The sequence below is a fragment of the Diabrotica undecimpunctata genome, chromosome 2 (genome assembly GCF_040954645.1).
Source record: "Diabrotica undecimpunctata isolate CICGRU chromosome 2, icDiaUnde3, whole genome shotgun sequence".
Classification (NCBI taxonomy): domain Eukaryota; kingdom Metazoa; phylum Arthropoda; class Insecta; order Coleoptera; family Chrysomelidae; genus Diabrotica; species Diabrotica undecimpunctata.
The window spans coordinates 119,344,970-119,411,816 of NC_092804.1; the positions used below are offsets into that span (position 1 = coordinate 119,344,970).

Here is a 66,847-nt window from a genome sequence, read left to right on the forward strand (position 1 = left end):
AGACAAATTTTGATTTATCGACTTAAAGACGGTCTCTGCCTCTATACAAAATAAACAACAGAGAAAGTCTTAACATGCGATATATCAAATAAAAGGGGCGGATATAACGAATATACATAAATGAAAAAAAACAAATAAAGCAACTACTAATAGGGCACTGCACTGTATATTCATCATTAATGAACGTATAGCGACATACGAGATATCTCACAGGGCTCTATGGATAAAAATATATTTACCAGAAAACAAATTTTGATTTATTGACTTACAGAAGGCCTCATGCTGAAAACAAAATAAACAACTGATCGAATCCTAACATGCAGCATAGCAAATAAAAGAGGAGGATATAACGAATATATTCAGATAGAAAAAACAAACTAATAGACTACCAAAAGGGCACTACACATTGTCTTTATCGACCTGAAAAAGTCCTCTGTTTATAAAATAAACAACTTAGAAAATAGCAGCGGTATGCCCTATACATAAAAAGTGAGATAAGCTAAACTGCAGTAATCACCGGGGAATATCACTACTAAACGTTGGATACAAACTCTTCAGCAAAATATTAGAAGGAAATCTATAAAGGAGGATTCAGAAAAGATAGGTCACCTATAGATCAAATATTTACAATAAATCAAACGCTGAAAAAATTATACGGACGGAATACCAAACTCCATCATCTTTTTGTAGATTTCAAATAAGCGTATGACTATACGCTTATTTGAAATTGTTTCTTCGCGCCACCAAAGGAATTTGTTCAATCGAACTTTTATCAACAGTCCAAATTCGATGTGTGTGCGCCTAGCGTTAGATCGGTAAAATATTTGAGTATGCCTTGATTGATTTGGAATATCAAAATAACATTATAACTGTTGGCTGTTTTTACAGATTATCAAAAAATACACAAACTTTCATAAATAAAATGGACGTAATGTTATCAGAAATATTAAATAAAAACAAAATTATTTTCATCTGTGGCGACTTCAATATAAATTTTGATCCAAAGGTGCAAAATATAGATGCATTAAGATTAAAAAATGTTTTTACCTCTTATGGTTTAAATCAATGTATTTTTGAATATAGTAGAATACATAATGACTCTAAAACTGTGATTGATAATATTTTCTGCAATATAAATATTAAGTTATTACCTTGTTCTGTTGTATATACCGATGTGAGTAATCATTTTTTACAAAAAAATGAATACAACTTGAATGCTTCTTTTTCGGGGGATAATATTGCTTGTAAACGTGATTTTAATAGCACTTTTAATATTAATTATTTTAATCAATTGCTCTCTACGGAATCTTGGTGCTTTTTGGACTTACATCTATCGTCGGATAACAAGTTTTGCATATTTTATGAAAAAATTATGGAATTATTCGATAAAGCATCTTCTTTTTCCATTTTTCAGATCTATAAAATATTCACAAAGTCATGAGCTCAGAATACGGTATAACATTTTAAAAAAATCATGAATACAAAGTTAAGTTAGCCAAGCAAACTTATTTTAATAATAAAATCATAAATGTCAGAATAGTACGGCTGAGGCTTGGCGTATCATAAATCGAAACACTGTCAGAGGTAAAAATGGAAACTCTTCTAAATACCCAAGTAAATTTAAAAATAATTTGGGAATTTCTGTGCATACCCCTCATGAATAGCAGAATCTTTCAGTCAACATTTTTCGAATTCTGTAAAAAATTTAATTAGTCAAACTTTACCTGACTATAATCCTAAGAATCTTTCGTCGCCTATACACTCCCTTTTCCTTTATCCTGTTAGTGATGAAGAAATAAAAAGTATAATTAAAGATATCTCAAAAAATCCTCGGCTAGACTGGATGAGATCCCGTATTCTATGTTAACATATGTATCTCATACCCTATATAAACAATTAACATTTCTAGTAAACCATTTATTTCAGGAAGGGATTCTTTCCCAAATTCTAAATACTGTTTTAGTTGTGCCTATACATAAAAAAAGATGACAAATCAAAATTTGATCACTATCGAAGCCTATCACTTTTATCTTTGTTTTCAAAAATATATGAGGCATTTCATACACGTCTCGTCTCGTATATTAACATTCATATTATAGATAAGTCTCAATTTGGTTTCCGTGAAAATAGTGTGCAAGATGTACTACTAGCGCTGTGCGATCATATTTTATTGAACTTTGATAAGGGTAATAAAGTTATCAGTTTATTTTTTGACTAAGCACAAGTTTTTGAAACTGTAAATCATCCAATATTGCTGGAAAAACTTTATCATAGTGGTGTTAGAGGAACTGCGCTAAAGTGGATCCACAGCTTTTTATCGAAAAGCTTTATATCGAATATAATATTTTCTTTTATTTTTGATTTTCGTCAATGATTTAAATCAACTGATAAACGATAGCTCAACATGTTTGATTCGGAATCCATTAAATAATTTGTCTGATTTTCGAGTAGAGAACGTGGAACAGCAATCAGACTGTTATGTCACTCAATTTACTGACGATACCACAGTTGCACTAAATTCCAATAATTTTTTTCATGTAGTACAAAAAGCAAACTGTCTTGTAAAAAGTATGACTCATTCTGTTTAAATAATGCCTTAATATTAAATGGATCAAATACCAATATGGTAACCTTTTCACCTTCTACTATGCAGATGAGTCCATTAGTAAAACTTGACAATGGGTCAGTGGTAAATAGTCACTCCACTAAGTTGTTAGGTGTTTACCTGGACTCTAATTTGTCTTGGAGCTCTCACGTTGTTTATGTAGTGGGGAGATTGTCTGTGCACTGTTATGTTCTATGGCAACTTAGGAATTTTGTCTCTCTAGATATCTTAAAACTTTACTATTTTGCTCATGTATAGTCAATTTTGCAATATTGCTTAGTTTGTTGGGGAAATTGCTCGCGAATTAATGAGGTGCTTGTTCTTTAAAATTAAATATTTTAACTTTAATTTCGCTGTATATTTTTAGTTGTGTTATTTATGTAAAGTCACATAGATGCAATTTTATTTGCAGAAATGATGTATGCTTAATTAGTGGCTACAATTTTCATTACAGAAGTGATTTGGTGACCCCTGTTCGTCACTTGCCCGTTGTGGGCAAGGATCCTTACCCAACATGCGTTCTTTTGTATAATAAATTACCTAATTATGTTAAAGAGTCAAATATTTATGTATTTAAGAGAACAGTTAAGGACTAACTTCTGGTAAACACTTTCTATTCGTTAGAGGAATAGTTGCAGGCATCTTTTTAACAATTTGTATGTTTTTATGTATATTTTATATGTTTTTATGTTAACTGTTTTTATGTACTGTTATGATTGTTTATTTTGAGTTCAAACTTAGTTTATTAAGCCAATAAAAAAGAATTATAACTTATTTGTTATCAAAAGTAAAATAATCCTTATATTACCTGTGTTCGATGGATTCAAAAGATTTTCTAGTTGTCTTTTATCGGGAGAGAGAAGAAAGGATAAGAATACAAATATATTATGTTACAAAGATTTACGTTTCTTTATTTTATATGAACGAATAAAACAATTATTAAATTCTGTCGTTATCTTATCAATCAGCATACAAGAAAATAAATCAAATTATTATGATAATAAGATTATAAAGCTACATACATTTATATTACGTGAAAAACCAATTTTACTTAAAATTTTCTTTACTTGAGAAAAGAAACCACAAAACTTTAAACTTTTGATTAGCCTAACAAAACCTCAGTTCTTAAATTTGAATGCTAATGACCATGATGTCGAAACGATCCTTCACAGATATAAAATTCAATTGTACAAACACTTACAGCTTATTTTCTTCTTGAGTTGTATGTTGGAAAATACCCAGAAAAGTCCAGTCTCCTCAACGATGTGATCTCTCCTCTTTGGCACTTCGGCTCTTTCTTAACGTCTCTGCAAACCTCCTGCAGACTACACAAAAAACACCTGATTCACTTCTCCAAACTCAGCTATTTATTTATGACACCAGGACCCCCTTTTGTCAACTTGATGCCGTAAGAATACTTTCACATATACTTTATAAAATGCCCACGGTAGATACAAGGACCTCCTTTAATCGACTTGTTATCTCTTTCTTCAAACTATTCACTTCTTTTCGTTACGCCGGTATCCAAACTCACGAACCACACCCTATCTTGAGACAAACGACTGTTTCCTTTCTATGACCAAAATATGACTAACTTCTCCTCTCTCATGATCGACTCACAAATTCCCATTTAAAAAAGACCGTCCAATCAAAAGCTCAAATTGTGTTTACCATGATTTTGGAAAAGCCTAATTTCGGTTTCAGAGAAAAACTAAATAGCTTACTTTAAAATTGGTTTTTTCAATACATCATTTATACATATTTCAAAAGATTAGAATATGGTCATTTAATACTCGACTATACAAACAATGAAAAGATTAACTAACAGGTAAAATGTCTTCTAATTCTAAACAAAGGTTTTTTGATAATTTTGTTTGAAACGGAAAAAGGTCGTTTGCCAAACAAATTTCTATTCTTATCTACACTAAATCTTATCTTAAATTACTATATACAATTTGTTTCTATTGATATCTTAAAATTTTATTCCGATGGATATTTTTATTTATTTTTCTTTGGTTGGGAAAGAAAAAGTATGACAGTACTTATAGTTTTTACCGATCATAAATTATATTTGACGCATTTCAATACTTGTAAAGGTCAGATGAAATAAAGAATATTGATTGATTGATTCAATCACATGATATACCTGGGGAAGTGTGAATTATCTTCCCCGCGTATATCATGTGGTCCAAACTTTTAGGCTCATAGGTTTGGTTAATTAAAGTTTTAGAGTACGACAAATACCAAACGAATGGACAAAAAGTAAGTACCTAGATTATATAAAAATACAAAATAGATATAAAACAATAGATAAACTAGAGCGCTTCAGTCACGTCATAAATATGGGAGAGAGGATTTGATAAAAGAATACGTGAAGTAGCTAAAAGAACCAAAAATAAGTTAGAAGTTTGCATGTTAAATAAACAACAAATAAATAAATAAAGAAACAGACGCTTATATGATCTTCATTGATCTTTGACAAGCATGTTTGGGTTATAATTTGACACTTATTAAAAATCAAATAAGTGGAGATAAAATATATTTATTCTTTTTAAAACAGTACATTTTTTTAATAATTCATTAAAAAAAATTACTTTACCTGCTTACTTTTTTTAATGCCAACTACAAAGATAAAGAACAATAAACATTTAATAAGTTATTTTAATTAATAACAGATTACTAAATTTAATTTCTGGAATATCTATTATATTCAAAAACCATCCCATAAATTATGTTTGAATTTATAATGTGTCATTGTTATTATTGAAAATAAAAATTGTTATATAACAATAAGTATAAATCAGACTTTATGACCAATGACTCGACATATAAATCACATGCATTCATATTTTTATTTTCCTTTAAGCAAAACCACACTTGTTATTAATTATTATAAATTTTTAATTAATACCGTTTTTAGGGATTTTACTCATTGTGGTCTTGCCCTATTTCAGGATTAATTTTCGTTCATTCTTATTACATGCATTGTTTTTTCCAGTTTTTCACTACTAAGGTTCTCATGATTATACCATCTGGGGTTTTAAAATTTGGTCCGGTTCCATTTTCTATTCTTTTAATACATGGACTTTGGTTGTACCTGTAATTCGTAGGTCATTTTACTTATTCTCATATATTTAGAGTTCAAAATTGTTAATCCAGCACGGTATGTTTATATTGTTCTCTTCTTGGTGTGCCTATCCGTGACAAATATTGCCGATCATCAATGAACCTTTATTTTGTCTGCAGCAGCGCGGAAAAGCTGCTCAGATGGTGTTGAACCAGGTTCTGAGGTTCTTTAACCAGGATATTTTTTTTTCTTATTTCTTTCAAATAATTTTGAAAACAGAACAAAGACCTATCATCACAGAATTTTTACTTTTATACCAAAAGAGAGGTTGTGGCTCTTGACTGAGGTTCTCATTGGGTATAGGATTAAAATAGCTTTTCAAATACGCGCTCTTATCTTCTGGTTGTTGATCTATGCTTTATTTATTATGATGTCGAAGTAGTTGTAGTGCTTCACTTTTTCTATTGGGGTTTCATTTACGTAGAGTTGACCTTGTGTTATCTTGTCCTTGCTAATTATCATGAGATTTGTCTTCTTTACGTTCATGTTCATCATCATCACGTAGCGCTACAACCCTGGGTGGATCTTGGCTGACTGTACAACTTTTTTCCAATTTGTTCGGTCTTCCATCAACATAGGGTCAAATGGAATGTTCATTTCTGGAGATCTGCTTGGATGTTATCTCTTAATCGCATTTTGGGACGTCCGAGTGGTCTTTTGCCTGTGGTAATCTCCTCCCATATCAGTTTTACAAGCCTCTCGTTATGCAGTCTGTACACGTGGCGTGCCCATCTTAGTCGCTGTGATTTAATTTCTTGGACAATATCGGCATTTTATAGTGCTTTTAATTCGATATTTGTTCTGATCTTATACTGGTTTGTGGTGATGTCATGGTGAGGTCGGAAAATTTTTCTTAGTATTTTTCGTTCAAAGCGTCTGAGCTTTTCTTCGTTTGCTTTGACCATGGTCCACGTTTCGCATCCATATGTTATTACAGGTGTGACGATGGATTAATAGATTTTTATATTTGAATTTCTTGTAAGATTTTTTGATTTTATGAGTTTATCCAGTAAGAATAGACAGCAGTTTGCAAATTGGATTCTGTCTTTTATTTCTTCAGTAACATCGTTGTCAGCTGTAATTACGGCCCCCAGATACATTGTATTCTTTCGAAATTAAAGGTGTTGGCCATCACATTTTGTCCTATTCTGTCTCTTTGTGTCGTTCTATTTATACACATATATTTCGTCTTCTCTTCATTAATCTTCAGCCCTACTTCACTTGTTGCTACTTCTACCTTGTTGAAGATGTCTTTCGTGGATAGGATGGAGTCTCCAACGAGATCTATGTCATCTGCATATGCGAGTAATAGCTTGGGACCTTGAGCTCATAGCAATTCTGTTTTTATTTCGGCCGAGCTCATGGATTTCTCTAATACAAGGTTAAAATGTAGTGGAGATAACGCATCACCCTGTTTGAGTCAACTGTTGATTTCAAAGCTGCCAGATAGTTTATTATTTACACGTACCTTAGATATTCCACCCTCCATACAGACTTTGGTCATCCGAATGAGTTTCTTTGGTATTGAGAACTCCGCCGTGGCATTCCATAAGCATTCCATGGCTTCTTTCTACGCTATCATATGCCTGTCGAAAATCTATGAAAAGATTGTGTATGGGTCTGTTATACTCCCATCCCTTTTCTAGAAGTTGTCTTAGCGTAAATAGTTGACCTATTGTTGATCTGTTTGCCCTAAAACCGGCTTGATATGCCTTAGGATATTTTCAGCATAAGGGATTAGTCTACTAAGAATGATCTTTAAGAGGGTTTTATATGCCGTGTTTAGGAGTGAAATTCCTCTATAATTCGCGCATTTTGTTTTGTTTCCTTTTTTGTGGATGCGCACTATTATGTTATCTCTCCATCGTACTATTATTCTTTTTTCTAACCATATGTGCGTTATTAGCTGGTAGATTTGGCGATGTAGTGCGTCTCCACCATATTTCAGAAGTTCTGCTGGTATCTCGTCCATACCCGGCGCTTTGTGATTTTTCAGCTTATTTAAGGCCTTTTGGGTTTCTTCAAAGGAAGGATTTTTGACGGGCATGTCCGCTGTGATATAAATCTCTTCTTTGTGCTGTTCTTCCTGTATGATGTTTAGAAGGTCCCTAAATTACTCTTTCCATTCTTCAGTTACTTCTTTACCGTCGATTATCATACGGCCTTGATTGTCTCTCAGTGTATGGATGGAATTGGTTCTATGTCCTCTTTTCTCAGAGGAAATTGCTTTATAGAATTCTCTGGAGCCTGGCTTAAGCCGGTCTTTCTCCATAGCTTCATATTTTTGTTGTTCATAGTTTCTTTTCTTTGTGCGTATTATTTTTCTTGTTTATTTTCCGCAGTCGTCATATTCCCTTTTACTTTGGTCTGTTTACATTTGTATTCAAGTCTTTCTTACTGTTTGTCTTTTTTCCAGCTGTTTCCGACATTCTTCATAATACCACGTTTTTGCCCTCTTCTGCCTACTCCTTTCAAAGATCTTGTCCGCTGTCTTGATTATTATTTCGGCAGTCGTTTCCCATAGCTGTTCTATATCATTGTATTCTCTTTCAGAGTTCAAGGTTTGTTCAAGTTGTTTTCTATAGTTTTGTTGTTTCTCTGTATTGTGCATTTTGTCCATGTTCCATTGTGGGTTTATTGTTGTTTTATTGTATTTGTGGCTAGATATTCTGGATTTGACTTTTGCTCTGACTAAGTAATGATCTGTGTCTCCGTTTATTCCTCTCAGGTTTCTTACGTCTATAATATTGTCCCCATGACGGGCATCTACAATGATGTGGTCAATTTGGTTGCGCGTAATATGGTCGTTTGAAACCCAGGTTTGCTTATGGATGTCTTTATGCGGAAACATGGTTGACTTTATTAGCATATTATTAGCTGCTGCAGTTTCTGTGAGTCTTAAGCTATTGTCGTTGGATATATTGTGGAGGCTGTGTTTACCTATCGTGGGGTATAGGCTAGGCTCTTTGCCTATTTTAGCATTAAAGTTGTATCGTTCTCCCTTCATTCGTATGTAGCATATCCTTTCGTTTATAGGTTTAAAATTTAGTATATTCTGTACTAGGCTGTCTCTAATCACAAAGCCCGTTCCAAATTCATGTCTTCCGTTTTTATTTCCACTGAAGAAGATGGTGGATTTACTTATTTTTATATTTCTATATTCTGGCCATCTTATTTCTTGGACTTCTGTTATATCCATTCCTATGTTTTTCAGTTGCTCCACAGCATTTATAGTAGCTCCAGGTCTGTACCAACTCTGGACATTTCAAGTTCTGATATTCATAGTCCTTTTACATTACATTTGTCGTTTTTTGTGTTTATCTGTCCGGTTCCTAGGCAAAGTTGCAGTTTTCATAACTAGTTTTTTTTTTCAGAGGGTGGGTAGTTAACCCTCCGCTCAACCCTTCTCTTTTATCTGGGATGGCACCGGCGGCAGTAAGGTGATTTCCGAGCTACTCAATCCACCCGCTCCTTACCCTACCCCAGGTAGAGTTTCAACGATCATGATTCTGCAATAACTGATTACTATGGTACGTGATTTTGGTATAAAAAGGAACTGTAGAAAACTGTTTTACGCTGAATAATTAATTAATTTTGCATTTTTTTTCTGTCAATATATTTGATATAATTATGAAATATACAAATGCAGAGATTGTCTCAAAAATACAGTGGCCACCAGAATGTTACCACAACGATAAAAGACGAATTAAAAGCTTTATTTGGTATTTTAATTTTTTCTGCAGCAAACAAAAACAATCATTTCTCGGCAAGGCATATGCTTAATACCACCATATCAGGCAAATTTTATAAATCTTTTATGAATTGTGATCGCTTTTTAGACCTGCTAAACTTTCTTAGATTTGATAACAAGAAAACAAGAGAAAAGAGAACGATAAATGATCTCTTTGTGCACATTCGAGAAATTTTGAACATTTTTATCGATACATTTTTATACGTCACAATTGACGAACAACTTTTGGCATTCCGAGGATAATGCCATTTTAGTAGATTGTAACGTTACAATGTTCCATCTACTTTTCAATTCTCTTTGTATTTCAATTCTTATATATAGCTTTTCTCTTCATTTTGTTTCTTTGAAATTTGAGATAATTTTCGTTTCAAGCCTTTTCGATTTAGTTTACATTTCAGTCTGTAGTCTTTCCTTTTAAATTAAACTCCCACTTTCTATTTAAATATTAAGTTCAGCACTTCAATTGTTCTACCTTCTGTCCTATTTGTTTAACGTACTTCAAATAGTAAATTTCTAAAACCGAACCATTCATTGTAATTAGCGAGCATCAGTCCTATTCTTTACTACAAGTTTTTCTCCCATACGTTTACCGCTTAAAAACGAGTGCCATCGTAAAATCAGTTCTCTTCTAAATAAAATTTTAAAAGTTTAAAATCAATGAAAGTATAGAACAGTAACTTTTTCCTAATTTATTGGGGTGAGTATGTTTCTAATTTTAGTTTACCTTGTGCTTTTTAGTTAATGTTTTTAGTGAGCTATCATTAGAAATGCTTGAGATCTTTTGTTTTCTTAATTTTTTTACGTTTATTGCTATCAGTAATTTATATTCAGCTTTCAACTGTAATTTTTATCTTTGTGTATCTTCGTTGGACAAGGAATTTCTATTCAGTAGTATTAGTTGCGACCGTTTGACTTTAGTTAGACGGTCTACTTACAACTAAACTGTGTCTCTTTTCCAAACGTAGATCTCATGTGCTGGTATGCTCATAGTAAAACGAAGTTTTTTTCTTAGTCGCTGGGGAGAGCTTCATAACAACTATAACAACAAAACAAAAATTCAGCCGGCTTGTTTAACACCGTTGACGAAAATTTAACGATAAGGGCCTACATCCAACAGAGGCTATATGACGCTGAAGTCATTAATGTCAGTGTCCCGTATTACGTTTTGAATCTTGACAAAGGCAAGGGTTTACGACCGAAACGTTGATTTCTATGGAAAATAAAATCCACTAGTTCCTAGTTCCACATGTAATGTAATTTATTGAACCTAAATCCAAAAAAAAACTAATTTTATATTATATATATATACATATATTATATATATACATAAACATAAATATATATATATATATATATATATATATATATATATATATATATATATATATATATATATATATAGAAATGCAGCCAGATTCCGATGTCCAAAGTTATAAAAAGGAAGAAATCAATATTTTTATAATTATTGTAAGTATTATGTTTCAATAGTCAGTTTTAAGTCAACAAATGTAGTAGTTTGTAGAATATTCGAAATTGTAACTTAATTTTCGAAATAAAGATTTTTTTTGGGAACTCAAAGTAGAAGAAACATTTCTGGCGCTGCGAACCACAGGATATTTCATACAAAAACTTAGTCGTTTCCTGGTCTACAATAGGTTGATGAAATACTGAAGAACCTGGTAAAAGAGAAAAATGTATTGGAAATTAAACACAATCATTCTTGCGTACGTTTTTCCATTATTTATCATTGTTTATGAGTATTTGTTATTTTTATTGAATTTTTTAAACATTTACATTGAATTTATTTATATTATTTGAAACATTTTTACTTCTACGAATTTTTATATAAGTATATTTGCATTTATATTTTACATGTTTGCATATATTTTATGAGTATATTGAATGATATTTCCCAAAATAGTACCGAAAATTTAAGTCTACTATTCGATAACTTGAATTTAAAAATAAAAATAAATCTATAAACCTCGACATTGCTAGCCTTTGCTCAACTCTGCCCGAATTCTCTTCTGTAGACAACCTCTCCACTTTTATCAAAGCAGTAGATAATTTAATAGTTTTCTTAGGCACCCAAGATTTAAATTCGTCCCAAGAATTTATCTTTAATTCCCACATCGTATCTCGAATTAAAGGAGAACCTAGAAATTTCCTAAACTATTCTAATAAAACCAATTGGACAGATCTAGATCATAATCATTCTTTTAATGACGAATTTAAAATTCTACACATTCAAAATAAAGGCCTTAAGCTATCTTTGTTAGAATCTATGGAAATCAACAAATTAAAAAACACAGATATAATTCTGAATGACCAGCTTGAGACAAACAGTTCTCCCCTCCTCAACCTATTTCATTAGAGACTATAAAGTGTAAACCCATGCCAAAAACAGATCACTTGAGAAAGGCAAGAAAGGAAGTTTTGAAAACAAAGTTTTTAGTGTTTTATTGTTACTTACAATAGGTAATAATTTCTTTTTGACGAATTCTCCTTGTACTCAATTTCTTGTTTATCCAACCATTCGATTATCTCTCCTTTTTTCCATGCCATTCTTGGAAATTTTTCTGCTAGTCTTGAATAGTAACTAGCATTATTCATGACAATGACAGAATTTTTTGGAATTAAATCCAACATTTGCTCAAAATATTCTTTAAAAACGTCAGCAGTCATTTCCTCGTGGTAATCTTTGGTTGATTTTGAAGCAAAATTTAATAATCCACCATTGACAAAACCGTATTCGTTTCCAATATGGGTTATTATGAGTCTGCGTCCTTTTACAACGGGAATATTGTTTATTCCAGTAGATACACCTTCGATGAATGCCTGACGGGAACTTTTCACATTTGTATCAACCCATAGATATAGTATAGTATGACCTTCATTTAGCCAAGTCTCGTCCAAATAAAAAAATGTTTCCCTTCTTCTCGGTACTTTTTTATAGTTATTAGATAATCTCGTCTCCAACATACAATGTAATTTTTTTCAATTAAAACGGATTTTCTTCTATTCTTTTGCCAACGAAATCCCATCTCTCTCAATAGTCCCCATAATTTCTTGTTGCTTATGATTTGTAACTCTTTGTTTTCTCTAATTAATGTTTGGATTTTGTCCAATGTTGAAAATTCTTTGTTAAAAAAAATGAGTGGACGCAGCGTCTTATCATGTTTTTATATATTTCTTTAATTTCCAAGGGTTTACTCCCTCCACTCTTCTTAGGAGATGAAACAGTTCCTCCTTTTCTTTCTTTTAGGAATCTATAAATTGTTGCTTCTCCAACCCCTGTCATATTTGAACACATGTTAACGATTTCACGAACATTACTTAAAGGGCGTTGATGTACAAGTGCATCGTGTACATTTATTATTATATTTTTCTCTCTTAGACTGAAGGCACCTTTAAATTTCTAATTTATATTATTGGCATCGGCTGTAATGTGGCATAAAAACTACTTAAACTATCATTAGTGAAGCCTTATCAGTAATTCCAGGTAATCGTTCAAAGAAGGTATTCTTTTTGTGTCAGGCGATAACTTGTATAAAAAACAATAATCACCTTTAAATTACTGTTTACATTAATTTATTTCGTGAAACATTGAATTCTCTCGTTAATCACCAGTGTATAATTAACAATAATCGTGTGGCATATACACCGACGTTTTTTACGCAAAAAAAAGGTATAGTAAGATTAGTGGACACTTATTTTACAGAAGATTTTTTAAAAGATAATGAATTGTTGACGGCATCTTGAAATTTTTTTATTTATTTCAAAACAAGTATAGGGTGACGCCTATGGTTTTTTGACCTGCTGAGAATTTACATACATAATGTGCTATCAATATGATGGAAAAGGACTATACTACTACTAATTACCAGTACTATCTCAAAACAACCATCCTATTGCCTAGTATTCTCGAACTCTTAATTCCGCATAACAAAACTACTCTACAATCGAAAAAGAACTTTTAGCCATTCTAGATTCTTGTAAACAGTTCCGTATATATCTATACAATCAAAAATTTACTGAAGAAACAGATCACAATCCTCTCTTATGGATCTACAAAATTAAAGACCCAACTTCTAGACTAGCCCGATGGAGACAAACTAGAAGAATATTATTTTGAAGTCCAATATAAAAAAGGCAAAGAGAATCAAGATGCTGATGCTCTTAGCCGAGTCCTAATAAATGCCCTAAGCTCTAGTTAAGAATGTGCTGAACCACCAGACAATTTCGACATTGACGATTTCCTTGCCGAATTTGACAACTTACAAAACAGTACTAACATACATCAGTTGAGAACCCTATCACAGGAATGGAGATTTCACCTGAACCAATTAATTTATCCTCAAACCAATTTTTTTTCAAACCAGAGTCAAACAATTTTGAAATAAAATACAAAAGAATTTTTAACAAATACCGTTACACTGTCACTTTGACAAATAGTTGGAAAACGGAAATAGCAAATACCTTCCAAAATATCCTTAGGCCAAACCAAAAATTTGTAATGACAATCGCTTACGAATTTAGACCTTTTATCTGTAACTATTTTAAAGAAAAAATAAATTCCAAGAGTCTTGAGTGAACCCAATGCCTCAACAAATTCATTCATGGTAAAGGGTACAGCCCGCTCAGCTCCTTCATCCCTCCATACACCATGCCATCTGCCGTCCGGAAAGAGCTCTCGTGTTACCTCAAGCTTCTTGTCCATAGGCATTTCGTAAGGAGGATACGCATGGGACTTGTTCATGACGATGTTGTATCCCTGATCCCAGATTTTCTCATTTGGCTTTTCACACAGCTCTTTCCAGTGCCTTCTTTTTTTCTGTACGGAGTTTTCTCTACAGTTCCCTCTTCCTTGCGCGGTACTCTTCCTTGATCTCCTCGATGATTTCAGGGTTGATCCCTGCTCTGCCTCTTGCTCTCGTTAACCTTCTTATAAAAATATGTAACTACAAAATCTAGTAACCATCTAAGTAAAATTCTATTACAAATCATTAAATGTCGCTTGCAGACATACTTGGCTAGATATTTGATACAAGAACAAGCAGTTGTTAAGAGTAATATTCTTATAAATTGTAAATATAAGAGATCTCATTGAAAAAGTCTAAGAATTCAAAATTTCCATGTTCATCTGCTTTCTGGAATAATAAGTACCTGTATGGGTCTTAAAAGTACCCTTGTTTTGGACGCTGCCGGAAGGATTATCGCAGGTACCAGATATTAGATATAATTAGGGTTTAATGATGGTTATTGAAATTTACTTAGGTACTAGTTATTAGTTTGTCAGAGAATAGTGAAAAGTGAACATGGAAATTTCAACGTTAGTCAGTAATCGTGGTCAAATTTTGCTCAAAGTGAACAGTTTTACTTTTTCCCAAGATAAAGTACTAAAATCGGGAGAAACGTATTGGAGGTGCGTAAAACGGTCGTGTAAAGCGAAGATATTCACGAAAGGACCAGAAAAGTTAGTGATCCGAAGTAATCTAGAACATAATCACGAGTGTGATATCAAGACGCTTAATAGACAGATTGTGCGTAGCAGTGCCAAAAGGAAGGCTAAGCATAATTTGACCGAAAAGCCGTCCAAAATCATACATAGTGCGTTGAAAGAAAATGTAGATTGCTTGAGCCACATGTCTGTTAAAAACGTTAATTTATTACGAAATCAAATATACAGTGAACGGCGAATGGCTCAACCGAAACTGCCCAAAAGTAAAGAAGAAACTATTGCTGCGGTAAATATTATGAATATCAAAACACTTAAAGACGAGAATTTTATATTTGCGGTTGAACTAAGTTCTAACATTACCCTCTTCTCGTGTAACACTAACATGCGTTTTCTGTGTGGCAGTGAAACGATTTATATGGACGGTACATTTAGTTACTGTGCTCAATATTTCAAGCAATTTTTTACCATACATGTATTTATCAATAGACATTATATACCATTGTGTTATTATTTACTTCCCGACAAATCGAAACAAACCTATATAAAACTATTTAATGTTTTGAAACGCAAATGTGAAGTAATTGGTCTAAAATTCAATCCAAAAATCATTTTCTCCGATTTTGAAATTGCTATCCACAATGTTGCGCGTTTTGAATTTCCAAATGTGCACATTAAAGGGTGCCGTTTTCATCTTATGCAAGCTTGGTATCGAAATATCGGTGGTTGTGGCTTAATTCGGGAATATAAATTGGCAGACAGTGAAATATCTATAAGGCTGAAATATATTTTTGGGCTGCCATTTTTACCTCCCTCAGAAGTCGAAGAATCTTTCATATATGATTTTATGGCTATTCAACCAAAGGATTCAAAAATTGAAAAGTTTTCCGACTACTTATTGAACAACTACATTGGCGACCACGCAACATTTCCGTCGGAGATGTGGGCTGCGATGATTGAGAGTTTACAATTAACAACTAATGCTTGTGAATCGTTCCACTCGCGTTTTAATGATAATTTTTACTATGCTCATCCAAATATTTTCCATTTTATTGATGTTTTAAAAAATTTTCAAACTGAAACTTACATTAAAATTAATAGTGTCTGTAATAGTGAAAGTAATAGACTTAAAGATCCAAAGAGTAGAAAAAAAATTATGTTCGTTAGAAATAGGATCCATGAGTATCAAACTAATTGTATCGATCGATTCCATTTCGTAAAATGTATGTCGTATTTATTTCAAAGTGACAAATAAACCTTATTAAGCTTAATTAATATTTAAATGGGAATAAGCCACAATTAAAGGTTAAAATACATTTATTGACGTTTCCACTTCGGAATTTCCACTTCGGAAATCGTTCTCAAAATACAAAATGTATCGATACAAATGTATCGATTTCCGAAGTGGAAATTCCGAAGTGGAAACGTCAATAAATGTATTTTAACCTTTAATTGTGGCTTATTCCCATTTAAATATTAATTAATTTAAAATGCCACAAGACAATAGCTTCAGAACAATACTTATTAAGCTTAATCTCTAGAATTTTATTTCCTGACTTTCCATTTACATTTCAATTACACCCAGCGTCCAAATCATGTATGCAGAAACAGGTAATTTTATTTTTCAGTATCGAATTTTAAATTTAGCGTCCAAATCATGCACGCCCAAAATTTGACTGTGTAAACTGGAAAGTTTTGTGAAAAGTTGTACACGAGATATGAGTTTCTGATCATTTATTAATTCTGGTGGAGAGCCTATATGAGAATCATGAAACCAGAATATAAACTGAAAACCATAAGTCAAAGTCAAGTCAGTATTTTATTTTCAAGTATTTTCAATTTTTATAGATAAAATTAAATGAAAAAAGCACCTGACAAATGGAATTCTTGTCAACTTCAATGAAAAGTGTATAATGAGAAAAGTACTTGACAAATAAAATGATAGTATCTCTATCAGAAACCAAAATATCTTAAGCCTTAGATATCTAAACGATACAGCTCTAATCATTGCAAACATAAAAAATAATGATAGTCGACAATTTAGACTCACTGCAAACCACTGGAGTCTTGGACTAGTTTGAAATGGTCAAATAGTTTAGTTATCTAGGATCCTGCATTAGTAATGCAGGCTCTTGTGAATCGCTTTCTGTTGAAGGACACCGAAATAAAATTGGTACGTGCCCCAAGTTTGTATATATTTAGTTACGAATTTGAGTACACCCTGCCTTTGAGACAGGGTGTAGCCGGATACTGCTTTAAATCAGAGACTCTTATGGACAAAGCACAGAACAAATCATTCAATTCTCTAAAAGCTAAGAACATTAAGACTCGACTTTAAATATTCCTCCATCAGATTTTTTAGTTAGTTTAGAGTTAGCTTAGAAGTTTTTTAGACATGTGGCAAGAAAAAATGAAAATAATGTTGGAAGACCTAATTAATTTTGGGAAACAAAGGTCACAGAGGCATACGTTAGAAGCTCACTCGATGGACAGATCAAATGCAGAGAGCCAGTGGTCAGACATTATCTGAGTGATGAGAGCAGCCCAGTATAGAAGCCGATGGAAAGAGATAGTGGCTCGTACGGTAGCCTCGGTAAGTAAATCACCACTCTCAATATTGAGAAAATAATTTGGTTCAGCAAATTATTTTCTCAATATCGGTTAAATTTTGTTTGTGAATATTCACAAATACATGGCAACGTTGATTTTAATATCATTAGTTGTTAATATTTAAAACCAATTTTTAATTATATATAAAAAAATAACTTATTTTCCTGATAACAAAAATTGAAATGATCAATATAAGTTTTAACGCTAGTATCTTTCAAATCATTTAGTAGTTACCTTGTGACCAACAAAGTGAAAATATGCGTTACTCTGTAGTCTCATTACTACTTGTATCCATTTTGGGATGTTATGCTGATGACTTGAAGAGTATTGTTCAGGGCAATGATAAGTTTACAGTATATACATATGAGGTAAAATAGTTTTTTCATTATTAAAAAATGTAGTAAGTTATTAATTTAAATTTTTTTGTTCCCTTTCTTTGACATATGAAAAACGAAAAAGTCTTTATATTTAATACTTTTTTTCTTCGTCTCCTTCTTGTAGAGTTACAATCAGGAGTAGTAGGTCTTGGCTGACTGCACAACAGTGATGTAAATTTTCGTTACTACTAAGTACTTTATACTCCTTACTTTCGGTACTTTTGGTCTTCAGTTAGACTACAACATTTGTGACTTTAGTGATAATTATTTAAAAGGTAATAATAATAGTCTTCGGTACTTATAATAAAATATACTTTATAAAAATAGTTTAAACTTGGTTAACTGGAATTTTATTAATAGTTATTTATTGTACAAGACCATAAAATTGTACTTTATCCTCGAGAGTTTTTTTTAATTAGGCTCGAGAAGATAATGCGATTTTATCGTCGTGTGCAATACAACATTTTTTTCTATAGCAAGACTTCAAGTTTAGGTGAAAAATAGAATTTCAAAGAAAATTGTAATTTTTAGCACAAATATCGCAATTGTGTTGCTCCGTTGCTAGGGATATGAATTACTCTGTCAACAAATGTCAAACAAATGTTACGTTTTGATTTTTGCGGAGAATATTGTTGCGTTTTGTGTACAAAGTAAATAAATACGAAATGGACAAAAAAGAATTGACACAAGAAAAGGAAAACCTGCCATCAGATGTAGAAAGTGCAGCGTTGGAAGCAAAAAGTTTATTGTTGCCACAAAAATCTAGGATGATATATGAGAAAGAATACCAGTCTTTTAAAAAGTAGAAAGGGATTAAAAATATCAATGGCGTAAGCGAAAAAATACTTCTGGCGTATTTTTCTGAAAAGTCGAAGAAAGCGATGCCATCGTCATTATGGTCGTATTATTCGATGCTGAAGTGTACGTTGTTGGTGAATGAAAATTGTGACATTTCTAAACTCAGCAAGTTAACCACCTTACTAAAAAACCTGAGTAAAGGATAAAAAGTCCAAAATCCTGGAGTCAGATGACATTATTAAATTTCTGACAGAAGCTCCTGATGACGTCTATTTGTTGATGAAGGTTATTGCTATTTTTGGTGTGCATGGAGCGACTAGGTCCGATGAATTGTACAAGTTAGTGTTTAACGTGGACGACAAAAAATCGGTGATAATCGTTTTATTTTCTGATACTAAAACCAAGCAGGAAAGGTCTTTTTGTATTACTGATAAGAAAAGTGGACTGAGTTTCTTGGAAATTGTGAGAAAGTATATTGCCTTGCACCCCAAAAACGTACCTCACAGTAAGTTTTTTGTAAATTACCGACAGCAAAAGTGCACTACTCAACCGGTGGGGATTAACACTATATATAATATCCCCAAGAAGATTGCAGATTTTTTTAAACTTGCAAATTCAAAAATGTACACAAGGCATTGTTTCCGTAGTTCTTCAGCTACTATGTTCGCAAATTCTGGAGCTGATCTATAGAGCGTTTCACGTTAAGAAAATAACATTAGGCTTATGGAGATCAGTGTTGCCAAAACTCTCAGGCATGCGGTTTACTAGATTGTCGATATATTTTTCGAATTTCCATTTTCAATTAACATTTAACTGTAAAGTCAGAATAACAACTGAAGAACCACAAAGCCTTATTATCATTATGGAGTCTCAGAGAACGACATAAAATCGCTGACATTCGCACACCGTATTATTTTAAGTTGCAATTAGTAATTAGATAATACGCATTCCAAGCGGTCCGTTTATTTGCTTTTAAATCTTTAATAGCCGGCAAAGTGCATGATTTAAATAAGCAATATTTTCTACTGATTTCTACGATTCATGATATATGATATTCTTACCGAAAAACAAATAAACTGTTGTTACTATAATTAAAATAAGATAAAATAAAATTATCTTTTGTAAATACTATTTATTTAATTAAAATCATTTCCCTACTTTTCATTTCTTGTTTCGAATGGACACTTTTGGTCAATTACGTTAAAAAACAATTATTTAATTCATGTCTGTGAAAACGAAACTACTAATTATACAACCCTGAATCGTGCTTGTGTTCATCGTGGCATCGCTGCGCTTCTATCGTCCATAAGAAATACATGGCCCTATCTCCGCAATGTTATTTTCTTAACGTGGAACGCTGTATAGTAAAAGTTAAACGTTTAGGTAGATGGAAATCGTCATCTGTTGCAGAATCTTACATTAAAGAGTCAATAAGTAATAAGATTGCTGTATTCAAGTTTATACTTGGCGGACTAGAAAATCAATCCAGTACCTCGAATCGAGTGTTTAAGCAAACGAGTACAAGTTGTGATTCTCAAAAAATAGATATTTCTATTCTGTTCTTTTTAACTTTTATATTTTTTATTTAAAATAATTTATGTTTATTCATATTTCGTTTAAAATATTATAGTATGCAGATGGCCTCCGCATTTTTAATGAAAATAAAATATTGGACACCACTATCTGATCACTCTGAAAGATATCTTTGGTGATGAAAGGTAATTAATGGTTAAGATTTACTATTCCTAGTCTGACGTTTGCCTTTTCAGTAGACACAACATACCTACATTAAGTCACATTATCCTGGGTTTTTATTATTTTCCTCTTAATATCACCGTCAAATATCTTGGTCTGGTATTTAATAAAAACTTTACATGGAAAATGCATATTAATTACATGTTAGACCGGTGTATAAAAGGGTTACATTTTGAGAACCGTCCTGACGCTATTTTGTTGTGGCATCTTAAAGCAATTACACACAATTTAAGTTTAAAATAAGTTTATTGACGTTTCATTTTCCACTTTAGAAGTCGTTCTCAAAATACATTAATAAATTAAACAAATTTTGTTTTTTGTTACTTGGGGAAAAATTGTTCTAATAACTAAATTTTATCTGACTCATTCATATTAATATATATTATACATTTTAAAGAAAACAATTTTAAAATAATATTGTCAATATTACTGAGCTGCGTTCGTGGGATGACTTTATTGTAAGATAGTTTAGTCGATTAAGTACATGAAATCAACTTTATCTTGAAAATATCCGTCAGAAAAATTATAGCATGTGATTTTTCCTTAAAAGACAACCACATATTATGATGACAGTAACATTCTTTTCTTTGTGAATTCATAGTAAATTATGAGGAAAAGACCAGAAAAAAAACCTAATAATATTATCATAACATAAGAAAAAAACCAGCAGAACAATCTTATAATATTAATCTTCATGGATTAGAGTTATTGGACACATTCCTGAATGATATAAACAATAAAAAAGAGACAATAACATTTACCATGGAAAAGGAATATAACACACTACCTTTCCTGGATGGTTTAATCTCTAAGAACGATACTGTATATGGGACTGAGGTGTATAACAAACCACACATCAATGAATCAATGAATTTTTATTCGATATAGCCAAAATCTAACAATAAATAAACAATAAAACAGTAACATCTGTTTTATTAAAAAATGATTATCCTTTATCGTGCATAAATAAGGAATTTTTAACAATCGATCGAATGGAAAAGAATAACTTAAAACGAGATCCTACAGCATATACAAGAAATAAAACTACGAAATTAACAAAACCATACATAAAGGGATTATCAGAAAAACTTTAGGAAAAAGATAGGAAATAAATTCAACATTTCAACAACATTCATAAAAAAAACAACCACATTGAGATCTGTTTTATTTAAAACTAAACTTAACAATGAACAAGAAAGAACAAAGAATTGTACTTATAAAATACCTTGTGAATGCGATTATTTTTATTTATTTGAAACATCAAGACCATTAACTGTTGGAATAAGTAAACTTTAACCTTATATTAAAAATAGATTAAAGCGGCAATCTGAATTTGGTTTCGACAATTAGTTTCCGGATTTATTATCAGATGTCGCTATTGCGTCCATATCGAAGGCATTTTAGTGTTGTTTCTACTATGACAGGAAAGACTGTTTTCACGTTTAGAGCGTTTGTAAATAGCCGCTCCGAAGAATTCTTTTAGGATGAAATACGTATAAGCGGATATACAGACGCACTATATGTGAAATCAAATCTTAACTGTCTTTCCTTTTAAAAGTAGAGAATTTAATAGATCTTCAATATAAAAACACGCAGAAAAAAATAAACACAGGGTTCAATGGAACGATTTAAGTATAGTCCTAAATGAAACAGATTTTAAAAGGAAAATAATCAAAGAAGCCGCTCTAATTATGCTAACTGAGACCAATGGTTTCGCAGAATCTTCGGCAGAATGCTGATAAAATTAAATCATTAGGAGAATTTTTCACCAAGTAACAAAAAACAAAATTTGTTTAATTTATTAATGTTTTGTATTTTACCAACGATTTTCTAAGTGGACATTGAAACGTCCATAACCTTATTTTATACTTAAATTGTTGCGTATTCGCAATAAAATAGTAATTGTTTGTGTTAAAACAGCTTTACTATTCTATCGTGCCTATATCAGGTACATATTGGATTATGGATATGTCTTGTTTGGCCCTGTCAGTTCATAGATTTTAAATAAAACAGATTTTTTGCAGAACTCAGTCCTAAGTGTATGTCTTGATGCAATGAAAACAATTCCAGTTGAACCTGTTCACGTAGAAGATATCGAGCCTCATTTGAATTACCGAAGGCAGTTCGTTGCAGATAAATTTCTTCTCAAACTATCCAAAACTAACAGTACTCTATATTTTAATATAGTAATATTAAATAGTCATGATCTTTCAAATAAATATTGGTTGAAGAATAATTTCTCAAGGAAAAAGATATCCCCCAAAAATATTAATTATTCCGACAAACTTGATAACATATTTTCTATATTAAGTCTTAAAGCTATTGCATTCTACAAAGCTTTGATATATTTAACACAGTCCACAATTGATTCTGCAATAATTTTAACGGACTCCCTGTCTTTTTTAAATTCTTTGGCTTTGTCTAAGTACCGAAGTTAAAATATGTCCAATAGTATAAATCGGATTTTGGAACTGCAAAAAACTTTAAATCAAAACATTATTTTGTATGGGTTAAAGCACATATTAAGAAGTTTTCCTCTTGTTTTATGATTTTCTTGCTGTAATTTTTTTATCATTATTATTTTTTTAACATGCCCTGTTTCTTGTGTCTCCTTAACTACGGTAACGTTTTCCTCATTATCTGATCCTTGTTTAACAACTACTTCTTCGTCTGTATTATTTTCTTTATTTTCCTGCTTTTCACTTTGTCTTCTTGTAACTGACATTTTTTTGCTATATCAAATTTACCATTATTCACAAAAAATCTTTTATTAAGATTCCAAAGTAAATCTTTTACTTTGATCAAAATATTCCCGAATTCATCATCATCATCACGTAGCGCTACAACCCTGGGTGGGTCTTGGCTGACTGTACAATTTTTTTCCAATTTGTTTGGTCTTCCATCAAATGGAATGTCAAATGGAATGTTTATTTTCCGGAGATCTGCTTGGACGTTATCTCTCTATCGCATTCTGGGACGTCCGAGTGGTCTTTTGCCTATGGGAATCTCCTTTGCCTGTGGGAATTATTGTATTAAAATTATTGGAAAATATACTAATGTAATTCAAAAATGAATCCTGTAGCATGTTCATAACATTCTCGTGTACCACATGTTTTTAAAATTAGAGAAAAGGAAAAATATCAACTTGTATAACATATGTGCTTCTGCTTCTATTTTCTATACTTTTACTATGCTTCTTCTCACTATTTATTAGATATTTATCAACAGCCCTCCACGTTGGGCGATAGTTATTATAATTTTGAAATAAATTTAAAAATTTAATAAAGTTCTTACTTTAATCAATTTCAATAAAATTAAAACAAACAAACAGATATCTATATAATTTGAAATACAGACGCCAAATTACTAATTAGATTTTGATTATATCTTATGTTTCTTATTTGAGTTCAGAAATACCTTTATCTTTAGCTAGTATTTATTATTAAACAGGATTAAAAAGAAATAAATAATATTCCAATTTGTTCTTCTTCTTCTCATGGCGCCGTCTCCTTTCGAACGTTAGCGATCCAAATGGCAATTGTAGTTTTGGAAACTGCTGTGGGAAAGATTTCTGCGGATGAGCGGTCGAACCATCTCCTCAGGTCTTTCAGCCACGAGTTATCGCATCTTCCTACTGATATTTTGCTCTATACTTTTTCTTCTAGTATTACTTAAAGTAATTCGTATCTTTCGCCTCTCAAAACATGACCCAAGCATTTCATTTTCCTCTCTTTGGTTATTCTTAGTAATTCTTTTTGTTTACACATGCGACGAAGCACCTCAACATTAGTAACTCTTTGTACCCATGGAATTTTCAACATTCGTCTGTATGTATACATCTCAAACGCATCTATTCTTTTTTCTATTACAGAGTCTATTGTCCCACTTTCACAGCCATACAGTAAGAAAGAAAAAACGTAACATCTGATCATTCGGATTCTAAGCTGCAGAATAAGGTCTGATCTTGTGATAAATGGTTTCATGCTCATGAATGCTTTCCTTGCTTGTTCAATTCTTAATAGGATTTCTTTTTTTGGATAACACTGACTATTAGTATTTGCTCCTAAATATTTTATCAAATTTACCTGTTCTATTATTTGGCCCTTGGCATACACATGTACGCTTATTGGTGTCTTTGAAAATACTAAAGTTTTAGTTTTGAAAACGTTTATATGTAAACCGAAAATTTTGCTGTGGTGAACTACAACATTTATTATATTGTGTAGTTCTTGTGCGTTGCTTGCTATTAAGACGGTATCATCAGCATATCTGATGTTATCTCTGCTGAACCGTTATTCATAATTCCGCCTTGGACCTCGCTAATGCTTCTCTGAATATAGACTCCGAATACAAATTAAACAGTAGCAGTGATAAGATGCAACCCCGTCTCACTCCTCGTCGGATTAGTATATCTTCGAATGTTGTATGCTCTATTTTAATTGTTGCCGTTTGGTGCCAGTATAGTTCTGAGATAATTTGCAAGTCAATCGTAATGTTCGTCAACTCTAGTTGTTTTCAGAATTTCGATCATCTCTTGATGGTTAACGCAGACAAATGCTTTTCGATAGTCAATAAAACATGCATATTCATCTACATTTATGTCTCTGCATCGTTGCGTTAACACATTTAAAGCAAAAAGAGCCTCTCAGGTTCCCAATCCGTTTCGAAATCCGAATTGCGTGTCACTCATCCGGAACTTCGTTTAAATTCGTGTATGGAAAATTCTGAGAAAACGATATGAGACATCAAGCTTAATATTCGATAATCATCGCATTGTGAGGAATTCAATTTTTTTGGTAATGCTAAGAATGTTGATTTTAGCCAGTCTGTTAATATTTTACCTGTGTTTTTCTATAAATATATATTTCTAGGTATGACCATCCAATTCGTGCACCCTAATCCTTTCTATAAATAATGATTTCTCTCCTATAACAAAATATGAAAATATGACTTTCTGTTGAATAAAGCCTCTTTTGAATTGTTATTGGTTTATAACAAGAATCTTAATTTATACATTCTTTGCATCTATAGATCAGGTGGTTCTTCCACGGAACTATTTTTTCAGAACCTGCCCAATAGATGACTTGCCCAATAAAAGCAGAAAAATTCTATGCAATGACTTGACTTTTAATTACGCTGTTGCTTCTGCTACTCAATTATCATCATCATTATCATTCTGGCTTTACAAACCTGCGTGAGTTCTAGCCTCCTCAAGAATTTCTCTCCAGTCGTCACTATGCATCGCTTTTCTCCGCCAAGCACATATTACCATATTTCTCATGTCTTTATCGACGGTATCAAGGAACCTTGTTCTGGGTTTTCTTCTTCTTTTCTGTCCAATGGGTTTATCAAAGAGCATTTTCTAGCTAGGTCATTTTATCCTTGGTCAATATATTCGAATCCTATGGTTTCACAATGTACGTTAATTATTTCTTATCTCTCTATTTCCTATCTCCCCAATTCAAAAAAGATTTCGGATTCATTCTTTATAAAACCAGTTGATAAATCTGGACTGATCAAAACAGTCACTAGTATCAAAAGCAAATCTTCATGTAGTACCTTTTCAAAAACATCTCCAAAAAAATGAGTTGAAAGTCCTGGTCTCACTTATTAATGATTCCTTTAATAAAGGTATATTTCCAGAGTGCCTAAAGACAGCCAACATTATTTCTTATCATAAGGGTGGTGAAAATCATATTCTAAAACATTAGACCTATTGCCTTACTACAGGTTCTATCCAAAATTATTGAGAGACTTATAAAATCTCGATTTATGTCCTTTCTTAGACTGTCACTATTTTCTGTGACTATGCCAAACCTTTTGACTTTTTAAATCACATTTTAATAAAAAAAAACTAAATTTTTACGGAATTCGAGGTATTTCTTTGAATTGGGTTCAATCTTATTTGAAGTATAGGAAGCCACTAGTTAGAACAGATGATACTGACTCTAGTCACAAAAGAATTGTATGTAGAGTACTACAAGGTTCACTATTGGATCCTCTACTTTTCTCTATCTTTATAAATGACATTATTTACTTAAAAATCATTGCAAAAAATTTTATTTTTGACAGCAAATTTAAATGGGCCCTTCATTTCGATTTGTTAAGTAAGAATCTAGCCTCAGCCTGCTATACAATAAGATATGTTTTAAAGGAAATCAATTTAGCACCGTCCAAAATAACATATTTTTCTTTGTTTGAGTCGCATCTTCTATACGGCCTTCTTTTTGGGGTTCTTGTACAGCTGCCCAATCTAAATTTGTAAATCTATCATATGTAAATTACAAAAAAGAGCAATACGGTATTTTTTGGCCTCAGTTGAATAACACATTGTACAAACTACTTCAAAAATAATTTTAATTTTTAACTTTCCATTGAGTTAGTAAAGAAATCTATATTAGAGTCGGCAAAAAAATTATACAATTATCTCCTTTTGCATCTTAAATTTGCAACTTCTTTTTTTAAGTTCAGTAAAATGACAAAAGCCTGTCTATCTGAAAGACCATATTATTCAGTAAAAAAGTTTCTTAGCAAATAGCTCAGAAATTACGGTACCTTTATGTACAATTATCTAAAGTAATTTTATATACAGGGTGGTCCTTAAGTAATTGTACAAACAAAAACCATTCTGCACTTTAAATAATACGATTTAAGCCAACTTGCTTTTATAAAATGTTGATATTAAGAAAGATATAGGGTGTTGTTAAAGTAGAAATTTAAAAGAAATTTTATCACAAATACAGGTAACTTAAAGAGCAAACAAGTTAAGTGCAAATTTATGCCACATATGTGGCATATATGGCGCCCTCTATCAGCTACGTCAAAGTGTGCATCAAATTATAGTTTCTCATATCTAAAAGGTACTTAGTTGTAAATTTTTATTTATAAATGTTTACAAACATGAAAGTTATAGCAAAAACTAAAATTTTAAATTTACCCTTTAACACCCTGTATCTTTCTTAATATGAACATTTTATAAAAGCAATTTGGCTTAAATCGTAATATTTTAAAGTGTAAAATCTACTGTTTCTTTTTGTACCTATCTAATATTGTTCTTAAAAACCAGTTAAATTTCAATAATTTCAACTTTAAAACATCTTCTTTACATTTAAATTTTAAATATAGAAATATTCATATATTAAAGACTATCCTTTGGTCTGCTTACACGGAATCTATTTTAAATGTATTAATAATCTCTTTTGTCTGTCGAAAGAGCCTTGTCTGTGGTTTTAATAATGTACAATAGACTTATTTGTACTTATAAATACTGCAAAACTTAAATAGTATAAACCTAACCCAATCAGCATTCGTATGCTTTTTCACTTGTTGGGATTAGATTTTCTTTTTACAAAGGTCAGCGACACATAACCTAATTCTCGCCTTCCAAGTCTAAATTAATTCAAAAATCTCATTCCATCTTTTTTTAAGGAATTTTTTTTTTCCATCAAAATCTCACAAAATGCTAGGTACTTTATATTCTCAAGAGATGACTTTAATATTTCCCATATAAATTTTCCATATAACGTCCCCATAAACAAATCTTAGAGTGAACTTTGCCTAATTACCTTTTTAAAAAATTCCAAATAATTTAAAAAATTATACAGGACGCAAAAGATACCGTTAATCCTTTACAATTGGTTTATCAAGACGGTTGCAAATATGTAAACGGTTTTTCTTATAATATTTACTAAAAAACTTACTTTTTATTATACCCTCCTTAAATTTAATACTTTTCTAAATTTTACACTTCACCCATATCTAATCCATAATAAGACATACAAAAAAAATATATGTGAATGGAATTCACTCATCTATTTACCATCTAGAGGTATAAAAATGTTTCGTTTATCTTCTTTTGCTCTGTGTCTTTTTAAATTTTACTACAATATATATATATATATATATATATATATATATATATATATATATATATATATATATATATATATATATATATATATATATATATTAGATACTAGCTCAGGAGAAAAGCTAACGGGAAGTGATAGTTGCTCGTATGGTAGGAAATAATGACACTGGGTAATGAGGAAACCAAAGATTAAAGATGTTTCCAAAATTAAAAATTAAGCGGATTTTAATCAGGATCTCTTGGTGGTCACTGGTTAGTCAAAATCACTCGCTTTGACAATCCATCATTAAGGAATTGTGTCATTTAGACTCATTATAACAGCTATTGGATATAAGACGCACCTTATTCTGCATAAAATATATTGGTCTTGTTACATCCAGTGATCATCATCATCATCTTGGTGCTACAGCCCTTAAAGGGCCTCGAACTTCTCAAGCTTTCTACGCCATTGTGTTCTGTCACTTGCTTGCATTTTCCAGTTGCCGACTCCGATCTTCTCCGCATCTTGTGTTACCCTATCCATCCACCTCAGCTTTGGTTCTACCTCGTCTTCTCATTCCCACGGGTTGCGCTGTTAGAATCTTGTTTATCATATTCGATTCAGGGGCGCGGGCTACATATCCTGCCCACTGCAGGCGGTTTCGCTTAATTATAGTGGTAATATCTTTACCACCAAACGTATGCTTGTAGATATTCTGCAGTTCAAAGTTATATATACGTTATATATTCCGTTCCTCAGACCTCCATATTCCGTTCTCACAGACCGCTCCGAATATCTTGCGTAGCACCTTTCTTTCAAAAATGGATAGAGCGGATTCATCTGTTTTTGTTAGCGTCCATGTCTCTGATCCATATGTGAGAACGGAGACTATCAGTGTTCTATACAGCCTTATACGAGTTTTTTGAGAGAGACGTTTTTTAGCTAAGTACTTTGATAGACCATGATAATACCTGTTTGCAATTATTATTTGCCTTTTTATTTCCTCAGATGTATTATTATTGGGGTTAACCGATGTCCCTAGTTATATGAACTCTTTGACTGCTTCGAAGTTTTGGTCATTGATGATTAAATTTTTGTCAACATTTCCAGCTCTTGTGTTTGTGTTAGTCGCCATGAATTTGGTTTTATTTTGATTTATCTGTAACCCCATTCGTTCTGCTGCTGCTACTAGCTCGGTTAGGATTTCCGTAGTTCTCGCCCTAGCTCTTGTTATAATGTCCACGTCGTCTGCATATGCTAGAATTTGGACTGATCTATTAAATATTGTTCCCCCGCAATCTAAATTAGCGTCTCGTACAACTTTTTCTAAGGCGACATTAAAAAGCTGACACGCCAGCGCATCTCCCTATCTTAACCCCCTATGTGTTTGAAATGGTGTTGACGAGTCGTTTTCAATTTTTACTGCTGATAGCATCTTCGCCATTGCCACTTTTATCAAACATATGAGTTTTTTTGGAATTCCTAACTCATTCATAGCGTTGTAAAAACTTTTTCGAGGATCTGCCGTAGTGTAAAGATCTGGTTAATGGTTGAACGTCCACTTCTGAATCCTGCTTGATATTCTCCTAGAAACATTTCAGTATAAGGCTTTAATCTCTCGTGCAAAATATTTGACAATATCTTGTATGCTGTATTCAGTAGAGTTATTCCGCGATAATTACTGCATTCCAGTTGGTTTCCTTTTTTGTGTAACGGATAAATTAAGCCTAAGCTCCATTCTTCAGGCATTTGCTCCTCAGACCAAATTCTACAAACAATTTCTCGCATCACCTTGGCGAGCTGCTCTTCACCGTGCTTATATAACTCTGCTGGGATGCCATCACTACCTGGTGACCTATGGTTCCTTAGTTTTTCTATAGATATTTTCACTTCATCTACCGAGGGTGGTTCCACGAGTTCCTCATTTCGGTATTCCAGCTCTATATTGTTAGTAGGTTCCCCTTCCAGCAACTCTCGAAAGTGCTCTACCCATCGTAAAAGGATATCCTTTTTGTTGGTAAGTAAGTTACCTTCCTTATCATTACAATAGGTTTGAATTCTTTTTTAATAATATTTATTTGATGATAGAACTTTCTTGTTTCTCCGTGACTCATATGGCTTTCGAGCCGTTCTAATATGTCATTTTCCGAGTCTCGTTTCTTTTTTCGGTGTATGCGTTTTTCCTCTCTCCTTAAGTTTTTGTATCTATCTGTGGTTGTTCTAATTTTTCGTTGTTGCATGGTCCTAAATGCCTCGTTCTTCTCATCTGTTATTTTTTTGCAGTCTTGGTCGAACCAGTCATTTCCTTCTTGGGTTCGGGATATTTCCAATGTGCTTTCGGCTGCTAATTTCATAGCCTCCTTGCAATTGTTCCACACTTCCGTGCTTGACTGGTCGACTGCCCAGGTGTGTTCTAGGGTTTCTTTTATATGTGACTGGAACAGTTTCTCTTTGTTTTCATTTTTTAGCATATGTAAATTATATTTTACTTGTCTAGTGCCCCTTTCTTTCTTGGCATTGGAAATTCTTTGTCGTAACTTGGCCCTTACCATGAAATGGTCTGAGTCATCCAGTACATCCAGTGATAAAGTATACAAAATATCACTAGGATTGGTAGTGTAAAAAAAACAAAATAAATAATAGTATTTATGTAATATTTATGTAAATTTGAGAAAACACATGGTTCTAGTAGTTGGCTGCATATTTCGACATACCAAAATTTAGTTAAAACTCAAGCAAGAATATTTTCTGAAGGTTCGGAATAGCATGTTGGTTTTCTTTGTCTTAGTACTGGCTATTTTACTAATTGAAATACTTCATCCAATAAATACTGATTTAATTTTGAACTGGTTTAAGGTGATAAAGCTGCAGGCTTTTTATATTTTAATAATATACATTATCTGATTTACCACTGTTGATACGGATGGTTGACGTAAACTTACTGTGAGATATTCATCTACGTAGATATAGGGTAAGCCCTTTCTATAAATACTGTGCACTGGTAGTATTTCCTGTTGATTTTAGATTGATAACAAAAGGATGAAAAATTTTTTATAATCATAAATGTTAAATTTTTTATAACTACTATCTCTCTTAGCTTTCACTTTATTTTCACTGTATTTATAAATAATGTGATGTATATTTAATACCTTTTTATTATTGTACGAGGCGTGTTTTTTAAGTAAGAACCGTTTTGGAGTTTAAAAAAGACGTGCAAAGATATGGCAATAATTTTATTTTTACATGAAAGCCTGTACCTAATCTACTTTTCTACATAATTTCCGTGAATATAGAGGCACCGTGATGATCGCCAACATCCGGAATGGATAGGCACTTAAGATAGAGGCACTTGTCATAACGTGGCACCAGTTTTTGAATACCCTCGTGATAAAATTCTGCCTCCTGACTTGTTAACCACTGCATCACAAATGTTTTGACTTCGTTATCGTCTTGAAGACGCTGACTGCCCAGGTGTTTCTTCAAGAGCTGGAACAAATGGTAGTCGCTGGGCGCCAGATCAGGGCTGTATGGAGGATGATCTAGAGTCTCCCATTTAAATGATATGATGAGATCTTTGGTCTGATTAGCCACATGTGGACGGGCACTGTCATGCAGCAAAACGATACCATTACTCAACTTGCCACGTCTTTTGTTCTGGATTGCACGACGCAGATTTTTCAATGTCTTACAATAAGACGCTGAATTGATTGTCTCATTACGGGGCAGAAACTCCACTAGCAATACTCCTTTTCTGTCCCAAAAAACTGTGCACATGATTTTCCGGGCAGAAATTGTTTGCTTAAACTTCACTCTTTTGGGTGATGATGAATGTCGCCATTTCATGGATTGTTGTTTCGATTCTGGTGTGACGTAGGCCACCCACGTTTCGTCACCAGTAACAATTTGGTTTAAAAAATCTTCACCTTCACTGTGGTACCGCTCAAAGAAAGTCAATGCACTGCCTAAACGTTGGGTTTTGTGCAAATCCGTCAACATTTTTGGAACCCAACGTGAACACAATTTCCGGTAATTCAAGTTCTCGGTAACAATGCGATACAAAACACTATGAGAATACTGAGGAAAGCAGTCGGACAATGATGTAATTGTAAAGCGTCTGTTTTCTCTCACCTTTTCGTCCACTTTCTGCACCAAATTTTCATTAACGACCGAAGGACGCCCACTCCGTTCTTCATCATGCACATTTGTGCGGCCATCTTTAAATGCTCCCACCCATTTCCTTACCATTTCATCACTCATAATGTTTTGTCCGTAAACTTCAACGATCTCACGATGAATATCGATCGGTTTTACGCCTTTAGCACTAAGAAATCGTATAACAGCCCGTACTTCACGATCAGCGTGACTCACGATTGTTGGAGGCATCTTAAACACTGGAGTAAACAAATATACAATGAATAATTAGACTGTAATGGCGTCAGTGCTTAGACAAGAGATGTAGATAACCAGCGCTCATGCGCAGAACGCCGATCGTAGCGCTGCGGCGGCAGAATCGCAAAACAGTACTTACTTAAAAAACATGCCTCGTATTTTGCTTGTAACTATTTTTTTTGTTACAAATTATTTACAATCATTTTTTATGTTACAGGAACTCGTGAAAATATCAAGCAAGAATAACTTTATTTTTAGTGGATTATCTGCCGAAATTATATTGTCCTTACTTGCGAATGGAGCAAATGGAACCACAAGAGAACAATTGTTAACAGGTTTGAGCTTACCCCAAAACATTAAAAATATAAATAAAGCTTACAATAAAATAACAACTGGTCTGAAAGTAAATGAAAAGCTTAATTTAAGATTAGCAAATAAAGTTTACGTACATCAAAACTTCTCAATTAAAGAGCAGTTTAACGATATTGCTGTGAATGATTATGCCGCTGATGTAGAGAACCTAAATTTTATCAACACAGGAGCGTCCGCTAACTATATTAACAGGTGGGTCGAAGAACAAACTAATAACAAAATCAAAAATCTCATAGATCCAGAATCTTTAAGTAACGAAACAGGATTATTATTAGTCAATGCCTTATACTTCTCAGGACAATGGAAAAATCCTTTCCCAGAACGTGGTACTCAAGATAGGACGTTCCACAGCTCACCTACTAAGTCCAAAAAAATTCCCACTATGTATAGCAAATCCACTGCCAAATATGCTTACAATAAACAACTTAAAGCTAAATTTTTGGAACTTGGATTCAAGGATGGAAACATTAGTATGACATTTGTTTTACCCGACGACATCGATGGACTGCTAGCTGTTGAACAAAACTTAGAACAATACTTGGCAACTCAAGAAATGGAATCTGCTACAGTTGCCATCACCCTGCCCAAATTTAAAATCGAGAGCAAAATTGATTTTAAAACCATCTTGCAGTCGGTATGTTATAAAAATTACTAATTTTTATCCAATTTAAACTTTTGTCCGTAATCGTTTCTATATTAATTTTTTCTTTATTATAATATCAATATTTAATTATTATGCTTAAGTAGAACCGAATGATTTTTAAAATACTGTGTTCACTGACACTTTGTCTAAGAACTAGCAACCCCAGTGAAGTCCTATGTTACCATATGATCAATTCCTTTTATAACCTAAACATCATAGTTTTCATATATCAAAGTTCCTTTTCATTTAAAGTTAATCAAACTATATTTAAAGGGTTTTTACCTACATATATTTAGTGGCTTCAAACATGTACAGCTGGTTCCTAAAAAAACTGATACAACTCTTAGTAATTTTTGATCATTTTGGGCAGTGTATTTGATTGATCTGATATTATTATTATATTTATTATAACAGACAAATAATAAAATAAACAAACAAATAATAAACAATTGATTACATATGTTAATTCCTAAATTGTAATAATTATTGAGGTCTAAATTTTGATATTATTTTGAATTCTTGCATTTTATAAAGAGTATATACACTGTAGATGATATTAATATTGGTATTAATATTAATATTTGTAGACTTTAAGAAAACGCTTGACTCAGTACAGCATAGCTCCATGTTAAGAGCTCTTACAGAGTGCATTATTGATCATAGGTACACAAGTCTTCTTCGGAATATATATAATAGCGCAATAGCTGCAGTTAAAACGTATTATAGCAACACAAATAAATTTCCCTTCAAGAGGGGTATTAGGCAAGGAAATACCATCTCTCCTAAGCTATTCACTGCTTTGTTGCAGAGTGCTATGAGAAACAATGATTGGGAGAATATTGGAGTCAACATAAATGGAGAATTTCTGAACAACTTGAGACTTGCAGACGACATAGTCCTTATTGCAGACCGGGTAGATCATACCTGCCAGCTTCTTCAAGACCTTCAGAGCTCGTGTACACAAGTTGGACTTAAAATTAATTTCTCCAAAACACAATAGGTGTATAGCAAATTGAACAGGTGTATAGCTATAAATATCTGGGCTACGAGAATAAATTACGAATAGATAATCACACAACGGAGCTAAATAGGAGAATATGACTAGCATGGGCGGCTTACGGAAATCTGAGAGAAGTCTTTAGATTAGATATTCGGTCAATGCTAAATATATTCCTCATCATCATTATGTAACCTCTTCTGTTCACTGCTGGACATAGGTCTCTCTCATTTTCCGCCACTCTTCACGGTTCTGTGCTTCTTGTTGCCATTTCTTGGATATTCATATATCCCTCAGAGACAGAGTATTAAATACAATAATAAGGAGAAAATTGAAATGGAACTGGGCGTAATCTTATCGTAATTGAGGACGTCCTCCAAAAAGGTGGTCAGATGACATCAAGCGCATTCAGCACAACTGGATTCAGGGTGCTCAAGATAGAATGCATTGGAATTATTTACGGGATTCCTATGTCTAGCAGTGGACTCAAAATGGCTTATGATGATGATATAAATGACAAAACGTTTTAACATAAGCAGATCGAAAGTTTTTCTATTAATAAAAAATGGAGGGAACAAGAAACTCTCGAAAGAAATCGAGGGTCTAAAAGACTAAAACTATACTTAATTTAGGTATGGTAATATCTCCATCAGTATTGATAACAGCTTGTAGTCTTTGAAAATTTGAAATTGTCTTCTTAATAGAGCTCTTCCTAAACCTGTTTTATATCGTACCACAGCTCTTCAGCATTTTGAGGTATGAAATTACGCCGATACTACTGTTTTATCATTACCACCCACACATTCTCGATTGGGTTTAAATCTGGACTGTAGCTGGGCCATGGTAAGGTTTTGATGTTGTTATTCTGGAGCCACTGGTTTATTATATTTGCAGTGTGAACAGGACAATTATCTTATTGGAGGATAAAATTATTTTGTGAACTCAACTGCTCTACACTAGGAATAATGATGTTTTCTAGAATATTTAGATAAGTCTGCCCAACAAACCTGCCATCAATACACCATACCATTCCCATTCCTCTAGATGAAATTCATCCCCATACATTGGCGCTTAAATGACCAGCTGCTCGATATCTTTTAACATATAGAGGATTAAATCTATTATTATCTGATCTATACACCCCAGTTTTGCCCTTTTAAGTCTTAATTGCTTCTGTTGTGGTATAAGAGCTTGTCTTTTGCTGCAGTTCGGTACCTAAGATGCAATGATTTTTGGTCTTCCAGAATCTTGCTTTCTGTAGAGAGTTTCTTGTTCTGTCCATATTTTATTAATATTACAAACTGTTATTCTGTTTACGTTAAACTGGTTCGCTACGGCAGATAGTGACAAACCATCTTCTAATTTCATTACAATTCTTGCTTTTAGTTCTTTGCTAGTATGTGGAGCCATTTTTTGAGGTTGAACAGAGTAAGTTATCAAGCAAATTTTAAGATTTGGCAGTGACAGTGGCAGTATGTAAATAATAATTGTTTATCCTTTAAAATACACTGCTCAATTTTATACAAAATACGCTTTAATAGTGGTATCAGTTTTTTTAGGAACTAGATAGCACTGATGATGGAATGGTTATTCCTAAAACGTTTTGTGGTCTAGCCCCAAAAAGTTTTTTTTAATAATATACTTTTTATAGAAAAAACATTTTAAATAAAATTTTTTGATGATAGAAGGTTCCATGGCTCAAATTTGAATCCAAAAAAATACGCTTGCAATGAACAACTTACAGTTACATTTTTGGAGCTTGGATTTAAGGAAGAAAATGTTACATTTGTTTTATCCGTCAAAAATCGATGAACTGACATCTGTTCAGAAAAAAAAACAATTAAAGAAATACTTGGCTGCCAAAAATGAAATCTTCTAGAGTTGCCAACACCCTGTGCAAATTTAAAATTCAGATCAAAATTGATTTTAAACTTACGTTTGAGTCGTAATGTTGTAGACATTATTCCTTTTTTATACAACTCCAGTTTTGTATCTGTAATCGTTACTATAATAATAATTTTGTTAAACAAAACAAAACCAAACAAAACTAAAAGAAAAGTTTTTAGGCAACGTGTATTTCCTTTAGTGACTTATGGGTTACAATTTTATGGATCTCTTACAAAGATTAACATTTACGGAATATAATATATTCCAAAAAAGGCATACAAACTCAAAAATACTAGTGATTAAGAATATAAATAAACATATTTAAAGTAAGAGATATCAGAACAGAAATCTTTTCTAATATGTACATCTTAAGATATGCAAATCCATAGTGCTACATTATGTGAAACTGGTCCACCCCCACGACTTGCAAGGACAGTACCGAACACTAACATATTTAAAATAAAACCCCACGGTTTATAGATAAATTAAAGACAAAATGTAAAGAAAAAAGAAAGTCCTTTTACAATCCAAAAGATAAAAAACACAACAGGTATACAACTACTATAAATGAGTCAACAATAAAACGAATACTTTAGTTAGACAAATAAAGAGGGAACACTGACGTAGCATCTTAAAACAGACGAAACACGACTGTTGCAATATACAAAAACAAATATGGAGAATGGTTAAAGAACGAAGAAAATAGATGAACGAACTAATAAAAATAAAACATATTTAGAAGGAAACATGAGCAGACCACTTTAGATTTCTTTTTGATAAAGTTGACCTTAATGAACCCCGAACATCAGAGGTGACGACAAACGAAAATAAATCAATATTGAGGAGAAACAGGTAAAGGAAGCAATAAGCAAATTAAAAAATAGAAAATTACCATGTCGGTTTACAACGTTCTTCGACGTCTTCCGATTTCCAATCTCCATCTCATTCTATCGTTCCATAGATCGTCTTCCAGTTCTCTTTCCCTGATTTCTTTATCAACTCATTCTCTCCAACTTCTTCTAGGCCTTCCTGGTCTCCGCCTACCTCTTGGTTGCCATGCGAGGCTTTGTCTTGATATTCTATTATCCGGCATTCTCCTTACGTGTCCGTACCATCTGAGTTGTGTCGTTTTGATGGCATCAACAATATTATGTGTCACATCCATGATTTCCCGGACTCTCTCGTTTGTTATTCTGTCGCGTCTGGAGATTCCCGCCGAGCAACGCCAGAAGTCAATTTCTCTTGCTCTAAGCATTTTCTCTGTTCTGTCTTTTAAGGGCCAGACTTTGCATCCATATGTTATGGTACTTTTTATTATGGTGTTGTATATCTTTCTTTTATTTTTCTTAGAGATGTTTTTATCCCACAGTGTACTGTTCAGTAAGGCTACGCCTTTCCTTCCGTGTGTATTTGTTCCTTAATTGCTGCATCTAATTTTCTGTCCTAAGTGATCTTTACTCCTAGGTATTTGTAGTCGTCACATAGTTTGATCTCTTGATTTTTCTCTACGAGAAGGTTATGTTGATCTCCTCCGATACTCATGTATTCAGTTTTTTCCATATTCACTTCCAAACGCCACTCTGTAAACTCTCCTAATAGTTTTCACATCATGTAACTAAGGTCTTCAGAGTCCTGTGTGATGATGACCTGGTCATCGGCACAGCTCAGTGCTGCTTCGAGGTATATTTTGAAAAATGTTGGGGACATACAGAATCATTGTCAGTTCTTTAGTCACTTTGATTCCCGGTGTTATCAGATTTCCCGTTTTAATTCTTGTTGTTTGTGGGTAGTAAAACGTTTTTACCGCTTTAATTAATTCTATATTTATATTTGTTTCCCCAGTGCCTCTCATAATTTATCAAGCGGGACATTATCATATGCTTTCCTAAAGTCTACGAACGTCAGGTGGACTTCTTGGAGCAACTTTCTTTTCAATTATCTAAGTAATAGAGAAGACATGATCTATTGTAGATCGACCTGCACGAAAAACAGCCTGTTCTTCGGCTTCCATATCTTGGTATTCTTTTTCTATTCGATTTTTTATTATTTTCCCATATATTCTGCTAATACTACTAGGAACTGCAATTCCTCTATTGTTTTCAGGTTTCGATTTATCTCCCTTCTTATGGATGGTGCTTCTATTCGATTATTTGCATTTCTCAGTTATTTTATGTTGATTTATGCATTCCTGGAAAAGTTGTAGCCGTTAAATTAGTATTTTGGGTCCATGTTTAATGAGTTCCGGAGCTACATTTCTTGGGCCAGGTGATTTGCCATTCTTTAGATGTCTGCATACGGTTTCAACTTCTCTCTCATTTATTCTAATTGCTAATCCTATCAGCCTGACGACTTGTAGACCATAGTTCTCTATCTGTTTGAAGGGCTTTCTTGTCTCTGTTAGTAAATCTTTAAAGTATTCTTCACAAGTTTGCGGTGATATGGACTGGATAATATCTCGTTTTATGTTATTTCTTAAATTTTTTAACAGTTTCCAGTTTTCTAAATTTTGTCTTCCACCAATGTATGTATTTAGCATGGTGCACATTTTTTCCAGGATTCATTTTTCTTTTGGCATATTTTTCTTCTGACCATCGCTTGCATTCTTTTGTAATCGATTCTGTCTTCCACATTTCTTGTGTTCAGATATTTTTGATACTATTTCCTTTTCTGTATTATTTTCTGCGAAATATCTTCATCCCACCAATATGGTTTTGATGTCCGATCTTTTTATATCGCCCTAGTGCTTCTAGGGCAGCAGTGTGTATACATTATTTGATGGTTTTGTATAACTAAATACCATTTTTGGTATTATCTTTCGTCTCAATTAGTTTTTGTTCCAGTCTACGTTTATATAGGTTCCAAGGCTGAATTTTGAAGTTTTTAACCTTTATCATTTTTGACGGATATCTAGTTGTTAACCTTATACCCCAACCCCCAACTTGTAGGACTAGGGTTTAATTTTGGAGCTTTCTCTTCTTCTAAGAGTATCGCCTTTCTACCTATTGGTCCGCGGGTGGTATTTTATTTCCCACCTACTCGCCAGCTGATGCTGGTGAGGGCTTTCCCCTATTCACCACCTGGGAATGCGCTCTCGAGGAGTTACAGGTTCTCCCGAGAGCGCAATAGAGATATCTCTAGGAATAATCAAAACGATACATAATATCTACCAAAACAACACAATAGTGAAAAAAGAACTAACTGACCGTATTGAAGCTGGCAAAGGATGAGACAAGAGGATTTTCTGAGTCCTCTATTGTTTATTCTGATTATGAATATAGTTATAAAAAAAAGTAAAAATTAAAAAAGGGTACCAAATGGGAGAACAACTTAAAAGAGTCTGCTATGCAGATCACGGAATACTACTCTCTCAAAGTAAAGATGCTTTATAACGCATATTGCACCAATTTAATATAACCGTCAGAAAATTAATGTTAATTTCTCCAAAAAAGACAAAATGCATGGTTATAACAGCAAATTTACTAAGATGTAAATTGAAGCTGTAAGGTCAGATAATGTGATCAATAACAAGTGATGGAGTTTAAATATCTAGGCATTACATTATCTAGCTAAGGAAAGCTAGAAACAGAAGTGAAAGATAAAGTGAATAGAGCAAACAGAGCCGCATGTTGCCTAAATGAAACAATATGGAAGAATAAAAATATCGTTCTAAAGCTATTTTCTTGTGGCATTTTAAATTAATTAATATTTAAATGGGAATAAGCCATAATTAAAGGTTAAAATACATTTATTGACGTTTCAATTTCCACTTCGGAAATCGTTGTGGAATTTGAAATAAAAAAAAATCCGAAGTGGAAATTGAAACGTCAATAAATGTATTTTAACCTTTAATTGTGGCTTATTCCCATTTAAATATTAATTAATAAAAATATCGGGAAAGAAATGAAAGGTAGAATTTATAAAAAAAAAAGTCATCAGACCAATAATAACATACGCGGCAGAAACACGACCTGACACAGAGGGGACAAAAATACAATAATATTGTTAGAAACAGCAGAGATGAAAACACTATAGAAAAATCTAGAAGGGCAGATATACGACGTAGATGTAAGATGAAGAACATCAAGTACTGAGTAAAAAATAGAAAAGTAGAATGGAATGATCATATAAGTCGAACCATAACAAATAGAGTAGTAACGACGGCAAGAGACGGTTATTTAGTAGAAAGACGATCACAAAAATGATGAAATGACAACTTACCGAAGGCACATTAAAAAACAGACAGAGTTATGTCTATATAAAAAGAAAAAAAAGGGGGAAGAAGCAGAAATTTAATAAAAAAGTAAAATATAACAGTAAATATTGAAAGAAGCAAATACTAAAATGGTTTAGGTAAGTTAAGGTAACATAAAAGTCACGAATGTTGAGTTCGTAACACAGCTAGGAGGGAATGCAAAAAAACGCATAGCTACAGACGTTTATACAGAGAAGGTATATCTGTATAATAAGTAGCATGCCTTATGATGAAACTCAGAGAAATGTATATGCTAAAAGTAGAGCTTACCTAAGTATAATTAGTTAATATTTTTTTTGTTACAATTTGCATTTGTATCTTGTTCTAAATTTTTTGCTTTTATTGTTTTAATATAATCTACTATTTTTATTTAGTAATTAATATTTGTTTAAAATGTGTTTATTTACATCGGTGTTTAAAGAAAGATTTCCAAAGTGGAACGCCAAAACGTCAAATTAACATATTTATAACTAAAATTTCCTTTTAAACATAGTAAATTCCATTTGTATATTTTTTAACTATGATGATGAAAAACCTAAAAAAAAAGAAATTTAATATGGTTTATAGGACTCTATGATATTTATAATAATTTTTTTTTTTTTAGTTGGGAGTTACCGAAATTTTCGCAAAAAAAAATGACTTTTCTTACATCTCCGATACTGATCGGCTTAAAGTTGACTTTATTTTACAAAAAGCCTTTATTGACATCCATGAAAATGGCGTCGAAGCTGCAGCAGCTACGGCAGTAGGTCAGTGGATATTCATTATATTTGGTCGTAAAAGCTTATGGTCATTAAAGAGCACGTTTCTAAAAGTTAACAGTTTTAATAAAAATATATATTTTAAATATATTTTAGAAAGATTTTGTTATTGCTCTAACTACTTTTACATATCGATGGCTTACTTGTAAATCCTCGTAAGTCTAATTATTACACATTTTGTCTTTTATGCTGAAGTAGAATCTATTACCTATGTAAATGCATTGAGCAAAGCTTTGTAAGTCTTTGTCAATATTATCTCCATCTATGCGCAATTGAAAATACTAGTAAGTCTAGTGTGTTTTAAAGAGGGCAGTGCAGTAAGACCTTGTAAGTCTGGTTTAATGATAGAGGTTATGTTTTACTTTGATTTTGTGTACTGTTCTAACTACTGCCGGTGCAAATAAAGCAAGACAACTTTAAAAATGAAGAAGCAAAATAATCCTGCGGTAAGTAGAATATGTATTTTACAATGTAATAATGACTATTTAAAAAATATTTGCCTTTAAAATGTGATTAAACTTACGAGAATTTATAAACCTTTGGTTGAGACATACAAGGTTTTAACTTTTTAATTGTATAGTGAGTAATCTTAACGGTTTGTTAGTAAACATTAGGTTCATATTTCCAACGGATAATAATCTGCAGTGTCGTAAATTCTTGATTTTATATGCATATAATACGTAGCTATTATTTTTTATTAAGTTATAGTCGAACTTTAAATAGTTATTAGACTTACCAGGAATTTCAATCGTATTTAGTAAGACATGCAAGGTTTTGACTTCCGTAAAGGGCGCGAATACTGTAGTGTTATTCTAGTACTTTATTATTTTATTAAATTTAACAATATAGCGGTGATACCTTCAGGTAGGTAAACATTTTCAACATTTTTTATCGTTTCCCCTTTCCATTAAGATAGCTAAAACACACGGATAAGCCTATCCTTCAATAAAAATATCAAGATTTGACCAATAGCGTAAGGAATTGCAATGGTTTATTGATTTAGTATGTTAAAAAAATATTGTTTCAAAAGTTATCAAATAAATTATATTTAGTCTATTCTGAATATTTTTGAAGCATCCAGAGCGAAACGTATTTTAACGATGATTAATCCATTGGACTACAATGAAGATTCACAATCAAAATGTAGAGAATCCAATGACAAAATAAAGGAAAATGGTTCTTTAAAGATACCGAATAATGCTATAAACCTTCCAGAACTAAATTTTGAAATGATGGAGGTAAGCGTAGTGCATAGGCCATTATTTTGTTTTGTTTAGTTGCGAAGCTAAAGCTGAAAATTAGTTTTCTCTTTTTAAGTAGGTACTTTTATTTTTTTTATATAGTTCAAAATTTTGGTTCATTAAAGAAACTAAAAATATACTAACAAATGAAAGTCTAACTGAGCAGGTACAATCGACTTTAGTTGCTCGTCATGGTCCCCTATTGGCAGTTAACAACAGTGTATAACAACAAGACAAAAGATGGAGTGTGCTACGAGGGAGAAGGAGGAGTCACTTCCAATGAGTTTGCTTCTATAATCACTGACCACATCGAAAATTATTTGAAACCTCTTCCTAATGAAACTGTAATAATTTGACAAACAGTTTTTTGCTCCTGTGTGTAAAGAAAAATATAGCTATTGTACAAAAATACTTGGAACATGGGCATACACAAATGGAGTGTGACTCCATCCATGCTCAAATAGAAAAAAGGGTCAGAAATCGGGAAATCTATATTGCAGCTGATTATATAAAAATAATGAAAAGCGCCAGAAGAAACCCAAAACTTTACGAAGTAGTTTACCTGGACCATTCTTTTTTTATGGATTTCGCAAAGTCCGTCATATATACCTCAATAAGATCAGGTACGAAAGCAGGAAAATCCACTGTTACAGATCTCTCAGCATTAAAGTGCACTCTGGAGAAAGAAGTCTTTTATAAATTAAGTTTTGTTAAAAACTTTGTTCTGATGAGAAAAAGAGTGCGATAAACTGATACATTTGAAGAGCCAAAACAGCTGTACCAATGCCCACAAAAGATTAAACGCCATATGTACCAGCATTTGCAAGAACTAAAGAGTCTAATTCCCAAAGACTTTCTGTTAACTTTTAAATTTTATGTTGTGATTGTATCCTGTGTAAAAATCTGAGTTATTTTTTGTATGAAATTTTTTTTATTTTAAATATATGTAAGTATTTTGTTTTTTTTTTGTTTGTACAGTCTACAAAAAATTCTTTATTAACATTGCAAACCCTTGCATGTCTCTTCTGCTGAAGTGTTAAAACTTGTATGTCTCATAGTAATAATAATTTACGAGATTACACTCTTTGTTCTTTTTGTATTATTGAATATGCTATTAAAGTATCTAAAAAACAACTCATGTTTATAAAAAGCGCAGTTTTTTTGAAATTAAATACATTTTATCGCCTCCTGAAAAATATAGTTAATCAGACATACCAGGTTTTACGTGTAAGCCATCGATATACTTGTTCCAAGTAAGTATTTGATTAATAAAAACATCGTTAATTAAAACTTTTAACGCTCCAGTACACGCGCTCTATTTTCTTACGTGACTATACGCGTGGATTACATTAGTAATCCATACGTACTGGAGCTCTGGTAAAGCAATATTATTTGAAAATAGTGCTATTGCTTTAATGAGGTTCTAATAATATTACTGCAATATATAATTGGCTTTATTTTATAAGTAAAAATTAAAAAACAAATACTATAAATCAAAATTACCTATAACCAAACGTTACAAACCAAACTAGGTTCTATAATATCCTACATATAACATCTTAATCTGATTCAGACTGCATGTTCTGTTTTATCTCAGCACAATGTACACATATTTGCTTTAAATGTCCTGGGCAAGTCCACTGATCACAGCTGCTGCACCATTTTCCTGTGCTCTTATTCCTTGCTCGTCCACAAATATGACAACGTCCAAGGACCGAAGATCCAGATAAAAGTTCTTTAGGAGTTTTCTTATTTGTGTTTAAAAGGAATTTAATTTTTTCTTTTATTTCTGTTGATGTGTGAGTGTTGTATAGTCGCCTTAACATCAGTGGTTTTATTAACTCAAACGAAATGTCCTGAAGAAAAGTGCTTCTTGGGAGTGATGCAGTGACAATATTGCATTAAATATATTAAAAATTAATGCAAAATGCATTAATTTTTAATATATTTAATAAATAAAAGAACACGGTGACTGGCCAACGCCACGAGTTTCGAAAAACATCATATTGTGCACACAACTGGTCAACCAGATCCACATCGAATTTTATTTTGTTGTAATTTGTTATTATTTCGGATTTTTTCATATTTTCTGTTTCGGGATCAATACTGTAATCATAGTGCATGGTTAAAACAGCTAATATGACCTTATTTTTTTGGAACGTACGTTACCAAAATACATTTTTCTTAAAAGAATCCAAATAGTGAAGAGAGTATGTCTCTGTTTTTAGACGTTATAAATTCTTGTGATAGCTCCCTCTTATTTTTACGATCGGTACCTTCTTCTTCTTAACATGCCATAAACCAAAGTGCGTAGGCGACTATCTCATTACTAGAATTCTGTTCTTGGCGGCGTGACACAGCTCGCCTGTATTGTGTATTCCTGTCCATTCTTTAATATTCCTTAACCAGGATAATTGTTTGCGGCCGGCTCCTCTCCTACCTTTGATCTTCCCTTGTAGGATTAACTGTGGTATTTCATATTTTGCTCCTCTCAATATGTGCCCAAGGTAACCAATCTTGCGTTTTTTAATTAATTCAAAGAGTTCTCTTTCCACGCCGGCTCTCTTAAGGACGTCATCGTTTCGAACTCTATCCACCCAAGGTATGCGCATCATTCTTCTCAATGACCATATTTCAAATGCTTCAAGTTTGTTGATAGATGTTTTTTTCAAAGTCCACGTTTCCATGCCATAAAGCAAGATGGACCATATATAGCACTTGACCATTCTGTAGCGTATTTCGAAATTTAGGTTTTGATTACATAGGAGCGGTCTGAATTTCACAAAAGCTTGTCTTGCCATTTGTATTCGGGTTTTTATCTCTTGTTGTGGATCCGATTGGTCATTGATTGTGGTGCCAAGGTATTTAAAAGTTTTCACGCGTTTTATGCGATCGTCACCTATGCATATTATCGGGTTTTCTGGAGGGTTTCTGCTAATGACCATATATTTCGTTTTCAAAATGTTGATTTTGAGGCCATATTTTTTACCTATGCTATTCACCCTATCAAGTAATAACTGCTGATCTTCCAAATTATCAGTTATAATCACTGTGTCGTCCGCATAGCGTAGGTTGCTAATTGGTATGCCGTTCACCTTAATGCCTAATTCCGTGTCTTCTAATGCTTCCGCAAATATATTTTCAACATATAAATTAAAAAGCATCGGAGAGAGTATGCAGCCTTGGCGGACACCTTTCCGGATTTCAAATTCATCCGTATATTGGTCTTGATCAATCCTCACCTTTGCCATTTGGTTCCAGTATAGATTCTGAATAATTCTGATCTCCTTCTGGTCCATGTTGGCCCTATGTAGTAGTTCCATCATGATATCATGTTTAACATTGTCAAATGCCTTCTCGTAGTCGATGAAGGTGAGGTAGACATCTTTTCGTTGATCTAAACAGTTTTGTATTAAGGTGTTCAAACATAAAATTGCCTCTCTTGTTCCTAGTCCTCCCTTAAAACCGAATTGTGTTGACCCGCTAAGTTCTTCTAGTATCTTGTACATTCTTGAGTGTAATATCCTAAGGAAGAGTTTCAGCAAGTGACTCATTAAACTGATTAAGCGGTGTTCATTGCATTTTGTGGCATTAGCTGTTTTTGGGATCATCACAAAGGATGACTGCAGCCATTCTCGCGGAATGTAACCAGTATCATAAATTCTATTGAACAGCTTTACCAAGATTTCGATATTCTCCTCGTCTAGTAGTTTTATTGCTTCTATATTAATTTCATCTGGACCTGTTGCTTTATGCATCTTTGTAGTTCTAACTGCATATTCTATTTCACTTCGCATTATTGATGGCCCTGATAAGTTTTCGGAAGGAAGTTTGCGCGTTGGTTGTGTTGGTCTTTCCTCATTAAAAAGTCTTTCTGCGTATTCTTTCCACGCCATTGCTATCTCCTCTTCTGACTCTATGTATTCGTTTCTGTCGTTGCGTATTCTTGTTCTGTGGTGGCTTTTGTGTATATTCGATATTTCTTTGATCTTCTTATGTAGTCCAAAACTATCTCCTTTTTCCTGCAATTGTTCTATTTCGTTGCACCTTTCCACCATCCAACGTTCTTTTGCTTTCTTAATTTTCTGGCGAATTTCTTTATGTATCTGTTTGTATTTGTCTTGATTACGTTGTTGTTTATGTTGCCTTCGCTTTTCCATTAGATCCATAATTTCGTCCGTCATCCATTCGTTATGCTTTCTCTTTCTGATCTGTGTTTTAACTTCCCTGTTTACTGCCAGAATCGTTCCTTTAATATCATTGACCATCTCGACCATCGATTGGTACCAACAATAGTTAATCACTTTTGAAGCAAGTTCATTCTTTTTCTTTAAGTGCCATCTCTGCGACGAAGGTTGCCAACCTTCGTCGCAGACGAAATTTAGGTATAAAAAAATTAAATCTTCGGTCCATCTGCGTGAAAGGAAATATGAAATTGTCTTCTTCAGAGAGCTCTTCTCAAACATGTTGTATACCGTGCCACAGCTCTTCAGCATTTTGAGGTATAAACATACGCCGATTTTTCTTCTTCTTTAAGTGCCATCTCCGCGACGAAGGTTGGCAATCATCATGGCTATTCTGACCTTCGAGGCAGCTGCTCTGAACAATTGCCTTGAGCTGCAACCAAACCACTCTCTCAGGTTCTTCAACCAGGAAATGCGTCTTCTTCCTACGCTTCTCCTACCCTTTACTTTTCCTTGAATTATGAGTCTTAAGATGTTGTATCTTTCGCCTCTCATCAAAAGTCCGGATCATTAAATTTCCTTTCTTTTATTGTATTTTCCATTTCCCTCTCTCTGCCTATTCTCCTTAACACTTTTGTATTCGTGAATCTATCTACCCATGGAGTCCTTAAAAATTTTCTAAATGTCCACATTTTAAACGCGTTAAGTCGATTTATTGTATTTCGGTTTAATGTCTATGATTCCGCTCCATAGTAGAGTACACTGTCTACATAGCATTTAATTAACCTTATTCTGAGGGCCAATGTCAGATCTTTGCTGCATAAAATCTTCTTCATTTTCACGAAGTTGGCACGTGCTTTTTCAATTCTGATTCTTATTTCTGCAGTATAATCGTTATTTTTTGTGATTATCGTTTCCAAGTAAGTATATCTTTTTACTCTCTCAACCTGCTAGCCGCCTACCGTTAATATTTCGTTTGTATTGTTGTTCTTGCTAATTTACCGCAAATATTTTTATACCATATTTGAATGGTTTACTGGGGATGTATTGACGGAATTGTCATTTTTCCCTATAAGCAAGTAATTGCTCGTTAACTGTTAAATATTCTGAAGGTGTAAAGTTTTTAATTTTCAGTAAAAAGTCCAAAAATGTCTTGAAAAGGAGCAAGTTTATCCAGCTCTCTCCTTTGTTGTCTACAATTAAAGTCGTCAAACCTCAAACATCTCAGTAGAAATCTTATTATCCCACATTTGCAAAACATTTAGTCTTCCAGATTTTAAAACACCTGCTAAAAAGAGTATACCAATAAGTCTAAAGTACCAAATCTCTTTGACGTCGGTCATTTTAGCATCTCTGTAGCGTTGGAAATTTGCTTTTACTTTCTCAATATAGATATTGGTACAACGCGTAATTTCTTTAACGATATTATCATCTAGCATACATCTGAAGCACTCAAACTGTGCTTTGGCGTTTCTAGCTTCTCTTATTGGTCCTGGCAACTTCAAAACAATATTTGTTGCACGAGTTCTTAAAGTAGGCGCAGGACACAGCTTACTCAACTTTATTTTTTTGTCGTTGCCAAGATAGTATTTTAAAATTATCTTTCTTCATCTTTTTCCCCTTGAACCTCTTCATCACAGTCTTGTTCCAATTCTTATTCAGACATGGTACATTCCTGTTCTAGAACATCATCAGATACATATTGCTCAACATTATAGTCGTCTGAACAGCTATCGTCGTCAATACCAATTATATTCGGCTTGTGTTCGTTCTCTATTTCATTATTCCATTCCATCAACATTTTTTTAAAATTAGAGTCTCCGAATCTTACTTTTTTTGGTCATGACCTTGCTGATAACTAAAACAAAAATAAAAAATATATATGTGTTACTCTTTTTCACGCAGAAAACTTACCTTAACCGCCGAATAGAAAATACAATTTTTAGTTTAGGGTTACGTAAGTACACGCGTGAATTACAATGGTAACAGAACACAATCTATTTCTTACACCTACACATATCAAGCGGCAGTCGCATACTAAAACAGTTTCTTATAATATATTCTGAAGGTATAATTAAAAGCATATAGTCCGAATACCAATATTATGGAATTCAATGGATTACGTATGTAATCCGCGCGTGTACTGGAGGGTTAAACAAATTTTGATTTTGTTAAACTTTTTTAGCTTACAAAAATTATTATTAATTGTTAATAAGTCATTAATTGTTAATAATCTTAACATCAGAAAATGTCAATGAAAAGTGGAGCAATATTCAGGAGGCATTACTAAAGGCTGCTGAAGAAAATTTAAAGCCTGAAAAGACAAATAAAAAACAGAATTGGATGACTTCAGAAATTCTAGCAATAATGGAAGAGAGGAGAAAAGCCAAAGGGAGAAATGAGCCAGAATATCAAGAACTACAAAGTAGAATTAAAATAGAGATAAAAAAGGCCAAGGAAAAGTGATTAACAGATCAATGCATAGAAATAGAAGAGTATGACAGAAAATACAACACCTTTAATATGCATAAAAAAATAAATGAACTAACAAATAACAAAAAGCAAGTACACTATGAGATACTTAAAGATGATAATGGTAAACTTATTGCAGACATCAAAGATAAACTAAGACTTTGGCAAAAATACATAATGAAGCTATTCGACGATGATAGAATGATACAAGAAGAACCACAGGAACAAACAGGACCGAAAATAATAATGTGCGAATTAGAACAGGCAATTAGAAATGCAAAGACCGCAAAATCAGTAGGCCCAGATCAGATACCCACTGAGCTAATTAAATGCATTGACGAAGAAACACTGCATATACTTTTGGATCTGTCCAACAAAGTATATACAACAGGAGTAATACCCCAAGATTGGTTGCTGTCCACGTTTCTAACACTACCAAAGTCAGTACATGCGACAGAATGCTCCCAGTACAGAACAATTCCTTAATAAGCCACACACTTAAGATATTTCTTAAAATAATACATGGAAGACTATACAAAAAAATAGAAGAAGATATAGATGACACCCAGTTTGGATTCAGAAGAGGACTAGGAACGAGAGAGGCTCTGTATGCTTTTAACGTTCTCGCGGAAAGACGACTAGATATGAAACAGGATCTGTATGTCTGCTTTATAGATTATCAAAAGGCTTTTGATAGAGTACGACATCAGAAACTTGTAAAACTGTTAAAAGAAAAGAATGTGGATAGTCGAGATATACGGGTTTTTGTCAATCTGTACTGGAATCAAAAAGCAAAGGTTAGAATCGAAAATGTCGAAACAAAAACAATAGAAATCAAAAGAGGTGTTAGACAGGGTTGCGTGCTGTCCCCATTGTTATTCAATCTGTACAGCGAAGCTATTTTTAAGGAAGCAATATCAGAGGAACAACAGGGTATATCAATAAACGGAAAAATCTTAAATAACACAATATTCGCAGACGACATCGATGTTTTTGCAGACAGTCTAGAAGCATTGCAACGCTTAGTAAATAGATTACATTAAGTCAGTCTCAAATATGGAATTACAAATGAACGTTAAGAAAATCAAGTTCATGATTATTTCTAAGCAACATAAAATAGGAAGGCTAGATATAGAGGGAAAACAAGTAGAAAGAGTGAATAACTACAAATATCTGGGAACCTGGCTAAATGAAAACAATGACTAAGGTAGAGAAATAAGGACACACATTAAAATTGCAAGACAAGCATTTATAAAAAAATCGGTTGCCTGTAAAGTCGGTTTTACTGGCGAAGATTTTACGTGACAACGTCTTTTTCTCGGTAGAATATTTATTGATATGAATATTATTAAATTGCACAATAGGAACAAGGATTTGAATGAAAATAAGAATTGCACAAATTTTAACTATAGAAATATATTTTGTTTACTAAAACATTGTACATGTAAACTTAAACTTAACTAATTTCCAACGCGCCTAATTCTCTAGTCCTGCGCGCGCAGCGAACCGATCATGTTTGAGTGGGAGAGAGACGCAAGGCATTCGCCGGTCCGGCGGGCCTCTCTCTCGTTCGGTGACTCATCGTAACAGACGTGAGCGGGCGTTACACTTTTTCATGAGTGACTCCGAGCCACAACCTAATTTAAGACGTTGTCACGTCAATAAAAACAATGTTTGTCAATCGAGACCTTGGACCAACGAGTTACAAATACAGAAGTGTTAAGAAGGCTACAAAAGGATTGCGTGGTCATAAAGCACATCAAAACAAGAAAGCTGGAATATTTAGGCCACATTACCAGAGGTACGAAATATGAGATATTAAGGCTCATAATGCAAGGTAAAATCAAGGGTAAAAGATCCATAGGAAGACGAAGGATTTCCTGGCTGAGAAACCTAAGAGAGTGGTATAGTTGCCGCTCAGTAGATCTTTTTAGAGCGGCCGCCAATAAGGTACGCCAACTACAAGAAAAAGAAGCATAAGTCAGTTTGTCGTCTTTACAATAATCCTTATACAAAAGTCTAACCTCTGCCGTCGGCATAAACTTCTATCGGTTTTCTACCAATGGCAACGCAAAAGCTCCGAAAATATGGAAGCGGTGTCACATAAGTATATTCATTACAAATTTTTTGTTAAATTCTCTGTTCAACTGGACCAGAATTCTTTCTCTGGCTTGTTAATTGTTACCCAATAAACTTTCTAATTGTTTTTAGCTTTTAGGGTTTTTCTTTTTTTCTGTTAACATTGTCTAAGCAAAACTGTTAGTTTTCAGCAAAATTATCTTTAAAATAGAACTCTTTTTTATGTTACTTATTTACACTATTAGGTCCTGTTTTCTTATTTTAAAGTTTTGTTGATCGCTTTGTACTTGGGTTAGGAATAAATAACCAAACTTAACCCCCTTCTACAAAAATATATACCTTTTTATATTTTTTGCTTAGTCATCGACTTCCAATACTAACATTTAAACAAAGACTTTAAATTTTGTTACGTAAAGTAACTACGTGGGTTCCTTGAGTGATCATATCAGGTTTTTATGGAAACGTGTAATTTTTACTAAGTAAATGTTACGTTTTAGTGAAGAAATAAACACAAAACTTATTTATATATACCTGGGAACTTTATTAAAATAAAAAAGTGTAAAAAAAAATTTAACAGATTAAAATAACACAATGAATTATTGTCTTCAGTACAATGCGCATTACAGGTGATATGGTTGACACTGCTTTTATGGATTAAACATATATTTTTTTGCAGTTAGCACAAAAAAGTTTACTTTTTTATCAAGTGAATGAGGATAGACCAGTCTTCGTTGCATATTGGGTGTAGCAAGCTGCTTGCCTAGTGTTTAAAGAAATTGTTTCCTTGACGAGAAACCTCAACTCTTAACTACATAATATAATGTCGAAACTGTTTGGGGCAGTGATATCAAGAAGGTCTATAAAAAGTCGATAAGGTTTCAGTTTCCTTCATCAGAAATATACTTATCCTGATATTGCATTGACTGGACATGGACCAATTGTTTTTTTTTGGTACACAAGATAAATTTCAGCAGTTTATTGTCCGTCAAATTATTAACCTGACAAGAATGGATGAACAATAGGTCCTCCAAAAGGGGGTTGTGGCGTTAGGCGTTAGCAACCTAGCACACTTAAAAAAATCCAAGGGCTAACGAACAATTGGCAGAAATGAAAAATTTTAAAATTAATCCCCGGGTGGCAATCCACACCTCCGAAGGAGGGAGCCCCATCGGATACGGGGGGGGGGCACTTCTGCTTTGAGTTCAACAAACCCGGCTTCGAAACTCAACCGAAGACAAAGACAGAGAAAACTAAGAATCGGCACATGGAATGTGCAGGGCTGGAGAACAAAAGCCAGTGAAGTAACATCAGAATTCGAAAAGATGAATCTCGATATCCTCGTCACAACGGAAACAAAAAAGAAAGGAAACGGCACGGAAAGAATAGGGGAACTAATCCATTGTTGGAGCGGAGTAGAAAAGAAAGACCGCGCAAAAGCTGGAGTTGGAATTCTACTAAAGAAGAAAAGGGAAAAATCTATAGACGATTGGGAACCCATAAACGAGAGAATTGCCAAACTGAAAATTAAGATGTATGGCAGAGAAATTATAATACTAGCAACATACGGTCCAACGGAAGACAGTCCAGCCAATGAGAAAGAACGATTTATCGAACAACTTCAAGAACAAATGGATAAGAGAAAACCTAAACAAGAAATAATAATAGTGGGGGATCTAAATGGAAGAGTCGGAAGAAAAGACAATGACAGAACAGTTGCTCCATTTGGAGAAGACACAATTAACGACAACGGAAAAAGATTGGTAGAACTATGTGAAGTAAATGATTTGAAAATTATGAACGGATTTTACAAACACAAAAATATACATAAGTACACATGGACTCAAGAGACAAGAAAACTAAGATCCATTATTGACTACATTATCATGAACCACAAAAGCTCCATCAAAGTGAAAGACATCAGAGTGAAAAGAGGGGCAGAGTGTGGAACAGATCACAAACTTGTGGTGGCATGGATGGAATTCCCCTATATCTGGACAAAACAAAAACATACATCGATTGTTACAACGGGAACGACAATAAACGAAAAGAGGCTCAAATTACATCTATTGCAGGAAGAATCAATAAAAGATTTATACAAAAGAAGACTAGACCAAAAACTAGAAGAATTCAGATATGACACGTTAGATGAAATGCATGAACACATAAAAACCTGCCTGATTTCAGCGGCCTTAGAAGCTCTTGGAGAAGACGACCAAAGGAACACCCATCAGAATATCAAATTAAGGGAAGACACATTGAAATGCATAAAAGAAAAGAAAAAACTACACATAAAATACCTAAACACCAAAAAACAGGAAGACTTAGACCTATATAGAGCGAAAAACAGAGAGGTAAAGAAAAGAGTAACAAATGAAAAGAACGAACGATGGGAACAAGCATGCACAGAGATAGAACGACATATCGGAGGAACGAGAAATTCAGAATCATGGCGAATATTAAAAGCACTTCAACGAAATAAGACAGAGAAAACCCAGATCGGCAAAATTAGTGAAAACGAGTGGCAAGAATACTACGTAGAACTACTTACAGAAAACCGTCCCCAATTTCAGGAAGAGAATATAGAACATGCAGGAAATGGAGCATACGACCAGATAGAAATAAGCCTGGCAGAAGTTAAGAGAGCAATCAAGACATTGAAGAACAAAAAAGCCAAAGGACCCGGAGGAATACCAAACGAACTAATTAAAAACGGAACGGAAAAGTTATTCCGCATGCTACATAGAATGTTCGAAAGAGGACTAAATGGAGAAGAAATACCTGCGGAATGGACACAAGCATACATTACATCCATACATAAGAAAGGAAACAGGAAAAAATGTGAAAACTATAGAGGAATTAGTATAATATCGTCGGTAGGTAGACTTTACGGGAAAATTATTAAAGAAAAACTAAAAACTGAAATAATAGGAAAAATTGGAGAAGACCAAGCAGGGTTCACAGTAGGAAAATCATGCCTAGATCATACGTACACATTAGAACAACTGATAGAGAAGAAAATGGCAAAAGGTAGACCGGTCCATCTGGCCTTTGTTGATCTAAAGAAAGCATATGACTCAATACCTAGAGTCAAATTATGGGAAGCAATGAATGATCTCGGAATCCGACAAACACTAATAAAAGCAGTTAAAGCACTATACAAAGAAAACAAAGTAGCTATTGAATGTGGAAATAAAGCCTACAATCCATTTAAGACGACAAAAGGACTTCTACAAGGCTGTGCTACGTCCCCTACTCTGTTTAAAATATTCTTGGAAAAGACACTCAAACCATGGAGGAGAAAGTGCGAAGGAATGGGCATACCAGTAAGAGACGAATACCTATACACCTTAAGTTTTGCCGACGATCAAGTAGTCATCGCACAAGATGAAGAAGATCTCAGCTTTATGCTCAGAAAACTAGAAGAAGAATATAAAAACAACGGAATGGAAATAAACTTAGAGAAAACCGAATACCTAACAACAGAAAACAAGGATATGAGAAATCTAGAGATAGACGAGGGAAGACAAATAAATGGAACAGATAAATTCAAGTATTTAGGAACCATAATATCGAACCAGGGAACAACAGAAGAAGATATAAACAACAGACTGAGACAAACAAGAAACTGTATAAGACAACTAAACTCAGTGTTGTGGGATAAGAACATTACGATAAAGACAAAAAAGAGAATATATAACACCCTGACAAGAAGTATCCTGACATATGAGTCCGAAAACTGGACAATAAACAAGAGAAATAGAGGTAGAATAAGAGATTAAGCGGAGAATGGGAGTGCAATCAGACATAATCGACTATATAGAGGAGAAGAGACTATCCTGGTACGGCCACGTCAGAAGAGCGGACAGAGGACGCTGGATAAACAAAATCACAGAATGGAGCCCGATTGGAAGAAGAAAGAGAGGAAGACCCCGAAGGTCATTCAGAGATGAAATCGACGAGGCTATGGAGAAAAGAACCCTGCGAGATGGAGACTGGAATGACAGGGAAAATTGGAGAAAACGGTTGAGTGAAGGAAGACAGTGAAAACTGTGGAAATCCTTAGTAGTAGTAGTACAAGAATGGATTTAAAACACTTTTTAGATTATTACGACCAATTCGAAGAATTCAAAACACATGAGCTGGGGCTCAAGATTATCCCCCACCCTGGGAAGAGGTACAGTCCTATACGATGTGGCAATATAAATGCAACTTAAATATCTCTCAACCTACAGACCAACTGACTGGCCAACCAATTAAAATAGATACTGCTTGATTTAGTTGCCTTTTTCATCTGTAAAGGAATCCTAAAAAAATAAAATATAGAATCTAATAAATACCTATCGTAAAATAATTCACCAATCATTGCAGAAATAATGACAAATCTATCAAAAAAGTATGCACCTACAAGACTAACGAATAAAACAACAGATTAAAATATTTTCAAAGAAATCATACAAGAAAAAATAGACCTAAAATAACACTAAAACCACAAGAAATAGAAATAGCAATAGAAACATTAACAAAACAAAGACACGAAGCTGCATGTAAATCTACAAAACATATCTTTAAACTAAAGCAGTTCCATAAAGACTGCCCAACAGTATTAAAAATAAGAATATTAGAAAAACGAAAACTTCGTAAAAAATGGCTGCAAACTCGTTCACCTTAAGATAAAACCAAATTGAACAAAATGTGTAGAAAAATAAAAGAATTACTTAAACAACATAGCAACGCCAATTTTCAACATTACCTAGAAAATCTAACACCTAATCCAGACAATGATTACTCATTATGAAAGCCCACAAATAAATTGAAGCGGTCACAAAACAAAATTCCACATGTTATAACAGAAGATGTAAAGTGGTCAAGGATAGCTTAGGAAATAGCAGACGCTTTCGCCAAATACTTAGAAAATTAATTTCGGCCTCTAACAAATAGAGCAAATAAAGATGACGACATTTATGAATATTTAGACAGTCCTATTCAAATAAACCATTCACCCAAATGGGCAACCCCTAACGAAGTAAACATTCTAATAAAAACCTCAATAAAAAGAAGTCGCCTGAACATGATCTGATAACGGCCAACATATTAAATAACCTACTCAGAAAAGGAATAGTAAGTCTAACACAAATCATAATGGAAGTTAGCAGATATCATTACGATTCCGAAACCAGGAAAACCTCCACATTAGATTACATCCTACCGACCCACGAGCCTATTACTAGTTATGTACAAAGTCGCAGAAAAGTCATTGCAAGTAGAATGAGTATTGAAATACAGAACAACATTATCATACCTAAGCATCAGTTCGGTTTTCGCCAAAATACGGTAAAACTAAACAGGTGCATAGGGTGGTAGAAAATATACAATTAGCCTTCCAGGAGAAGAGCTTTTGCAATGCCATTTTCCTGGATGCAACTCAAGCATTTGATATGGTCTGGCATCCAGAATTACTATTCAAACTGAAGAAAGCAATATCACAGCCGCTATACATGATACTAAAATTATACTACGAAGAAAGACTATATTATATAAGATACGAAGAAAGTGAAGCAATAGAAATACTACAACAAACCATAGATTTAATTGAAATATGGGCTAAGTAATGGAAGATAAACATCAACGAAGCAAAATCAGTTAACCTGGTATTTAATTATTTTCACTAAGATACACCAAATATCCCATAGCATATCAAGAACATTCTCAAAAATGATACTGTAAAATATCTTGGATTACAATTTGGCGAGAGGCTAACATGGAGAACACACATTAAGAGAAAGCAATTGGGAATAAAAATTTAAAAAACGCTACTGGTAAATCGACCGTAAATCTACCGTAATTATCTAACAAAATATTACTGTATAAAACAATCATCCCGCCAATCTGGACATACGGGATTGAACTGTGGGGAATTGCAGCTTTGTGCCATCACTGATGCACCGTGGTTAGTTAAAAATGCAGACATTTACAGGGACTTGTAGATCAAAGTAGTGAAGCAAATGATTGCTTTTTATACCATTGCCGTTTTTTATGTCATTGTTTTTTATGCCATTTATGTAAATAATATTATGTGATGAATAAAGGCCTTTATTATTATTATTATTATCCATATTTAGCCATACGACCCACACTCCCTCTAAAGGAAAAAGTCACTCATCTCAGGTACCTAAGGTATCAAAAGGATTGAGTCCTGGTGGGTTTTTTTTTATGTCATCGAGTCCTAGGTGACTTGGTACGTCGGTGTATCTCCCAAAAATTTTCGCATGTATCTGGACGTCGAAAGTAGCACAGCTTTCTGTATGATCTTATATAGATATTCGTTTAGACCCAGCTTTTTTATGTTTTCTAGGAGGTTCTTTGAAATTACTCCAATGGTAGAAAGAATAATAGGTATCGTCTGGGTACTTTCCATTCTCCATTGTCTCCTTATTTGTATTTCCAGATCTCTGTACTTGGCGATCTTTTCGTTATACTTAACACGCAGATTATTGTTGTTAAGTATCGCCACATCGATTAGTGTTGTTTGTCTTGTTAGTTTATTAACTAGCACGAGATCTGGTCTATTATGTGCTACAGTTTGTTCTGTGAGCACAGTGCGATCCCAGTATAGCTTGTAGTTGTCATTCTCAAGCATACTCTCAGGAACGTATTGATAATATGGGAGATGGTTTGTTTACAGAAGTCCCAGTTTAAAAGCTATCTCTTGATGGAAGATATTCCCTACTGAGTTATGCCGTTCCTTATATTCAGTTGCAGCAAATACCTGGCAGCCCCCTGTAAGATATTGGATGGTTTCTTGGGCTTAACATCCATATCGGCACCTTGTCGTTTTGGACCTAGGGTCTTTGACGATTTATTTCAGGTAGTTTTTGGTTGGTATAACCTGATCCTAAATGCGAGTAATGAACCTTCTGTTTCATGGAACATCTTTCCTGATGTCAGCCAATAGTTCGACGATATACTGTCGACATAGTCTTGACTGACTTCATTCGGATGTTGCCGTGCAGAGGTTTACCCATCCAGATGCGCAATTTTTCATTCTAAGTAAGATGGTTTATGCATATTTCTTGTTTCCTCAGTTTGATCGGTGTTGTGTCATCTACTGCACAAATCGCGCGATGAAGAGTAGATGTCTCCGCCAACACCTGAAAATAAGTTCGTAAATTACTAATCTGTTTTTCTAATTGCTCGCTTATAATAATAAGTCCTCGTCTTCCTAAATACCGCGGTAATGTCGTTCTTTCTACTGCACTTCGAGGATGGTGTTTTTGTGCCTTTGTGAGATGTGTTCGTAATTTTTGCGGAAGAATTTCTTTATCCGATTTAGTCCACTTAATAATTCCAAATGAGTAGCTAAGCGCGGAAAATGCGTAAGTGTTTAATGCCTTAAACAAATTTTTACTATTAAGATGTGAGCGGAGTAGCTGTTTTACTCTTCGTATGAACTCTGATGTTAATTCGATTTTCATTTATTTATGGTCAATTTTCCGCGCTTGCTTTACTCCTAGATATTTATACATTTCATTTTCGCCCATAGCCTCGATGTTTTGGCCATTTTGCATATCGAATCCTCTGGGCTAAACCTTTCCCTTGACTATATTAATTTAGTAGACGACATTTGTCTAACCCAAAGTGCATACTGATGTCATTTGAAAAAGTTTCTACAGTTTTTAGCATTTGATCTAAGTGATTTCGAGTGGAAGCCATTAGTTTTAAATCATCCATATATAACAGATAATTAAGCTTCGCCATTACAGTATTGTTGTTTATAATGCTAAAACCACAAGTCAGTGGAGTTCAATAGCTGGGATAGTGGGTTTATCGCTACATAGAATCACAATGGACTCAGCGAGTCTCCTTGGAATAGGCCGCGGTTAATTGCGATATTTTCCGTTTCGATATGGCTTTCACCAGGTATTTGGAGGAGAATTTTATTCTTAAAATCTGTCATTATATGTCTTAAGAAGGTCACTATATTATCATCGACTTTATATATTCTTAATATATCGACCAGCCATTTATGCGGCACTGAGTCAAAGGCTTTCTTATAGTCAATAAAGGCAGTAAAAAGGTTCCTTTGTTTAGTGTATGCCTGGTTAGAAATGATGATATTATTATTATTATTATTGTTAACAGCAGTGATAAATATTTTATACGGCTGAAAAATTACCCCAACGAGCTGCAAACTAATTGGACAACTCCACAAAACTGAATTAATTAAACATTAGAACTTCTCTTGATAATTTTAGTTGTTAGTAATAAACTTGCTAGGAGTTAATAGTCATTGGACTAAAAATTTTTCTTATATATTATTGTATGTAACATATTGTATTTTAAAACAAATAAAAAAAATCTTTCTTTGGATAAGGGGCTTCTAACGTTATATGCTGCTTATTCCAAAGATATAGGTTTTTGGTTTTGATGTCCTTTCTATTTCTATCCAGCGAATTTTTACCTGCTCAGAATCCTATGGGTTGACCTCTTACTAGGTGTGAGATTTGTAAAATAATTATCTACGCATATTTTTAAAATTCGCCTTAAAAACAATATCACTATTAAACAAAAAACAAAAATAATATTTTAAATTATATTTTAAGAAACCGCTACTTTACACATTTCGGTAAAAAAGCGAAATAATTTAGAAAAAGCAAAAAACTGCTTTGCAAAAAACCAAATTACCCATAATTAAAACCTTTGTCTTTCTATTGACAAATAGAAGGTCATATTTTTCATTTTACTGTTTATTGTTTAAAACTATATATTTTTTTAATTATTACCATTTTTAACAAGCGAATATTGCTTTAAGTAAACTTGATCTTATATTTTATTTAAAGACTATAATTTTTGCATTATATTTTTAGGTGTTCTTCATTGGGCGCCATTGCCTCTTTTTGATTTTTACTACGAATTTAACGCTGATCACCCCTTTATCTTTATCCTTAAGGAAAGTAATGGACTAATTCTTTTTGCTGGCAGATTTACACAATAGAGTAAAGAATATTATTCAGATATACATCGTCTTATTTTGTTTTTAATGTTGTATACTATTAGCATTTTAAACAAACATTTAACTTTATACTATGTTACAATTATTAAAGTTTACCTTACATTTATTGAAAAGTTTTAATTTTCGCATTTCCTTTGTGGTTATCGCAATAGACGCAATTTAGTTATTATACATATAAAACATTTAAGATTTAGTTGTCATACATATAAAACATTTTACATCTTTATCGGTTCCCGACAGTTGGTAACGCATTGTGTCCGCGCCAAGCCATAGGTCCCGCGAGACCGGTAATGCACAGTTTAGTTGTGTACATATTTTGGGAGAGCAGTCAAAATGTTTGAAACAAATATGGATACATGAATATGCACAAATTTTAGACATTTTTGTAAACAACATTTGGTTACTATACAAGAAAAGATCCAAATCTCTTCAAATGGAAGATTCACCTTATTATTTCAACGATTTTAGTTTCGGTTGCTGACGCTTTCTTCTATATAAATAAAAAAGAAAGGTGGACTTTTGAAAAAAATTACATTTTATCCTCAAAAATTTGTTTAAATAATTCTAACACTTACTGAAATTGATATAAGGTTGAATGCTCGAATAAATGAACTTTGATAAAGTAAAGACAGATATCGGCACAGTTTTATTAATTAAAACTTGCCCAAGTACTTTCACTCACTAGACTATCTTCAGGGGCATCTGAAATAAGCCAAGAAACTTTTTTGAAATGAAGAAATTGATTAACCTCGATAAAAACTCGAAGTTAATGGATGATAAAAGTATTTTGTGAATAACGTTTTAGACTTACTTCGTTAATTTTGGGCTATCCAACAATCCCAGAATATCAGAAACATAAAATTAAACATAAAGTTGAACATAACACTACACTTAACAAGGACAAATAGATTAAAATTATTTAAAAAGTCGAAGTTACATTCTGGTCGGCAACAAGAGAGAGAATGGCTCCCGTTATTAACGGAAATGTTAAGGTGACATGTGACAGTTTGGATGGGCAATCACAATCATGTAGATGTGATCTGCACATTTCAAAATTCTATGCAACTAAGCATTGGCCAAAGCTCCAACTGACACTATTATAGGAAATCAACTGATGAAATATGACATATAGAATATTATAACTAGATTGCATAATCCAAAACCCACACGTAAACCTGTCTATAATAATTTTTATCAAAAAATATATAAACTATCAACAGATTTAGCAATGGAATCTACAATATCACCTTTTCCAGCTCATATTTTTTTAGACAGCTTAGAACAGAAATTTGTTAACAACAATAGCAAAATAGTTTTTTGGTCAAGATATGTTGATGATTGTATAACTCTCATACAGGGAAACCAAGATGACGCTTTACAGATTTTGGATGATCTTAATAACCTCCATCCTAACATATCTTTTACATTGGAACCAGAATCTGACAATAAGTTGAACTTCTTGGATATGACTATATCTCGAATTAAAGATTCTCTAGAGTACAATATATACAGAAAACCTACCCAAACAAATCATGTTATATATGAAACATCTAATCATCCAACCCAACATAAAATGGCTGCTTTCAATAGTTATATTCATAGGTTACTCAAATTTCCACTTTCTAATGATAACTTTAATTTAGAAAATAATGCTTTCAAGCAAATTCCTTTTAATAATGGTTATGATCCCAAGATTATTTATAAGCTTCTAAATAGAGCTAAACTCAAAATGGCAGAAAAGCTTGCATATTTATCACAATGTTTTCTTTAACCTAATGCTTCAAACATCAGATATTTTTCCTTTACTTATATTAGCAACATTTCCAATAAAATATCTAAACTTTTTATTTCTACAATTGAAAACATCAAAATTTCCTTCAAGTCACACAACACTTTAGGTCCCATTTTTAATCAACACCAAAGATAGGATGCACACACTTGAAAAAAGTGGTATTTATAAATTAAAGTGTGATGATTGTGAGGCCTCTTATGTAGGTAAAACCATTAGAAAGTTATCTACTAGAATTTCAGAACATTTGAAAAGACCAAACTCTTCATGTTTTGGTTAACACTTATTATCTAGTAAACACAAAATTAACATAAATACTGGTTTGTCTATTTTACATGACATTAGTAGAAAGAAAAACTATTTGGAGTTGAATTTATTGGAAGATTTGGAGATCACAAAGGAAACAAATGGAAACTCTCACTGTCTTAATACTTAAATTAATTTAAATTTTACTAAATTGAAACCTATTTTTAAAAATTTTATTGCAGCTTCACCTCGTAGTGGACCCAGCTCGACTGTTTATACTTCCTGCACTGAGTATATTCATTAAGAATTTATTAATTTCATACTTTGTTCAACATTACTTTTTTATTCTTTATCAATTTACAAAACTAGCTTGCTCAGGTTCAATTGATCTATAGTTGGCGTTAATTACACTCTCCATACCTCTACGTAATTTAGATATACCATCTCCACAGTTTTATATTTCAACATCTCCCACTGTTGGTCAGTTGGTCTTGAGTAACGCTTTTACATATTAATTTTATAATTCTCCCATTAACATGGGAGTTAACTAACTGAACTATTTTAACTATACCCCATTATACCCCATTTATACGTTGCTTTCAATATTGGTTTTTATTTTTAGTATTTTAATTTCATAGTCTGATTTTTCTTTTTTATAGTATTGATAGTGCCTACTAGACCCTTTTATTGTAGTCAACCACACACTGTCTAATAGATTGTTTAGTCTATTTCTTGCATTCATACTTTACGTCCACTTCAATTGCTCTCAAACTAACATCCTAATTATTATAGACAGGTTTATGTGTGAGATTTGAATTATGCAATCTAGTTATAATATTCTATATGTCATATTTCATCAGTTGATTTCCTGTAGTAGTGTCAGTTGGACCTTTGGTCAATGCTTAGTTACATAGAATTTTGAAATGTGCAGATCACATCTACATGATTGTGACTGTCCATCCAAACTGTCATATGTCACATGTCACCTTAACATTTCCGTTAATACCGGGAGCCATTCCCTCTCCTGTTGCTGACCAGAATGTAGCTTCGACTTTTTAAATGATTTTAAACTGTTTGTCCTTGTTTAGTGTAGTGTTATGTTCAACTTTATGTTTAATTTTATGTTTATGACATTCTGGGATTGTTGGATAGCCTAAAATCGACGAAGTAATTCTAAAACGTTAATCACAAAAAAACTTTTATCATCTATTAACTTCAAGTTTTTATCGAGATTAATCAATTTCTTCATTTAAAAAAACGTTTCTTGGCTTATTTCAGATGCCCCTGAAGATGCTCTGGTGAGCGAAAATACTTGGGCAAGATTTAATTAATAAAACTGTGCTCGATATCTGCCTTTATTTTATCAAAGTTCACTTGCACAAATATTATGTTTGATAAATAGTCCAGGATGTGATGGTAAAAATAGTAAAAAACCTCTTAATTGTTTTTGTATGCATCTCACTCACACAGTGTGACGTCACTTGCGAAGCAGAATTTGAAACTGACTAATGTAGATAATAATTATTGTAAATACAAATTAATAATACGAGTTTAAACTCCTCTGTAATCAGTAAAAAATGTATTTGTATTTACTGAAAGTAATGAATTTGTTAAATAACCAGATTAAGTTAAACATTTCAAGAAGTTTAAGATGACCTAAACTAGATAGTTTTTTTATAAAAATGTAAGGAATATCGTCGGGGCCGGAAGCAGTGTTCTTAAGAGTTTTAATACCCGAAGTAAGTTCTATGTAAGAGAATTGGGAATTTAAGTAATCGATATCTTTGACAGTTGCTGAAGAACTTGGAAAGGAAGCATCGACTACTGGCTCGATTTGAGAGCAATTTATTTTGCTTTTAAATTTTTTGTCGAATTGACTGGCTAGGGTCTCACCAATTTCTTGATTGTCACTAATTACATTATCATTTAAAATTAGACTAGATATTTTAGTATTTGTATTGATTCCTTGAATTTGTCGTATTTTTTTCCAAAGATTAGTAGGACTGGTATTTTCATTGATAGAAGATACATAGTTTCTCCATGACGATTTTTTACTTTGTTTTATAATAAATCGCGACCTGGCTCTAGCTTTTTTTAATTCTGTGAGATTTTCTGGTGTTTTATTTTTCCGATATTCTTTAAGTGCCTTCTTATATTGTTCTACGGAGATTTTGCAAGAAATATTCCACCACGGAACCCTTTTATGTTTGTGTGAAACAGAATTTTTGCCAATATGCAAATTGGCAGCTGAGAGTATCGTGTTTGTGACTAATGATAAATTGTAGTCAATATTGTTGGATAGTGTGAGAAAAGGTAAGGTGGTATCTGTTTTGGTAGTGTAGCTTAGCCAGTCGGCATTTTTGAGTTGCCAGTAGCTTCTGGATATAGTTTGTTTAGAGTTGGGGATATCAGTGGATATGAATATACGGTAATGATTGCTATCGTAAAGATCATCAGCGACTTTGCAATTTAGTAAAGGTGCGGATTTTGGATCACTAAAGCTAAGATCCATAGAAGAAAATGTGCCTGATGAGAAATTCAAGTGTGTACTAGAGCCTGTATTTAGTAGACAGGAATCTGTACAATTAATTACATTTTCAACAGTTTTACCTTTGTTTGACGTGCTATTGGAACCCCACATAGGGTTGTGAGCGTTGAAATCGCCTACAAGAATGTAGGGAGAAGGGAGCTGATAAATGAGGTCAAGAAGTTCTATTTCCTTTAGAGAGTGATTAGGTGGAATGTATACGCTACAAATAGTAATCTTATTAGGACACCAAGTGGTTATGGCGATAGCCTCAAGTTCGGTGGTGAGAGGAAGGTGCGAAGAAAATAGTTCACTGGAAATAAAAATTGAAGTTCCACCACTGGCTCTGTTGCAGTCAGCTCGAATATAATGATATCCTTCAAAATTGTTTAGTTTAGGAAATTTAGTAATTTTTGAGTTAGTTTCTTGTAAGCATATGATTTCAGGTTGTTCTTCGGTAGTTAATTGCTGGATTCTTTCTATGCGAGGAAAGAAACCATCGCAATTCCATTGAATTATTTTGAATGTAATGTTTAAATGTGATAAGTGTGGAACTACTGTAAGGATTGTTGAGAGCATTGAGAAATAGGAGCGTTAGTTTCATCGTCAGATAGGTAATCGGATGATGCACTTAAATTGTCGGAGTCTTCAGGATTAAGCTGTCTTTTAATTTTTTTTTGCAATCTTGTTATTCGGTTTTTAAAGGATCTCTCTTTTGATTGCGAATGAAGAAGAGATAAATCATTAAGCAATCCCTGGATATTGGAAGTGAAATTGAGAGCTTCTCTAAGTGGGTCCGGTATGCCGTAGGTAATTTCTAGGAAAGCTATAAATTGGTTTTCAGTAAGAGTTAGTTCGGATAAATTATTTTTATAAATGGCTTGGACTGCATTAAAAGAAATGGGTGTCAATTTATGTTCTTTTGTTTCAATTGTTTTACTTTTTTTCTTTTGCGACTGGCTAAAAGAATTAGTGGTAGATTTTACAGATAAGGGGGGAGGCATTTGATTGATAGTTGGTTCTGGAGTAGGAACTGGAGAAAGTTGAGAAGGGGTGCCAGCATTACTGTCACTGGATATAGCCCGTTTCTGTCTCTGTACGGGAGGTGATGCTAACTGTGTAACTAAGGGGATGCTTTTTGCCACATTAGTTGTAGTTTCGGGGTAAGATGTGGATGGTGCATTGATTTGATTGGGAGTGCATTCGGGTATCGTTGTATTTGTGGGTATGGATACAGAGGTAGTGGGAGAGGGAAGTTCGGATTGGGCTACAGAAATTGGTTTATTGGTACAATTTTCAGCAGTATGGCCATCTTGTTTACATAAAAAACATTGTAATTTGTCAGTAGACACAAATATTCGATATGATGTGTAGTCATGAGTTATTAAAAGAGAGGTCTGGACTGAAAAGTTTTCTTTATCCGGAATAACGTACGCCACTCTTCGGAAGCTCATTATATGTGCATATTCATCACCTAGCGAGCCACATTTCACGAATGATACAGTAGAGACTATCTGTAAACCGATATCTTTTAAAGCTTCTTCGATAGTGCTGTGAGGTATCGTGGGAGATACATTTGATATAAGAATACGCTTAGCAGGTGTTATAAGTCTTCGGATAGGAACAACTGTTGAGTTAATAATGATACTTTGGTGGGCACTGAGAAG

At 33.2% G+C, this 66,847-nt stretch overlaps 2 protein-coding genes across 2 annotated transcripts; one reads left to right on the forward strand and one right to left on the reverse strand.

Annotated features, from left to right (window-relative positions):
- Nucleotides 1-8,115: 8,115 nt before the first annotated feature.
- Nucleotides 8,116-8,931, reverse strand: LOC140433883 (uncharacterized). The gene has a single exon (XM_072521856.1). It carries the CDS (start codon nt 8,929-8,931, stop codon nt 8,116-8,118), a length of 816 nt encoding a protein of 271 aa, XP_072377957.1.
- An 8,826-nt stretch (nt 8,932-17,757) lies between these two features.
- On the forward strand, nt 17,758-60,731 carry LOC140433425 (antichymotrypsin-2-like). The gene is made up of 4 exons (XM_072521435.1): nt 17,758-17,919; nt 32,938-33,726; nt 41,476-41,620; nt 60,473-60,731. Exons 1-4 carry the CDS (start codon nt 17,809-17,811, stop codon nt 60,598-60,600), a joined length of 1,173 nt encoding a protein of 390 aa, XP_072377536.1. The 5' UTR covers nt 17,758-17,808; the 3' UTR covers nt 60,601-60,731.
- Nucleotides 60,732-66,847: the final 6,116 nt, after the last annotated feature.

What these genes read in the sequence shown, in the direction of transcription:
- LOC140433883 (XM_072521856.1), bottom strand. Translation starts at nt 8,931, where the DNA reads ATGGATATAACAGAAGTCCAAGAAATAAGATGGCCAGAATATAGAAAT.
- LOC140433425 (XM_072521435.1), top strand. Translation starts at nt 17,809, where the DNA reads ATGCGTTACTCTGTAGTCTCATTACTACTTGTATCCATTTTGGGATGT. An exon ending in TTAAAACCATCTTGCAGTCG is followed by an intron (nt 33,727 to 41,475) that starts GTATGTTATAAA and finishes TTTTTTTTTTAG; the next exon opens with TTGGGAGTTACCGAAATTTT. An exon ending in TGCAGCAGCTACGGCAGTAG is followed by an intron (nt 41,621 to 60,472) that starts GTCAGTGGATAT and finishes TTATATTTTTAG; the next exon opens with GTGTTCTTCATTGGGCGCCA.